The following is a 62,669-nucleotide window of genomic DNA, read 5'->3' on the forward strand; positions in this document are numbered from 1 at the left end:
AAATGCAAAAGAACAAGAAGTACATGAATTTCGAAGTCATCCTTGAAATTAGTTTAATTATTTTGATGTGGAGACGATACTTTCTGTTTTCTGAATGAATGCTTGAACAGTGCATATTTTTTATAGTGAAGTTTATGAATGTTAAAATTGTTGGCTCTTGAAAGAATGATAGAAAAAGAGAAATGTTATTGATTATCTAAAAAATCCTAAAATTGATTCTTGAAGCAAGAAAAAGCAGTGAAGAACAAAGCTTCCAAAAAAATAGCAAAAAAGAAAAGAAAAGAAAAAACAAGCAGAAAAAGCCAATAGCCCTTTAAACCAAAAGGCAAGGGTAACAAAGGATCCAAGGCTTTGAGCATTAATGGATAGGAGGGCCTAAAGGAATAAAATTCTGGCCAAAGCGGCTGAATCAAGCTGTCCCTAACCATGTGTTTGTGGCATGCAGGTACAAGTGAAAAGCTTGAGACTGAGTGGTTAAAGTCGTGATCCAAAGCAAAAGAGTGTGCTTAAGAACTCTAGTCACCTCTAACTGGGGACTTTAGCAAAGCTGAGTCACAATCTGAAACGGTTCACCCAGTTATGTGTCTGTGGCATTTATGTATCCAGTGGTAATACTGGAAAACAAAGTGTTTAGGGCCACGGTCAAGACTCATAAAGTAGCTGTATTCAATAATCAACATACTAAAACTAGGAGGATCAATAACACTATCTGAATTCTGAGTTCCTATAGATGCCAATCATTCTGAACTTCAAAGGATAAAGTGAGATGCCGAAACTATTCAGAAGCAAAAAGCTAGTAGTCCCACTCATCTAATTAGAACTAAGCTTCATTGATATTTTGAAATTTTTTGTATATTCTCTTCTTTTTATCCTATTTGTTTTCAGTTGCTTGGGGACAAGCAACAATTTAAGTTTGGTGTTGTGATGAGCGGATAATTTATATGCTTTTTGGCATTATTTTTAGGTAGTTTTTAGTATATTTTAATTACTTTTTATTATGTTTTTATTAGTTTTTATGCAAAAATCACATTTCTAGAATTTACAATGAGTTCGTGTATTTTTCTATGATTTCAGGTATTTTCTGGCAGAAATTGAGGGACCTGAGCAAAAATCTGATTCAGAGGCTGAAAAAGGATTGCAGATGCTGTTGGATTCTGACCTCCCTGCACTCAAAATGGATTTTCTGGAGCTATAGAAGCCCAATTGGCGCACTCTTAATTGTGTTAGAAAGTAGACATCCTGGACTTTTCAGCAATATATAATAGTCCGTACTTTTCCCGAGTTTTAATGACGCAAACTAGCGTTTAACGCCAACTTTCTACCATATTCAGGCGTTAAACGCCAGAACTGGCATAAAAGCTGGAGTTAAATGCCAGGAATAGCCTATGCACGTGAAAGCTTCATTGCTCAGCCCAAACACACACCAAGTGGGCCCCGGAAGTGGATTTCTACACTATCTATCTTAGCTTACTCATTTTCTGTAAACCTAGGTTACTAGTTGAGTATAAAAACTAATTTTAGAGATTTATTTTGTACCTCATGACATTTTACATCTGAATTTGTATCTTCTACAACATGAGTCTCTAAACCCCATGGTTGGGGGTGAGGAGCTCTGCTGTGTCTCGAAGGATTAATGCAATTATCTCTGTTTTCTATTCTAAGATATTCATTCGTACTTCAACACGATGAATGTGATGATCCGTGACACTCATCACCATTCTCAACTTATGAACGCGTTCTTGACAACTACTTCCGTTCTACCTTAGATTGAGTGTGTATCTCTTGGGTTCTTGGTTCACGAGTTTGATTGCTTCTCCTGACAACAGAGCGTTTAGATCCGTGGAACCAGAGTCTTCGTGGTATAAGCTAGAATCAATTGGCAGCACTCTTGAGATCCGGAAAGTCTAAACCTTGTCTGTAGTATTCTGAGTAGGATCCGGGAAGGGGTGACTGTGACGAGCTTCAAACTCACAAATGCCGGGCGCAGTGACAGTGTGCAAAAGGATCAATGGATCCTATTCCAGCACGAGTGAGAACCGACAGATGATTAGCCCTACGGAACCCGTAGTTGGACCATTTTCACTGAGAGGACAGATGGTAGTCATTGACAATGGTGATCCACCAACATACAGCTTGCCATGGAAGGAGCCTTGCGTGCGTGAAGAAGACAACAGTAGGAAAGCAGAGATTCATAAGACAGAGCATCTCCAAAACCTCAACCTATTCTCCATTACTGCATAACAAGTATTATTCATTTCATGTTCTTTTACTTTTTATAAATAAAACTCTTTTCATTATTAATCTCCTGACTAAAGTTTACAAGATAACCATAGATTGCTTCAAGCCGACAATCTCTGTGGGATCGACCCTTACTCACGTAAGGTATTACTTGGACGACCAAGTGCACTTGCTGATTAGTTGTACGAGTTGTGAAAAGTGTGATTTACAATTTTGTGCACCAGTGACTGACCAACAGCCCAATGTAGAGATCGAGCTGCCACAGTAGCAGCATCTGAGCTAGCTTCTTCTTCAGCAGCAGCCGGACCCTCGACAGCACCACGTGCATCTACCAGGCCAGCACCACCATCATCAGTACCCCAGCCAACCTACTGTCTCGGGCAGCGCATCTTTGAGCACTTGGACCAGATCGAACGTCGCAACAAGCGACATTATGAGCGCTTGAGCCGGATGATCGCAGCATTGGGCGTCGACATGCCCTCCGAGACCATTACTCCTTCCAACTAGTCTAAGGCAGAGGAGGAGGCTCAGCAGGCAGAGGTCCCTACATAGCCACAGCCAGAGCCAAGCTTCAGCCAGCTGCAGACGTTGACCCTCTCACCCAATCTGAGTTGTAGCATCGAGGACGATGCTTTCTTCTAAGTGTGGGGAGGTTGCCGTCGTTGGCGGATTTCATTTTGGTGACCCATTTTAGACACTTGTTTTATTTTGTTTTATTTTCAGTACTTACACATTTTTATTTTACTGCAATTTCAACTTTTGTATATATTAGTTATTGATGAGCGGATAATTTATACGCTTTTTGGCATTGTTTTTAGATAGTTTTTAGTATAATCTAGCTATTTTTAGGGATGCTTTCATTAGTTTTTATGCTAAATTCACATTTCTGGACTTTACTATGAGTTTGTGTGTTTTTCTGTGATTTCAGGTAATTTCTGGCTGAAATTGAAGGACCTGAGCAAAACTCTGATAGAAGGCTGACAAAGGACTGCTGATGCTGTTGGATTCTGACCTCCCTGCACTCGAAATGGATTTTCTGGAGCTAAAAAACTTCAAATGGCGCGCTTTTAATGGTGTTAAAAAGTAGACATCCAGAGCTTTCTAGCAATATATAATAGTTCATACTTTATTCGAGATTAGATGACGTAAACTGGCGCTCAACGCCAGTTCCATGTTGCATTCTGGAGTCAAACGCCAAAAACACGTCACGAAGCAGAGTTGAACGCCAAAAACACGTTACAACTTGGCGTTCAACTCCAAAAGAAGCCTCTGCACGTGTAAAGCTCGAGCTCAGCCCAAGCACACACCAAGTGGGCCCCGAAAGTGGATTTCTGCATCAATTACTTACTTATGTAAACCCTAGTAGCTAGTCTAGTATAAATAGGACATTTTATTATTATATTAGACATCCTGGATTGTATTTTTGATCCTGTGATCACGTTTTGGAGGCTGGCCATTCGGCCATGCCTGAACCTTCATCACTTATGTATTTTCAACGGTGGGGTTTCTACACACCATAGATTAAGGGTGTGGAGCTCTGCTGTACCTCGAGTTTTAATGCAATTACTACTATCTTTTATTCAAATTCAATCTTATTTCTATTCTAAGATACTACTCGTACTGCAATCTGATGGATGTGATGATCCGTGACACTCATCATCATCCGTCCCTATAAACGCGTGCCTGACAACCACTTCCGTTCTATAAGCAAAAGCTAGAGTGTGTATCTCTTGGATTCCTGATGCACGACGCATGGTTGCCCTCGCTTGACAACCGAGCCTTCCATTCCGTGAAATCAGAGTCTTCGAAGTATAAGCTAGAATTGATGGCGGCATTCATGAGAATCTAGAAAGTCTAAACATTGTCTGTGGTATTCCGAGTAGGATTCTAGGATTGAATGACTTGATGAGCTTCAAACTCGCGATTGTTGGGCGTGATGACAAACGCAAAAAAATCAAGAGATTCTATTCTAACATGATCGAGAACCGACAGATCATTAGCCGTGCCGTGACAGAGCATTTGGACCTTTTTCACTGAGAGGATGGGATGTAGCCATTGACAACGGTGATGCCCTACATACAGCTTGCCATGGAAAGGAGTAAGAAGGATTGGATGAAGGCAGTAGGAAAGCATAGATTCAGAAGGAGCACAACATCTTCATATGCCTATCTGAAATTCCCATCGATGATCTACATAAGTATTTCTATCTTTATTTTCTGTTTGTTTATTATTATTATTCGAAAACTCCATAACCATTTATTATCCGCCTAACTGAGATTTACAAGATGACCATAGCTTGCTTCATACCAACAATCTCCGTGGGATCGACCCTTACTCACGTAAAGTTTATTACTTGGACGACCCAGTGCACTTGCTGGTTAGTTGTGCAAGGTTGTGAAGAAAGTGTTGAGTTAGTAAATGCGCACACCAAGTTGAATGCCATTATAAGAGATCACAATTTCGTGCACCAAGTTTTTAGCGCCGTTGCCGGGGATTGTTCGAGTTTGGACAACTAACGGTTCATCTTGTTGCTCAGATTAGGTAATTTTCTTTTTGTTTTATTTTGAAAAAAAATATTTTTCAAAAATTTAAACCTATTTTCGAAAATTTTCAGTTTTCAAGCATGAATTCTAGAGTTTCATATAACATGTTTTAGCTTGGCTGGCTATTAAGCCATGTCTAATTCATAGGATTTTGATTGAGGACTTTGGATTCATTACTTTCTTTTTCCTATATGTTTTTCGAAAAATATAAAATAAAATACAAAAAAAATAAAATCATAAAAATAAAAAATATTTTGTGTTTCTTGTTTGAGTCTTGAGTCAACCTTTAAGTTTGGTGTCAATTGCATTTTTCTAAAAATTTATGCATTTTTCGAAAATCCATGCATGGTGTTCTTCATGATCTTCAAGTTGTTCTTGGTAAGTCTTCTTGTTTGATCTTGATGTTTTCTTGTTTTGTATCTTTTGTTGTTTTTCATGTGCATTTTTGCATTCATAGTGTCTAAACATTAAAGATTTCTAAGTTTGGTGTCTTGCATGTTTTTTTTGCATAAAACTTTTTTCAAAAATATGTTCTTGATGTTCATCATGATCTTCAAAATGTTCTTGGTGTTCATCTTGACATTCATAGTATTCTTGCATGCATCATATGTTTTGATCCAAAATTTTCATGTTTTGGGTCATAATTATGTTTTTCTCTCTCATCATTAAAAATTTAAAAAAATCAAAAATATATCTTTTCCCTCTTTTCTCTCAAAATTTTGAAAATTTGAGTTGACTTAGTCAAAAAAATTTTTAAAATTAGTTGTTTCTTATAAGTCAAGTCAAATTTTCAAATTTAAAAATCTTATCTTTTTCAAAACTTTTTCAAAAATCAAATCTTTTTCATTTTTCTTTTATGATTTTCGAAAATGAGCAATGCTAGGGGGCCAGCAATTTTTGTGATTATAGCCATCAATTAGCCATCAATGATGATTTGATGGTGTGAGATTGGTGTGAAATTTTATCCAATGGCTCACCTTCCTCTGCTGGTTACATGCTGGCCAAAATTCAATAAAACTGCTGGCCCCTTAGACTTTTCCTTCGAAAATTTCAAAAATTATTTTCAAAATCTTTTCTTAATTTTGTTTCAAAATTAAGAAACTTAACTAACAAGTAATGTGATTGATTCAAAAATTTGAAGTTTGTTACTTTATTGTTAAGAAAGGTTTAATCTTTAAATTCTAGAATCATATCTTTTAGTTTCTTGTTAGTCAAGTAATTAATTTTAATTTTAAAAATTAAATCTTTTCCAACCATATCTTTTTAATCATATCTTTTTATCATATCTTTTTCAAAATTTTAACTTTTTCAAAAATTTGATTTCAAAATATCTTCTTATCTTCTTATCTTTTTATCTTTTTCAAAACCACCTAACAACTTTTTTCTCTCTAATTTTTTAAAATACCTCCCTCTTTTTCAAAAAAAAATCTTTTTAATTAATTAATTGTTTTAAGTTTTAATTTTAATTCTATTTCCCCTTTTATTTTCGAAAATCATTAACTCCTTTTCAAAAATTATTTTCGAAAACTTCTCTCTCATCTTATTCTATTTATTCATTCATTTACTAACACTTCTCTTAATCTCAAATCACTGCCCCTATCCTCACCCTTGTGTCGGATTATTCATTCTTCTTCACTCTTATTCCCTTTCTTCTTCTACTAACATAAAGGAATCTCTATACTGTGACATAGAGGATTCCTCTTTCTTTTCTGTTTTTTTCTTTCTCATATGAGCAGGAATAAGGAAAAAGATATTCTTGTTGAAGCTGATCCAGAACCTGAAAGGACTCTGAAGAGGAAACTAAGAGAAGCTAAATTACAACAATCCAGAGACAACCTTACTGAAATTTTCGAACAAGAAAAGGACATGGCAGCCAAACCCAACAACAACAATGCAAGGAGGATGCTTGGTGATTATACTACACCTACTTCCAAGTTTGATGGAAGAAGCATCTCAATTCCTGCCATTGGAGCAAATAATTTTGAGCTGAAACCTCAACTAGTTGCTCTAATGCAACAAAACTGCAAGTTTCATGGAATTCCATCAGAAGATCCTTACCAATTTTTAACTGAGTTCTTGCAGATCTGTGAGACTGTTAAGACTAATGGAGTAGATTCTGAAGTCTACAGGCTCATGCTTTTCCCTTTTGTTGTAAGAGACAGAGCTAGAACATGGTTGGACTCACAACCTAAGGATAGCCTGGGCTCTTCGGATAAGCTGGTCATGGCCTTCTTGGTTAAAATCTTTCTTCCTCAAAAGCTGAGCAAGCTTAGAGTGGATGTTCAGACCTTCAAGCAAAAAGATGGTGAATCCCTCTATGAAGCTTGGGAAAGATACAAGCAGATGACCAAAAAGTGTCCTTCTGACATGTTTTTAGAATGGACCATGATAGATATATTCTATTATGGTATGTCTGAGTTCTCTAAGATGTCACTGGACCATTCTACAGGTGAATCCATTCACCTAAAGAAAACGCCTACAGAAGCTCAGGAACTTATTGAAATGGTTGCAAATAACCAATTCATGTACACTTCTGAGAGGAATTCCGTGAATAATGGGATGCCTCAGAGGAAGGGAGTTCTTGAAATTGATGCTCTGAATGCCATATTGGCTCAGAAAAAAATGTTGACTCAGCAAGTCAACATGATTTCTCAAAGTCTGAATGGATGGCAAAATGCATCCAACAGTACTAAAGAGGCATCTTCTGAAGAAGAAGCTTATGATCCTGAAAACCCTGCAATGGCAGAGGTAAATTACATGGGTGAACCTTATGGAAACACCTATAATTCTTCATGGAGAAATCATCCAAATTTCTCATGGAAGGATCAACAAAAGCCTCAACAGGGCATTAATAATGGTGGAAGAAACAGGTTTAGCAATAACAAGCCTTTTCCATCATCTTCTCAGCAACAGACAGAGAATTCTGAGCAGATCACCTCTAACTTAGCAAATATAGTCTCTGATCTGTCTAAAGTCACTTTAAGCTTCATGAGTGAAACAAGGTCCTCCATCAGAAATTTGGAGGCACAAATGGGCCAGCTGAGTAAGAAAGTCACTGAAACTCCTCCTAGTACTCTCCCAAGCAATACTGAAGAGAATCCAAAAAGAGAGTGCAAGACCATTGACATAATCAACATGGCCGAACCTAGAGAGGAAGGAGAGGACGTGAATCCCAATGAGGAAGATCTCAAGGGACGTCTCTCAAGCAAGAAGGAGTTCCTTATTGAGGACTTAAAAGAATCTGAAGGTTATATAGAGACCATAGAGATCACATTAAACCTCCTTCTGCCATTCATGAACTCTGAAAACTATTCTTCCTATGAAGAGGATGAAGATGTAACTAGAGAGCAAGTTGCTCAATATCTAGGAGCTATCATGAAGCTGAATGCCAAGTTGTTTGGTAATGAGACTTGGGAAGGTGAACCTCCCTTGCTCATTAGTGAACTAGATACATGGGTTCAGCAAACTTTACCTCAAAAGAAACAAGATCCTGGTAAATTCTTAATGCCCTGTACCATAGGCACCGTGACCTTTGAAAAGGCTCTGTGTGACCTAGGGTCAGGCATAAATCTTATGCCACTCTCTGTAATGGAGAAGCTGGGGGTCATTGAGGTACATCCTGCCATATTCTCATTGTAAATGGCAGACAAGTCAATAAGACAAGCTTATGGATTGGTAGAGGACATGTTGGTAAAGGTTGAAGGCCTTTACATCCCTGTTGATTTCATAATCTTAGACACTAGGAAGGAGGAGGATGAATGCATCATCCTTGGAAGACCTTTCCTAGCCACAGCAGGAGCTATGATAGATGTTAACAGAGGAGAATTAGTTCTTCAATTGAATGGGGACTACCTTGTGTTTAAGACCCAAGGGTGTTCTTCTTTAATAATGGAGAAGAAGCATGAAAAGCTTCTCTCAGTATAGAGTCAAACAGAGCCCCCACAATTAAACTCTAAGTTTGGTGTTGGTAGGCCACAGCCAAACACTAAGTTTGGTATTGAATCCCCACATCCAAACTCTAAGTTTGGTGTTGGGAGTTACAACATTGACCTGATCACCTGTGTAGCTCCATGAAAGCCCACTGTCAAGCTATTGACATTAAAGAAGCGCTTATTGGGAGGCAACCCAATTTTTATTTATCTAATTTTATTTTTCTTTTATTGTTCTTTAATGTTTTATTAGGTTCATGATCATGTGGAGTCACGAAAAAAATACTAAAATTAAAAATAGAATAAAAAATAGCAGAAGAAAAATCACACCCTAGAGGAAGGACTTACTGGCGTTCAAATGCCAGTAAGGAGCATCTGGCTAGCGTTCAACACCAAAACAGAGCATGGATCTGGCGTTGAACACCAGAAACAAGCAGCATCCTGGCGTTTAAATGCCAAGAATATACCTTGAGGAGAGCTGGCGCTGAATGCCAGAAACAAGCATGGAATTGGCGTTCAAAACGCCTGCAATTGGGCGTTGAACGCCCAAAATAAGCATCACTTCGGCATTTAAACGCTAGAATTGTATGCAAAGGCATTTTACATGCCTAATTGGTGCAGGGATGTAAATCCTTGACACCTCAGGATCTGTGGACCACACAGGATCATCCCAGGATCTGTGGACCCCACAGGATCCCCACCTACCTCAACTCACATTCTCTCCTCTTCTTTGCATTCATCCTCTCTTCTCCATAAACACTCTTCCCCAAAAACCCTTCACCACTCACATCCATCCACTCTTTCCCATAAACCCCACATACCTTCAAAATTCAAAATTTCTTTCCCACCCAAACCCACCCTAAATAGCCAAACCTACCCCCTCTCCCCTCACTATATAAACCCCTCCATCCTTCTTCATTTTCACACAACACAACCCCCTCTTCTACACCTTGGCCGAATACACCTTCCCCCCTCTCCTCCATATTTTCTTTTCCTCTTCTTCTTTTCTTTCTTCTTTTGCTCGAGGGTGAGCAATATTCTAAGTTTAGTGTGGTAAAAGCATAGTTTTTTGTTTTTCCATAACCACCTATAGCACCTAAGACCGGAGAAACCGCTAGAAAAGGGAAAGGGAAGACAAAAGCTTCCACCTCCGAGTCATGGAAGATGGAGAGATTCATCTCCAAAGCCCATCAAGACCACTTCTATGATGTTGTGGCCAAGAAGAAGGTGATCCCTGAGGTCCCTTTCAAGCTCAAGAAAAATAAGTATCCGGAGATCCAACATGAGATCCAAAGAAGAGGATGGGAAGTTCTGACCAACCCCATTCAACAAGTCAGAATCTTAATGGTTCAAGAGTTCTATGCCAATGCATGGATCACTAGGAACCATGACCAAAGTATGAACCCGAATCCAAAGAATTATCTTACAATGGTTCGGGGGAAATACTTAGATTTTAGTCTGGAAAATGTGAGGTTGGCGTTCAACTTGCCTACAATGCAAGAAAATGCATGCCCCTACACAAGAAGGGTCAACTTTGATCAAAGGTTGGACCAAGTCCTTATGGACATATGTGTTGGAGGAGCTCAATGGAAAAGAGACTCCAAAGGCAAGCCGGTTCAATTAAGAAGACTGGACCTCAAGCCTGTGGCTAGAGGATGGTTGGAGTTCATCCAACGCTCCATCATCCCCACTAGCAACCGATCTGAAGTTACTGTGGATCGGGCCATCATGATTCATAGCATCATGATTGGAGAGGAAGTAGAAGTTCATGAAGTCATCTCCCTTGAATTCTACAAAATAGCCGAAAAGCCCTCTACCTTGGCAAGGCTAGCTTTTTCTCATCTTATTTGCCATCTATGTTACTCAGTTGGAGTTATCATAGAAGGAGACATCCCCATTGAGGAGGATAAGCCCATCACTAAGAAGAGGATGGAGCAAACAAGAGAGCCCACTCATGGAACCCAAGAGACGCATGAGGAAGCTCATCACCAAGAAATTCTAGAGATGCCACAAGGGATACACTTTCCTCCCAACAACTATTGGGAACAACTCAACACTTCTCTATAAGATTTGAATTATAATATGGATCAATTAAGGGTGGAACATCAAGAGCACTCAATCATTCTCCATGAAATTAGAGAAGATCAAAGAGCAATGAGGGAGGAGCAACAAAGGCAAGAAAGAGACATAGAAGAACTCAAGGACATTGTTGGTTCTTCAAGAAGAAAGTGCCACCATCACTAAGGTAGACTCATTCCTTGTTCTTATTTTTTCTGTTTTTTGGTTTTTATGCTATATGTGTGTTTATGTTTTGTGTCTCTACCTCATAATCATTAGTATTGAGTAACTATGTCTTAAGGCTATAAATAATTCCATAAATCCTTCACCTCTCTTAAATGAAAAATGTTTCTAATTCAAAAGAACAAGAAGTACATGAATTTCGAAATTATCCTTGAATTTAGTTTAATTATATTGATGTGGTGACAATACTTTTTGTTTTCTGAATGAATGCTTGAACAATGCATATTTTTTATCTTGTTGTTTATGAATGTTAAAATTGTTGGCTCTTGAAAGAATGATGAACAAAGAGAATGTTATTGACAATCTGAAAAATCATGAAAATTGATTCTTGAAGCAAGAAAAAGTAGTGAAAAAGCAAAAGCTTGCGAAAAAATGGCAAAAAAATTAGAAAGAAAAAGAAAAAGCAAGCAGAAAAAGCCAATAGCCCTTAAAACCAAAAGGCAAGGGTAAGGATCCAAGGCTTTGAGCATCAATGGATAGGAGGGCCCAAGGAAATAAAATCCAGGCCTAAGTGGCTAAATCAAGCTGTCCTTAACCAAGTGTCTGTGGCATTTATGTATCCGGTGGTAATACTGGAAAACAAAGTGCTTAGGGCCACGGCCAAGACTCATAAAAGTAGATGTGTTCAAGAATCAACAAACTTAACTAGGAGAATCAATAACACTATCTGAAATCCTAAGTTCCTATAGATGCCAATCATTCTAAACTTCAAAGGAGAAAGTGAGATGCCAAAACTGTTCAGAAGCAAAAAGCTATAAGTCCCGCTCATCTAATTAGAACTAATATTCATTGATATTTTGGGATTTATAGTATATTCTCTTCTTTTTATCCTATTTGATTTTCAGTTACTTGGGGACAAGCAACAATTTAAGTTTGGTGTTGTGATGAGCGGATAATTTATACGCTTTTTTGTATTGTTTTTAGATAGTTTTTAGTATAATCTAGCTATTTTTAGGGATGCTTTCATTAGTTTTTATGCTAAATTCACATTTCTGGACTTTACTATGAGTTTGTGTGTTTTTCTGTGATTTCAGGTAATTTCTGGCTGAAAATGAGGGACCTGAGCAAAACTCTGATAGAAGGCTGACAAAGGACTGCTGATGCTGTTGGATTCTGACCTCCCTGCACTCGAAATGGATTTGCTAGAGCTATAGAACTCCAAATGGCGCGCTCTCAACGGCGTTGGAAAGTAGACATCTAGAGCTTTCCAGAAATATATAATAGTTCATACTTTATTCGATATTAGATGACGTAAACTGGTGCTCAATGCCAGTTCCATGTTGCATTCTAGAGTCAAACGCCAGAAACACATCACGAACCAGAGTTGAACGCCAAAAACACGTTACAACTTGGCGTTCAACTCCAAAAGAAACCTATGCACGTGTAAAGCTCGAGCTCAGCCTAAGCATACACCAAGTGGGCCCCGGAAGTGGATTTCTGCATCAATTACTTACTTTTGTAAACCCTAGTAGCTAGTCTAGTATAAATAGGACATTTTATTATTGTATTAGACATCCTGGATTGTATTTTTAATCCTATGATCACGTTTTGGAGGCTGGCCATTCGGCCATGCCTGAACCTTCATCACTTATGTATTTTCAACGGTGGAGTTTCTACACACCATAGATTAAGGGTGTGGAGCTTTGCTGTACCTCGAGTTTTAATGCAATTACTACTATCTTTTATTCAAATTCAATCTTATTTCTGTTCTAAGATACTACTCGTACTTCAATCTGATGGATGTGATGATCCGTGACACTCATCATCATCCGTCCCTATGAATGCGTGCCTGACAACCACTTTCGTTCTATAAGCAAAAGCTAGAGTGTGTATCTCTTGGATTCCTGATGCACGACGCATGGTTGCCCTCGCCTGACAATCGAGCCTTCCATTCTGTGAGATTAGAGTCTTCGTGGTATAAGATAGAATTGATGGTGGCATTCATGAGAATCCGGAAAGTCTAAACCTTGTCTGTGGTATTCCGAGTAGGATTCCGGGATTGAATGACTGTGACGAGCTTCAAACTCGCGATTGTTGGGCGTGATGACAAACTCAAAAGAATCAAGGGATTCTATTCCGACATGATTGAGAACCGACAGATGATTAGTCGTGCCGTGACAGAGCATTTGGACCTTTTTCACTGAGAGGATGGGATGTAGCCATTGACAATGGTGATGCCCTACATACAGCTTGCCATGGAAAGGAGTAAGAAGGATTGGATGAAGGCAGTAGGAAAGCAGAGATTCAGAAGGAGCACAGCATCTTCATACGCCTATCTGAAATTCCCATCGATGATCTACATAAGTATTTCTATCTTTATTTTCTGTTTATTTATTATTATTATTCGAAAACTCCATAACCATTTATTATCTACCTGACTGAGATTTACAAGATGACCATAGCTTGCTTTATACCAACAATCTCCGTGGGATCGACCCTTACTCACGTAAGGTTTATTACTTGGACGACCCAGTGCACTTGCTGGTTAGTTGTGCGAGGTTGTGAAGAAAGTGTTGAGTTAGTAAATGCGCACACCAAGTTGAATGCCATTATAAAAGATCACAATTTCATGCACCAGTTATTTTGGATACTTTTGAGTTTATCGCATTTTGCACTTTGGCTTGTATATACTTTAGATTTTTAATTGGATTTGCACTTTTAGTTTGATAGTGTATATATATATATATATATATATATATATATATATATATATATATATATATATATATATATATATATATATATATATATATATATATATATATATATATATAGTTATTTTAGTTTATTAGTTGTGATTGAAAAATGTAGATTATTGAGCTTAGTTTACCCTTTTGCATATGAGAATTTGGTTTGGTTGAAAATAGGGAATAAACTAAGAAATTTTAACCTTTCTCAATCACAACATTTCATTTAGGACATATATAATAAGCTTAGTCAAAATAATGAGATTTTCCAAGAAATTTACTTATAGGACACCCCCTCAATTGATTTGAAAAAAATAAATTTATGTCCATTATTTTGTGTATGAATGCACTTATATGATTGAGGCTATTGTTTCAATTAGCTCACTTACCCAAATAGCCTTACCTTTTATCTTCCATTGTTAGCCAACTTTGAGCCTATGCTAAACCCATTTGTTCTTAATTTTAGCACATTATAAGTCTTAAAGCGAAAAACAATAAATGTCCCTTGTTTGGATCTTTGATTAGCTTAGGCTAGTGAGAGTGTTTATCATTCAAGTTTGGAGAGTTGGAAACATTGGTTGGGATAAAAGAGTGTTTTTGTATTTCTATTGAAAATATTAGGAATTGGGTACATACTCATGCATTAAATGTGTAAACCATATGTATTGATGCTCTTGTATATATTTTAGATTGAAAAAAAAATGATGACAAAGAAAAAGAAAAAAATATATATATATGGAAAAAGAAAAAGAAAAAGAAAAAGAAAAGTAATAAAAAGGGGACAAAATGCCCCAAAGTGATGTTCAGTAATAATCAATGCATATGGGTTGTGATAAAAAGAGAATGCATGCTTTCACCCATCCGGTTAGGGTTCGATTGCTCAATTACATGCTTTCACTCATGATCATCTATTTTCTTGTAAGTTTGTAAAATCTTTTTAATAACTCAATTCAATTGTGGGTTTGACTTGGTTGTTAATACCTTTAGCCCGTATGTTTATACAAGCTTTCTTGAAAGTTGATTTATTTTGACCAAGTAGTTGCATTCATATAGATAGATTGCATGTAGATAGGTTACATTTAGGTAGTTTGCATTGAATAAATGTTGATACCCTTTTGTTTCTTTCTTGAGTTTAGCATGAGGACATGCTTAGTTTAAGTGTGGGGAGGTTTGATAAACCCCAATTTTGTGGTTTATCTTATGCTTAATTTGGGGGATTTTATCAACTTTTCTCACATTTATTCAATGAAATAGTATGATTTTGTAATTTTTCCTAAATTTGTGCTTAAGTGTGAAAACAATATTTTTAGGCCTTAAAATAGCTAAGTTTAATTCACTTTAATTCCATTCAATATCTTGATATGTTTGTTGAGTGATTTCAGGTTCATAAGGCAAGTATTAGATGGAAGAAGTGAAGAGAAAAGCATTGAAAGTGGAGAATTCATGGAAAAACAATGATTTGGAGTGCTTAGAGCGACGCGCACGCGTGACTGACGTGTACGCGTGAAGAGGTGCATCGTCGAAGGAGACGCATACGCGTGACATGACGCGTACGTGTGACGAGGAAAATGCCAGACGACGCGTACGCATGACCCATGCGTACGTGTCACAAGCAGCACATGACCTCATTAAAATGAAAATGCTGAGGCGATTTATGAGCTTCCCATGCCCAAATTCAACTGATTCCAGAGATTATTTCATGCAGAATTCAAGCTTGGACAAAGGGAGAGCAGTTAGTTTTAGATTAGCATCATGTAGATTAGTTTTCTAGAGAGAGAAGCTCCATCTTCTCTTTAGAATTAGGATTCTTAGGCTTATTGCATCTTATATCTAGGTTTAATTCTTGCTTTTATCTACTTTTTCTTGCAATTTATTGTTCTTTCATCCTAGATCCTCTAGTTTACTTGTCATTTTCTTTATTTTGTTGCTTTTATGCTTATGAACTATTGTTGGATTTGGATTTTATTTAATGCAATTTGATATTTGATGCTCTTTTATTATTGATTTGAGTTGTTGTTATTGTTTCCTTGCAATAGGGTAGTTGTGGATTTATTTCTTCCTTGCAATTTACTATACTTTCCTTTTATGTCTTTCAAGTGTTTGACAAAATGCTTAGTTGAATGTTATAGTAGTTTTTTTAGCATTCTTGACTTGGAAAGAGGAATTAGGCAATCTTGAGTCATGGATACCCAATTCATGTTGGTGATCTAGAGTTGTTAGTTAATATTGTTTCCATTGACGCTAATCTTTTGCTAATTCAATTAGTAAGTTGATTACGACTTTTGGATTGAGATTAACTAGTCTTATTTGGCTTTCTCTCGTATGAAGATAAGATTGCACCTTCTTCCATTGTTAGAGATGACTAAATAGGATAAGCTCTTGATAATTATTGTATGATCATTAGTGACTAGGATAGAAAGCCTATATTCTCAATCCTTGCCATGAATGTCTCTCTTTATTAATTGCTTTCTTTAGTTATTTGTCTATTTTCTTATCATTTAATTTCTTGCACTTTTACCAACCCACCCCTTGGATACCATAACCAATAATACGCATACCTCACTATAATTCGTTAAAAAGATGACCCGAGGTTTAAATACTTCGGTTACTGTTATTGGGTTAGACTTTTGACAACCAAAATTTTTAAACTTTGATTTGAGCATTACTTGTTGGTTGGAAACTATACTATCAACGGAATTATTTTGTGCGAAATTCCTAACCGACGATAATGCTCTCATCAGCAAACAATGAGAAATTTTCCGACGAGCGGTCTGCGCCCCATTATGAAAGATTTAGCGTGAGACTGCCTCTGAACCCCCACAAGAATTGCTGCTTTGAGTTGGGGTCGTTCTTCACCAGTGCCCTCCGCTACTCTGCGTTGGCGGCTTCCTCTACGTCTACCTCTACCACTAGTCTTGCTAATTCCCAGAAAGTTGTCGACCTGAGGGAGGAACTGCAGAAGCTAACACAGGAGCTTCCCTAATAGGAGGAGCAGTCTGAGCAGAGGTATCAAGAGATTCTTACACGCGATGCCGTCAACTATGACATGATGGAGAAGCTAGAGCAGCTCGATCGGTTGTGACAGAAGATGGAAGAGTACAGCCAGCAGATGCGCGCTGGAGGCAACAACGCTACTAGTTCCAGCAGTGTTGCTGCCAATTCCAACGGCAACGCTGCTGGTGGAGCATCAACGGCAGCACCTCCTCCACTGCCTCAGCAGGGAGACCAGGACGCCGCCGCCACCTATGACGACGATGAAGACTATCGGAATCTGTAGAATTTAGGGTTTACACATTTTTGTTTATCTTTACTTCATTGTATTCAACATTTGTGATATTTTATTTCATTCAAATTATTTATTTTTAAATAAAACTATTTCTTGATTTCTGACGACGTTAAATTTCTGCTAACAATTATGTTAACAAGAACCTTCTAATTGTGGTTTAACTGTGACAAAAAAATTTAGGATTTATAAATTTAACATTACCATCGAATAAAATTCCATGGTAAAATGGCGCCTAAACACATGAAACGACGCCAAAGATACCGTCGGATAAATCCGACGGTAACCATCAACACAATTTCGCCAAATTGAAAAGACCGACAGAATATCCGCCATTAATTAGCGTTGGACAAAATAAATCCGACAGTAAGCAATTTTCGGCGACGTTTATACTGGCAACACAAGGACAACGGTAAATTCGACGGTAATCTATTTAGCGGCAAAATTATTTTATAGATCCAACGGTAAATCCAACAGTACTCAGCATTTTTCTTATAGCGATGATAATGTGTCATGTTAAGTGCCACATGGCATGATAACATCATACGTTAATACCACTTATCACAAGATGATTGGTTGACGTGTCAGATTTAGTGATACGTGGTATGCCACATATGCCACGTGTTATTATCTGACATATCATAAATTTGTTTAGAGTCAAATTAGTCCTTAAAATTATATACATAAGTCATTTTAATCTCTAAAATTTTAAAAATTGATCAAATTAGTCCTTATATATATATAAATTTCTCTTTTTTTATAATATAAATTTTTAATATTTCTTAATTCTACTAATTTTAATCTCATTTTTTAACCTTAAAAAACAAATTTTTTCAGATAAAATAATAAAAATAATTAAATTATTATAAAATTATTTTCTCATTTTAGATTTTTCATTTTTAAATTCTAGCTATTTTGTAATGAATTTTTTTATATAAATAATTTTATCAAACTGTTATTATTAATTATATACTAAATTTTTTTTCATTTTTTGAATCTCACTAAAAAAATATAATACTTATTTTAAAATTGTAATCTTTTATACCTCACCCAAAATTTAGTCCAATCTATTACTAGTTGTCTATTTTCATCTTTCTATATTTATTTTAGTTCAAAATTATTTTTAACAAAATAACTTTTTTTAAAAAGATAGGGAAAAACTAACAATTGAAAAGACATAGAAAAATGGCAATAACTAATTAGTAATAATATTAAAAAATTACATTAAGATGCTAAGATTTAACGAGTGATCCCACAAATTGATTTTTCAACGACACTAAAATTAGATATAAAAGTTAGCCACCAATATAAAATATATGTTGGAATACAAATACACATTGAAAAATAAATAAAATCACATATGTATTTATACACAAATACATTGGTGACTGATTTTGGTGTCCGAATAGAATTTTTGTTTTTTAGTTATTGAGTTCTACCACATAAATTAAACAATAACAAAAATTTAAAAATTTAAAATATAAAAGATTTAAATTTTAAAATAACTATTATATTTATTTAGTGAGATTAAAAAAATTAAAATTTTAAGTATATAATTAATAATAATTTGATAAAATTATTTAAATAAAAACTTTAAAAACTAAAATTTAAAAATATAAATGACAAAATAATTTTGTAATAATTCAATTATTTCTAATATTTTATGTAAAAAAATTATTTTTTAAGGTCTAAAAAATAATATTAAAATTAGTAGTATTAAAAATTATTAAAAATTTAATATTCTAAAAAAAGTGAGATTTATATAAGAATTAATTTGAGCAATTTTTAACATTTTAAAGATAAAAATGATTATGTATATACTTTTGGAGACTAATAATTCAATTTGACTCTAAATAAATTTACGACATGTTATATATCCTGTGGCATACCACGTGTCACTAACCTGACACATCAACCATAATCATCTTATGACATGTGACATTAACCTACTGTTCATATCCTAACTCAACGCTAAAGTTCAGGTTCAAATAAGATAAAAAGGCCCAATTCATAGATTGGCCTCTCCCGCAACCGACCTCCACCGAAGAGGTCGATTTCAACACAAAAACTACTCCAAGGAAGTCGGGACCAAGAATTAGTTGGCGAATAAACACCCATTCAAATAAGTAACTGCCTCTAAAATCTCTCAACCCACTTCCAGAAGCCATATCTCAACTTCCCTAAGATAAAGGGATGGCTATCCACCTTAAAAGGTGGAACTACTCTAACAGTGGTTATTGGTTCACCACTACAAATACACTGACACCTCTCAAGTATCACTAAGTTCCAATACTCTCTAAACTTGCTTAGACCCTTACTGACTTATACATTGGAGTGTCTTTGCAGGTACCACCCCCATTCTCCCACACACAAGTTGGACGGAGGCTCTTAGACGCGAACCTAGTCGAAGGGCTCCCTCCTTCAGACGATTGGCCAGCCCAATAAATTCAACCCATTAATCTCCGATTACCCATCATAACACCTACTATATCATCATATCACGTGATACTTAATATAATACATCATTATCTAATTAACTAAAAGATTAATTTGATTTACATTTTATCTTTCAAAGACTAATATAACTAATATAATCTTTCCATGACTAATTTAAAAAATAAGTGATATTTTAAAAACAAATTTAACTATTAATTCGAGAAATTAAGGATTATTTCATGAATAGTGGATGATCAACTTAATTTTAACAGTAGAACTGTAGAAGGAACTTTCTTCATCATCGATTTTGTTTTGGACTCTTTTATTTCTCTAGCCTTCACAATATAGAACATTAGAACAATTATATATTTTATTGTTTGTATCAAAATATGTGTGGATTTATTTTTAGATAACAAGCAAAAGTGATAGATGGCTATACATATGTGTGTGTGGGGAAAGTTTTTTAATGACATTAGTTATGGTGACTAAGGTGTTATAAATTTGATTTACAAATAAAATATTAACATATGTCATGAAAATTAAATCTAAGATTAAAATAGTTTTCTTTCTTATTTTATGATTATTTTTATTAAAATAATTTTTAATTATATTTATAATTATTATTTTATTATTATTTTTATTTTTAACAAATAATTTTTATAATTATTTTTACTAAAATAATTTTTTTATAATTATTTTTATTTTTTGATTATTTATTATTATTTTTTTAATAATTTCTAAAAATAATACTAAAATTATTTTTTTAATTATTTTTCATTTTAAAAAATAATTTCTTATAATTATTTTTATTATTTTTTACCAAAATAAATTTTTTGTAATTATTTTTTTGTAATTTCGAGAAACTAACACCAAAATGATATTCTCTCTTGGTGTTAGTTTAAAAATAATCATAAGAAATTATAAGAGAGAGATAATATCATTTTGGTGTTAGTTTTTTAAAATTATAAAAAAAATAATTATAAAAAAATTATTTTGATAAAAATAATTATAAAAATAATTTTGATGTTATTTTTAGACATTATTAAAAATAATAATAATAAATAATAAATAATTAAAAAATAAAAATAATTATAAAAAAACTTTTTAGTAAAAAATAATTATAAAATTTATTTTTTTTAAATAATAATAAATATAATTAAAAAATATTTTAATAAAAATAATCATAAAAATTATAAGAGAGAGAATTATTTTAGTTTTAAATTTAATCTTTTTACCATATATTAATATTTTATTTAGTCACTATAGAATTTCTTTTATATATATATATCATCACTCGCGCATTTACTTATGATTCAGAAAACTCATTTATTTTATTTTATTCCCCACTCTGAAGAAATTACTATAAGAAAGAAACAACCACATAACTAATAAATTAATAATAACCTCTTAAAAGAAAAGTCCGCAGATAACGACCGTAATCGCAACGTACTATAAAGGAAATGCGATACCTGGAAAATTTTTAGGTTAAATTATTATATTGGTCACTATACTTTTGTGAAATTTTTAATTAGGTTTTTATATTTTTTTTTAATTGAGTCCTTACACCAAATTTTTTTTTAATTAAGTTCCTACATTTTTTTTCTTTTATTTAAGTCCCTATGCCAATTTTTTTTTAGTTGAGTCCCTATAAAATTAAGCCAATTATTACTAAGAAAGATTTAATTGAAAAAATAATTTAGTGCAGGGACTCAATTAAAAAAAAAAAGCATATGAACCTAATTAAAATTTCACGAAACTATAAAGACTAACAAAATAATTGAACCAAATTTTTAAGTGTACTGCTGCAGTGATTTTTAATTATAGATCTTAATTATAAAAATATATATAATATATATAATTAAAATTAACAATTAAAAATTACTAAAATACTGGTGTACTCGTCTACTTAAAAACTTTTCCATAGTATTCTGCTTGGTTGATGAAGATGCACCAAAGGCAGGAGAGCTAAGAAAACAATTGTGGTTTTTCTGACAAATAATTTTTCCTCAATAACCAGAGGATTGCCTTTTCTGAGTACTATGGGCCTTTGATGTACCTAGCTCCGACTGCACACTCCTAGCTCTCCACCCACATCCTCCCCTTCCTGCCTGTGCCACATTTGTCGTCACCATCACCATCAGCAAGAGTACCTCACCACCACAGTCGACAACAATGACGGCCACCTCGACGCCAACAGCCTTGACCGCAAGATTAAGGTCACAACGCTGCACAGCATGCCGGTTCTTGCTTCTTCCTTCTCTCCTTCCTTCGCCACCTTCGCCATGAACCTCGTTCTCGTAATGACTGACATTGTTACCTTCCTGTGAGATCCGCCATTGATGCTCTAGGGTTTGGAAGCATAAGCTTGGAAAGAACGGTTACAAATAACGGTTAGAGTCAATATTGGCGGGTGGCAACACTGCTACTCCTTGGAATGCAGAATGCAAAGATCTACAACACGGGGTTGATAGAATGTGCGCAGAGTAACAAAAGAACACTGATGAAGCCTAAGGACCCAATCAAGATCTTCGTGTTCAAGCTGTTCGACGAGAAAGCAAGAGCGTGAGAGTGCGAGAGCAAGAGAATCCGTTGGGGAGGGAGAGGGGGAGGGGGAGTGCGTTGGGGAGGGGAGGGATTAGGGTTAGAGGGTTTGCCAGATCATTAAAATACGTTTGTCATGTCAGCATCGTGCTCGCTTCGGAGGCACGCTTGTCGAATTTTAAAATCTTTCAACGACTATTTTGTTAATAACAAAAGGCAAGTACTGTTTTGCCACCATCAAACAGGAACCAATTTAGTTTTTACCTTTATTGCAATCAACAGGACAAGGAGATCTTTTAAGCATTTCACCATTTATACCACTGACATTAATGGTGTACGTGACCCCTACATCCATGAGGCTAAGTAAATGCATCGCAGGTATTGTTTCATTGGAATAGAAATCCAAAGATCCCCTCAAATTTTGATGATGATCCATTCCCTTGTGTTTGCAAGGATATGAATATTCACAATTTATTCTACGGAAAGTTCCAGGACTTCCTATTCAACTTATCTAGACCAGCAACCTTGAGACTTATATAGTTAAGATCAACATGTCTCTTCATGTTCTCCTTATGAAGTAAATTAGACCTGAGGGAAGTCATGTCCATGTTACTAGTGACTGCGTGAGAAACAACCCGTTTGGGTGATCATATCCTACGAAGACAATATGGTTTGGAGTCAAAGATGCCCAAAAAGTACGAGAAGCCTCACCATCTTGCTGTAAGATTATCTTATGTAAACTACATCCTCCTATACTTCGAAATTAGAGGATCCACACTCTTCAAGACTCAAATGAAACTTGCCACTTCGAGTACTATCAAGCTGGTGAGGACCCATAGGTGAAAACTGTAATCCACTTAGTGACTTCTTTTGGGATCGGAAAACTTCAAATTTAAAGGGCAGTTGGGGTGGACACAGTTTATTCATACTCAAATTGTTTCCATCAATTGAAAAATAGTGAACCGACTTTCTTTTGCAAGGCTTCAAATTCTCTCTTTCTACCGTGTTATGTTTCTTAGGTATTCCATGAGATTTATCCTTGTGACTCTCTTTTAACAACCTCACCCCCATCTCATGCATGACACTGCAAGAAAGTCATTTGCTTTCTTTCTAACAGTTGATTTTTCCAACTTCGAACTTCTACTTTCAGCATCAGGAATAACCTCTCGTATTGATTCTTTGCCATAAGTTCCACAATTTCCATCGGTATATCATCGATGTTCCAGCCTTGGATAACTTTGTCGTCTTTTCACCGTATCCTTTCATACTACCTAGATTCTCTATACCTTCAACAGGTTTCTCTTTGATTCTTGCACCTGCGATTTCCTGAAAAGAATTGATAATCTTCTCATAAACATGTTTGCTATTAATACTTGATTGTCTCAAGATTCCAACTATTAGACATTCATGCATGTTGCACACAATGTGACATCTAAAACAACCAAAGGAATATATACTATAATAGAAAAGAAAGAAAGAAAGATATTTAGGTATTAATAACAAATACAATAAGAACGTCTTATCCCCTAGATGGAGTCGCCTACATGAATCAAATGACACTATTATGCCCAATCATGAATCATATTTATACTCAGTTCATTTATACTTAAATCTCTTTTGATGAGCTCATTCAAAGTTTTATTGGCTATTAACAATTCATGTCCAAAAATAAATAAATAGTTATAAAATAACTGCAGCAGAAATATTTAGTTATTTACAAGAAAACATCTCATAGATTATTCACAGAATGATAATAAATTAGCTTAACATAAGATTTATTTTCAGTTATGCTCATTTGACAGAATATGAAATCAAAAAGCATTCTGTGGGGATTTAACTAGCTACTTACTTCAAGATGAGCTCCTTTTCCTGCAGAGATAGAATTTGTGTGTTTAAAAGGAATGCTAGGCCCTCCAAAAGCATTGATTTCACTATCTTTCCTTTTAAGCTGATGTATATTTGACAGCTGCTTATCAGTGACTTGACAGCTGCTTTACCACAGTTTGTATCAGATTTGCAACTGCTACTGCAACAATTAAAGTCTGTTTGGCCATCTTTATCCATGTCCTTAGTTACACTTTCTTGATGACAGCTCTCACAACCAAAACATCTGTATGTTGGTACATCAAGTGGTGGAAGCGATGGATTTTTCTCAGACTCATTTACTGGAAATGGCCAACATTTTTTCCAGTCTTTCTTTCTTATTTCAGATACATAACCACTGCAGCAACACCAAATCAGATATTATGGTGTTATGTTCTGAAAGGGAAGTAAAAAATTATTTCTGATTTCTAGAAAGGTTCAATAAATTTTGAGAGAGAATGATGAGAGTTATCAAAGTTAATTACTAAACACTCTCAAACATATTTGTGTTAACCACAAATTTCTATACTTAGATATGAACCGCTTAATTCAACCTATCCTTGTTGCCATTTATTAACCAGCCATTAATTAATTTGCTTCCAACTTTAAAATGTTATGAATAAAATTAAATCACGTTATGATATCATCTAATAGCCTCAAGTTCCGAAACCTTCTTCCTGAGAAAATAAGATGGTATAAGCATCAATGCTTACCGTATCGAGAAGTGTTGGCATTTTCTAGTTGATGCCTTATCCCCAATAGCATCGGCAAGATCTATGGAGACTGAGTTAACTTGGACGAAAGACCCCATCATTAACTCGATAACAGCAATGTTACTAGGATATACTTTGAAATGTGCCCCGACAACCAGCCATTCACGCAAGCACACTAAAAAACCAAGAATTTCAAGAAGCAAGAGCAACAAATCCAATGTACCCTATTCACACAAAGCAAATCCAAATCAAATTTTGAAATAGTGAAAAAGAATATAAGAACTAAATGAAGCCATTATTTATCACATAAGAGTCACGGACTTCCACACATTTAAGGGAAACACCAGAAATAACATATATATATATATATATATATATATATATGATGTGATAACATCATACCCATGTGCTTTAATAAACTATTAATTAGGGTTCATGCAAATCTACCTACAAACTTAAGTGAATGACAACAAAAACAATGCCAAAATCAAACATAAACAAGCCACTACCAACAAAAGCTCCATACACAGTGAATGGTCACATAAAATAACATAAACAAGCCACTACCAACAAAAGCTCCATACACAGTGAATGGTCACATAAAATAACAACCTCCAATATCCTGAGAGACACAAACCCTAGCTTTCAACTCAACAAAACAACACAAACAGAAGCTCATAACCAAGAATTGAAGGATAGAAGCACAACGCAAGAAACAAAACACACGAACACGAAGCTCATAAGACAAAAGCAAATTACCTAGGGTTTTCACAAGAAGTTCAACCATCGCAAGATTCACCACCATAACCAGCTTGTTTGGGAAGTGATTCAAGAAAATCACCCCGAAAACACGCCAAAGAGCCAACAAGAAAGAAAAATTGACCCCAAACAACCAGCGAATTGGGAAGATTAGGGCTCAGAAGCGCAACCTGCAATCACGCATTAAACATAATTAGCTCAAATTAATCAGTAATCAGAAATTTAAAGTAAACATAACAGTGGGAGGGAAGAAGAAAAAGCGCGAAACGACAACAATAAAGTAAAACCAGAAAATGGAAAAAAAATTAAAAAAAGAAACGGTCGGTAGCTGAAGTGGACACAGCATAAACAGTACAGTCAAGTTAATATCTCAAACCCGAACCCGAAAAACGCGGTTGTCAGTAACTGAAAACCCGGGTCAAGATCGACCCGGAATAATGAACCGAAAATGAAGCGATAAGAAAGAGGGTAATAGAACCACGACGAAGAATGGCGCACGCGAAATCACCTGAAGGCAACGGCACTCGATCTCGCTCTCTAGCGAAGCTGGTCATGGATTCTTCAACGGCTAAGCCATAAAACGACGCTGTTTGATAGAGCGCTACTCCGATAAGGCACCGAGCTGAGCTGGGCGATGCGATTCGCAGCTCAGAGAGAAGAATTTGAATGCGAAAATCACGAAAACCCTAGAGAGAGAAAGTGAGGAGAGAGAATGAGTAAAAGATGGGGCTCTCGATTGTTTCGGGATGTGAGAGAGAGAAAGAGTGCGCGTGTCTGAAAGTGTGAGAGTTGGAGAGAGAATTTTTATCTTTTTTACTGTCGTCTTAGTTTTTGGGACAAAGGATCCTTGTTGTCCCTATATTAAAAAATTAATAGAAGGAAAGAAAATAAAAAGAAAGAAAATGAAAGGAAAAGTTTTTTTTTTATATTGTTTGGATGAATAGAAATTCGATGAAAATAAAATAGAAGAATTTTGTTTTGATGAAAAAAAATAAGAAAAAAAAAATTGTAACCAAATAAAATTATCTTAATATCTTTTTTTACCTTATATATAAATTATCTTATATTAATGTATATAAATTATTTTTCTAATAAAAAAAATAATTGTAATTACATTTTAAAATTTTAACCTGTTATCTTTATTAACAATAATGTTTTTTTAAATTTATCCTTTTATGTTAGCTTTTAATAGCATAAATAAAAATATATATCATTCTTTTTAAATATATACATATATAACAAAACGCAAAAACAAATAACAACAACCAGAAAGATAGGTGTTTTTTTTTTTTGAAAAGATTGAAATTAGAGATTTTAATTTCTGTAATTGAAAAGGTAAATTTGTCTTTTTACTCATAATTTTTTTCTATCTCAATTTTCAGCCTCCAACTTTGACGTGAAAACTTTTAAGTGTGTTCTATATATACTTTTCTATTTTTCCTTCATTTTCTCTATTGATCCAAATGAAGAAAAATTAAATTTTTCATCCGTTTTCTTCTCCCCCATTTTTTTTCCTTCCAACGTCATCTCTTCCAAACAAACTATTAATAAGATAAAATGAGAATATTGTATTATGAAAAAAGTAAAGTGTATTTTTTACATTCAAAGTTATAATTTTTTTTAAAAATATATATTTAATTTAATTTAATACATTTAAAATAAATTTTAATTTTATTCATGTCGTCAATTATTTTTTGAGAAATGTTAGAGGATTAATTAGCCATCAATATTTAAAATGATTAAAAATATATTGTTAAATTATTAAATTAAAATAATTAAATTGATGTCTAAAAATAATGACTAAAATAATAAATTTTTGATACTTTAAGAGTATTTTCTCTATTTTTTTCTTAGTAGCTATTTAATTTTTTTTTCAAGTATTTCTTATATTTAAAATGAAAAAGCTCAAATAAAATTGTTTTTACGTAAGTTGATCGTTAAAAATTAGCGATAAGTATTATTCTGGTCTCTAAGATTTAGGATCAAAATCTAATTCGTGTCTAATCTTATTTTGGATTTAAAATCGTCCTCAACGTTTTATTTTGTATTAAAATTGTCTTTTTCACTTTTTACAGACAAAAATGTCTTTATATTTGTTCTGACTCCAATCTCACCCTCCACCACCACCACCTCCCTTACTCCCATGTCCCCTTATTCCATGACGTTGTGTTTGGCGTCACTTCCTCCTGCACTTCTTCATCTTTTTGCTCTCCTGAGCTCTGCTAAACTCGCTCGAATACTACTTATAATAAATCAATTTGCAAAACAACTTAAAGTAGCTTTCATGGTAGATTAAAACACCTAAATCTCTTAATAATATAGCAAATTCACATGTAAATTGCTAAGAAAAATACAAAAAAGATGCTCACGCATTAAGAAGCACGCTGAAGCGAAAGAGAAAGGGAGAAGAACATAAGTAAACTCCCAAACTCTTGCTCTAATTTCAATTTCACTTATCTTCCAATCTAGAGCTCGAATTGACGAGTCATCAATGGCCACGCGTTTGTCTCAAAATTATCTACAAAACCCACAGAATAATTTGGTAAGAATCTAGCAATTTCTCACTCAGCCACTCTCCCCCTAATTTAAAAAATTTGAGATTTTGATTTTGAGAGATTATATGATTTTGGTGTTTAGGATCAAATTAGTCTTGTGGACTTGTCGATAAGGTAAGGAACCACTAACTCTTATGAACCATTAATGATTATAAACCCTAGTTTGATTTTGTGATATTTATGTGGAATTAAAGTGAGATATATATATTGTGGAGACAAATTTAGTGATATCAGTGACTAGAAAGCAAACCGTGGAGGTTGGATTTTTGTTCAATGAGGATTTAGAGCTTTGGACACTTGAGGAACAGAGATATTTGAGGTGCTTCGGCATTAGAGAGGAATCGGCCAAGGTATAATTTTGGTTTCTCATAGATAATTTGTAATGTCTTGTGAAAACATAGGCTAGATGACCATAGGATATGTTGGATTATGTTAGCATGTTGATGGTTAGTAAATATGAAAATGTTAAACTTGTTATGAATTTGTGTTGATTAATGTGAGTAATCTTTGGTGAATGATGATTTTCACTACAAAAAAGAGTTTAAATGGCATTGATATTACGGCAATTTTAAAGAACTGTCGTAATATCCGGATATTATGGCATTTTTGGTTGCTGCCATAATTACCTTTGAGTTTGGTGGCAGTTATGGTGATTATGGGGTCACATATATATAAAAAAACTGCAACCCTAGCTCATTAAACGAAACACATTATACAGCGCTCTCGATATCCCTTCTCTCTCCTTTGTCTCCTCAGTGTAATTTACTGTTCAACCAGTCGATGATCTCAGATCTTGGATCTTGGATCTTTCTTCCTCACATCTGCCGTCGACACTGCTTGCAAAGCCGGCAAGGTTATTTTCATAACCTTATCCCCTCCTCTCTCTCTCTCTCTCCCCCGATCTCAGATCTAGTGCCAATGTCTTTAGTAGCTTCTGCTTTATGTGATTTGTGATTGAGGTGGTGCCAATGTCTTCTCAGATCTAGTGCCAATTTTGATTCGGAAGAAACTTTTAGGGTTCGAAAGAACTTTTGAAAGTGACGAGGAGCAATTTGATTGAGAAAGCTGTTGTTCAGGTGAGTGGTTACTGCCTAACTCCAATATGCATGTGCTATTATCATTTAGGGCTGCTATCATGAAAACTGGGATGAAGTTTATTCACTGTTTTGCTACATTGATTAGGTCTTCGAAGGTACCTCTGGGATTAACAATAAGTTACAACTGTGCAATTTACTAGATAAGTATAACTTGTTTTTATTATTGTCTACTTTAGCTTGATGTCCATGTGACATTGAGTTTGCAAATTCATTGAGTTTACTATCTTTGATTTTTGCTTTCTGCTGTTTACTTCTTAGATGACCCTTTCTTCTGATTGCTCATTTTTTTTAAAGAGAATCTGTTGTCCTTTGTATTTCTCCTCTGCTATCTAATTTTCTCTTTAATCCCAAAATAAAAAAATCATTGAGAAGTCTTGTTATAATATTTCCTTTGGCTGTTATCTTCGTTGAGAATTTCTTTTCATCTAACTTCAATTTCTTATCTATGGTTAAAAATTAAATGAATCTGTAATTGATATACTGTTTTAGGTGGCACTGGTGTTGCTGCTGGCATTGAGCAATGAAGTAAGAGTTAATGGTTATGGCGGTTCTGAGCAATGTGAATATAGTCTAGACCTAGCTCCAAGACCACCAATTTTAATCTTATTAATTATATATATTCATCAGTTCAAATCTTTATAGTTCTGCTTAATTAGTATTGGTAATTTAATTTGACTTTCACTCAATGAGTGTGATGAGTGGCAACAGATCATAAAACTTTGGCTCAACTTCATATAAATCTTTTTATTATGACACTTTGTTTAGTCCTTTATAGAGAAACCAAATGGGACCCCAAGCCATAAGTTTTTTTGCACCAAATAGGACTACATGCTTTTATCATTTGTTCTACAACAATTAGCGATACAACATTTCTGACAAATTTCAAAGCTAGTAAATAGTATAATTAGATATGATAAATTCTAGCTCCAGGCAAATGTGGTTGATTAGTACTAAATGCACAAAAAATACTAAAACTTCTAAAAACTCCTTAATTATTAGCTGCAACTAACATGAAAGGTGCATTTTTATGTTATAATAAAAAGTATTTTTCAATCATAAAAGTTTACTTCCACTTCTTTCTTACTCTCTGTAATACTATGTTCTTTTTAGTGTTCTGGACTGCATTGTAACTTGCACATTTGGTTTTTTGAGATTTTCAAAAGCTTTTGATTTTAAATTCTTCCTTAAACCCAAGCACATTGATACACCTTGCTTTGTTGAGGAGGGTCTAAGTCGCCTGCTCTTTGGGGCAAAATTGCAGGAGGAAAACAGACTTACTTTGTTTAGGCTTGATAATGGTAAAGTTCTAGAGTATCGAGTTCTTGTTGAATCAAGCAGGGTTTCCCCATATGACCTTGCAACTAGTTGGAGGGCTTATCAGGGGCAATTTTGTCGTTCAACTGTACGCAGGATACCTGATGTCAGCATAGATTCTGGACTTCAGACAGATGGTGAGGTTAGATTCTAAATACCAGTTACCTTTATTTTTCCCCTTCTCTAGAAAATGTGGTTTTAATTTTAGTTATTAATTAGGATGCGACTATCTTTATTCATTTATTTTCCTTCTATATTTTGTAGGAAAAATTAATTTGCATATACACAACTACTTGAGAAAGAAAAATTCACAAAGCTATTATGATTGCCACAGAATTATCATTTGAAAGAGGTAATTATAATTTTCTTATATTTTCTTTTAGAATACTATTTAAGTAAGTAAGTTTTTAATATCTAATTTGCGCATACAAGAATAATTTTCTTGCCTTTATATATATATATATATATATATATATATATATATATATATATATATATATATATAGAGAGAGAGAGAGAGAGAGAGAGATTTTTAATCCCCCGACATTTTTTCTCACATTCTCTCTCTCTTTGTCTGCAAGGTGGTAGGGCACTAATCCCTCGACCGGTATGGCACGACCTCACTAGGAGAAGGTGGTAAAGCATTAATCCTCTGATTCATTCCCCCTGGTGTCTGCGTTCAAGAGAAGGTGGCAGGACACTAATCCCCCGATGTTATTCCTCCTGGAGATGCGCAGACGAGAGACGGCATCCGGGTTAGCTACCGAAATGTGTCGAGTTCTGGCAGTATAACCAACACGTGAGCTCACAGCCAGTAGAACAGACATACATCATGTGCATTTGTATGATTTGTTTGAGTATGTATTTGTATTAGTTTGCCTAATTACTTAACTATAATTAACTACTATCTGATTTATTTGCTGCATTTGTATCTTATTTGTGCTTTCCTTACTTGAATTGTATGTCTGTGCAACTGAGAGACCCCTCGTATGGAAAAGGTGTGACGAGGGTAGTTCACCGGAGTTTGAAGCATTGGAAGAAGGAGAGATTGATGTGTTAAGTTAAAATTGGACCAGAACCTAAGTATCATAGATAATTCACCTGGTTTTTGGTTTAAAGTATAATTAGTTTTTAATTTAAGTGACAGAGTTCTAGGATTGCCTCTGGCTTTCTCGGAACCAATATATTATGTTTGTGGGCACCATTACCATGCTGAGAACCCCTGATTCCCATTCCATACATATGTTGTCTTTTTCAGATGTAGGTCAAGAGACACCTCACTAAGAGTCTAGAGTTTCTTTTGCAGGCGAAGTCGGTTGATGTATTTTGATTTTGGGCTATGTATGTGTATATATCTATTTATGTTTAGACTCTCCTTTGTGTATGTTTCACTTTTATATCTCATAGAGGCTTGATGAAGAATTAGGGTTTATTTTAAGTATTTTGGGAGACATGGGATTGTACATATATATGTAAATGTTCTCTGGCCGACCTTAACTTCGCAGGTCGAGTTAGGAGCTTGATATCCTATATCTGTTTACGTGAGTGTTACGCTTCCCGTTTTGCGACTTTTGTTTAAACTTTCCTTCAAGGCTCCTCGTTATAAATTCATTTCAACTATTATTATGTATATAATTTATTTTAGAGGTCGTATAATACCTCACCACCTCAGCTTTACAACTTAAGTATAAAGTTTTGTGTGGTAGGGTGTTACATTATGGTATCAGGAGCAGTTCGTTCTTGCAGAGCCTGAGAGACGGATTGATTATGCTTCTGGGGCATAATAATTTATATTCTGTGTATATGCTACTTAGGATATCTGATATGTATAGTATACTTGTTTGTGAGCATGCATTTGGGACTCTAAAAGCACTAAACTTGAGATAGATATTGAGACTGATCACCTTGATATCAATTATTTGGTGTGAACAAGGACCAAATGGTGTCTCACGGATCCGGGCGAGATACTCGGAAAGAAAGTCTTATGATTGAATCGACGCGAGGACATCAAGACAGGTACTCTGGTCCTGGTACAAGTAACGTAGGACAAGGTTATAAATCTATGATCTTTACTAACTTCCTTAAGAGTGGTCCACCTCAATTTAACGGAAATGTATGTCAACACTTTGAAGGCTGATCAGTGGTTCCGATACGTGGAGAAATTTTTGCATACTCAGCGTGTTCTCGAAGCACATGTTTTTAACATGAATTTAAATTTCTAAATCTTTATTTTTACTCTTTTAGACCCTAAATAATATTAGTTTTAAGTACAGTGAAGAGATTAAACTATGAAAAGGGGTGGTAACTTGGAAGTGAAGAAAGTTGAGATATGATGAATTATGATAGAGAAGTGCAAAAATGTTATGTAATTGATGAATAGGAGTGATGAGCGGATAATTTATATGCTTTTGGCACTGTTTTTAGTATGTTTTTAGTACATTTTAGTTAGTTTTTAGTATGTTTTTATTAGTTTTTATTTAAAATTTACTTTTCTGGGCTTTACTATGAGTTTGTGTATTTTTCTGTGATTTCAGGTAATTTCTGGCTGAAATTGAGGGACCTGAGCAAAAATCTGATTCAGAGGCTGAAAAAGGACTGCAGATACTGTTGGAGTCTGACCTCCCTCCACTCAAAGTGGTTTTTCTGGAGCTACAGAAGCCCAATTGGCGCGCTCTTAACTGCGTTGTAAAGTAGACATCTTGGGCTTTCCAGCAATGTATAATAGTCTATACTTTGCCCGAGATTTGATGGCCCAAATCAGCGTTGCAAATCAGCTTCAGAATTCCCAGCGTTTAACGCCGGAACTGGCACAAAAATTGGAGTTAAACGCCCAAATTGGCACAAAAGCTGGTATTTAACTCCAGGAAAAGTCTCTACACATGAAAGCTTCAATGCTCAGTTCAAGAACACACCAAGGGGACCCCGTAAGTGAAGTTTTACGTCATTTACTCATTTCTGTATACCCTAAGTTACTAGTTCACTATTAATAGGACATTTTGAGATTGTATCTTTACCTCATGACACATTACACATTTCTTATTGTATCTTCTACGGCATGAGTCTCTAAACCCCATGGTTGGGGGTGAGGAGCTCTGCTGTGTCTTGATGGATTAATGCAATTACTACTGTTTTTTCATTCAATCACGCTTGCTTCTATTCTAAGATATCACTTGTTCTTCAACTTGATGAAGGTGATGATCCGTGACACTCATCATCATTCTCACCTATGAACGTGTGCTTGACAACCACCTCCGTTCTACTTTAGATTGAGTGAATATCTCTTGGATTCCTTAATCAGAATCTTCGTGGTATAAGCTAGAATTGATGGCGGCATTCAAGAGAATTCGGAAGGTCTAAACCTTGTCTGTGGTATTCTGAGTAGGATTCAAGGATTGAATGACTGTGACGAGCTTCAAACTCCTGAAGGCTGGGCATTAGTGACGGACGCAAAAGAATCACTGGATTCTATTCCAACCTGATTGAGAACCGACAGATGATTAGTCGTGCTGTGACAGAGCGTGTTGAACATTTTCACTGAAAAGATGGGAGGTAGCCATTGACAACAGTGAAACCCTACATACAGCTTGCCATGGAAGGAGCCTTGCGTGCATGAAGAAGAAGACAGTAGGAAAGCAGAGATTCAGAAGATAGAGCATCTCCAAAACCTCAACCTGTTCTCCATTACTGCAAAACAAGTATTTATTTCATGTTCTTTTACTCTTCACAATTAAACCTGAGAATTATTGATATTCTGACTAAGAGTTACAAGATAACCATAGCTTGCTTCAAGCCGACAATCTCCGTGGGATCGACCCTTACTCGCGTAAGGTATTACTTGGACGACCCAGTGCACTTGCTGGTTAGTTGTGCGGAATTGCGATTTCGTGCACCAAGGAGCCATAATGATATTGAATGGATGAACATGATAATTGAGGCCTGATTTGAGATTGTTGATGATTGAGTATGTTTAAGTTTTCTCTCTGTTTATAAAGTGTGTCGGGCACTATATCCCATGAATGTATTAGACACTATATCCCAAGAGCGTGGCGGGCGCTATATCCCAAGAGTGTAGGAGCACTTTACCATGGGAAATGTGTCGGGCACTATATCCCAAGAGTGTGATGGACACTATATTCTGAGAGTATGGTGGGCACTATATCCCAAGAGTGTGGAAACAATTTAACTCAGGGAATGCGACAGGCACTATATCCCACGAGTGTGGTAGGAACTATATCCCGAGAGTGAGACAAGCACTATATCCCAAGAGTGTGAAGGCATGTCAGAGAGATGATATCCGGGCTAGCTACTGGGTGTGTCGGGTTCTGGCAAAGTAACCGACATGTGAGCTCACGGCCAGTAAGAAAGGCATACATCATATGCATATTTGTGTTTTGTTTGATTGTGCATTACTTGAGCTTGTCTATGTGATTATTATGCTTACCTGCTATATTTGTTTCCTGCTGTATCTGTATTCTACTTGTGTTTATCTTTGTCTGTTTTGCTTCTCTGTGTGATTCTACCGGAGTTTTAGAGGATTGTGGAGGGAGGTGAAGAGTTGAGGGTTTTAGTTAGAGTCTAGTTAAGATTTAGAACCTTAGATAACCTACCCTGTTTAATGTTTTCAATTTATAAACTTTAAGATTTAAATTTGAATGTCAGAGTTCTAGGATTGCTTCTAACTTTTCCGAGACCTTATATCTTATGTATGCAGCACCATTACCATGCTGAGAACCTCCAATTCTCATTTCATACAGATAATTGTATTTTTCATATGCAGATCAAGAGGCACCTCACTAGACGTCTGGAGTTCTCTGCAGCGAAGTGGAACTTTTGGGATATTATATTTTGTTCTGGTTAGATATATCCATATGTATAGAACTCTCCTTATAAACTTTGATTTATTTTTGCACCTCATAGAGGTTTCATGGAGAACTAGGGTTTCTTTTTGTGTATTTTGGGACTCGGATTTTATATGTATGTATGTATATATTTTCCGGTCAGCTTTAGCTTCGTAGGCTGAGCTCCTGGTTTGATTATTTTTTATCCTTGACCCTCTACTCTCATTGTGTGTGTGTGTGTGTGTGTGTATATATATATATATATATATATATATATATATTTGCTTCAACTATCCTTTAAGACTCCTCGAATATTATATTCTTTCAATTATTATATGTGTGTGTGCGTGTCTATATATATATATATATCGGTTCTAAAGATAAAAATCCTTGTAAAAGAATGAAAAAATTGTGGTAAAGAAACAAATATTCTTCCTATTGAAGAGGGTAAAGACATAGTTAAAATACCCGTAGTTTTCCAAAGTCATGACACAATTGAAATATTGAAATATGTTCAGGCACCTGAAAATTGTCAAAATGATATGATCTAAATAAATTATGTATTTACATGAGAAAAATATAGCTGAATAAACATGATTATCGACAATATATTTGCATATAATGTATAACGCTAAATATTATGCATGAAAATGATGATCTTTAACAAAAAACCGTCAACGAATGGATGATTGTGAAAAATGAAAAGAAACCATAAAAAATGAGCTAGACTCACTTGCAAAACATGAAATTTTTGTTACTTGTAGTCCAAACACCTGAAGGTGTGAAACCTGGTGGATACAAATGGGTATTTGTGAGAAAACAAAATGAGAATAATGAAATTGTATGCTACAAAGCTCGATTTGTAGCACAAAATTTTTCTCAAAGACCTAGCATAAACTATAAGAAGACTTACTCTCTCATAGTTGATGCAATTACCTTGAAATATTTGATTAGCTTATCTACATATCATAAGCTAAATATGCATTTAATGAATGTGATCACATCCTATCTATATGGGTCATTAGATTGTGATATCTATATGAGAGTCTCTGAAGGACTAAAGATATCATAATTATCTAAAGAGAGTTCTCGAGGATTATACTCAGTTAGTTACAAAGATTTTGATATAGTTTAAAGTAATCTAGACAGATGTGGTACAATCGTCTTATAGAGTATTTAATGAAAAAGAGGTTCAAAAATGATGATATTTATCCATGTGTTTATATAAAAAAATCTGCATCAAGATTCATTATAATTTCTGTGTATATTGATCATTTAAATATCATTAGATTTCTTGAAGATATCCCGACAATCATAAATACTTTGAAAGAAGAATTTGAGATGAAAGATTTTGAAAAAATCAAATTTTGTCTCAGTTTTCAGATCGAGTATGTAACAAAAGAGATATTTATTCATCAAAAGACTTATACAAAAAAAGTCTTAAAAATATTTTATATGAACAAATTACATCCAATAAGAACCCATAATTATTGTCAGATCACTAGATGTGAAGAAGGATTCATTCCGACCAAAAGAAGAAAATGAAAAAATACTACTTGATCTTAAAATATCATATTTTAGTGCCATAGTGACACTAATGTATCTTGTGGATAATGCATATTACAATATAGCATTTGATGTAAACTCATTAGCGAGATACAGTTCTTCTCCAACCAGAAGTTATTGGAATAGAATAAAAATGTGTTTTGATATCTTCGTGGAACGACCGATATGGGGTTATTTTATCTTTATGGATCTAAGTCACAACTAGTTGGCGATACAAATGTATGTTATCTATCTGATCTCTATAAAGATAGATCCTAAACAGGATACTTATTTACATTTAATGACACAGCTATATCATGGATATCTACGAATCAAATTATACTTACAACGTCTTTCAGTTATTATTATAGATGTTATAATGGGGCTCATTTTTTTGCAAATGAAAAAAAAAAACATGGTGTAACACCATGAAATGGAGGCTTAGCAAAAATATTCACTCCTATGGTGTCAGAGGCAATCGTAACCTACGTTTTGGATTTTTAAATTTTTTTTTAATTCTGAAATTTACTAAACGCAGGCAACGTTTAGCATGTTTTAAAATTTAAAATATTTTATTTTTTCTTTTTGGCCTAAAACGCAGGTTGCATTTGGAGATCAACTTTTTTTATATTTTTCGTAGTAAAAACGCAAATTGCATTTAGGAATGTTTTTTTTTTTGTTTTTTTTCGGAACGAAAAATTTTTGGAAGCTGTAAAACGCAGCTTGCGATTTGAATTAAAAAAATTTTTAAACAACAGCCTTGCCTATAAATACGAAGCGAGACTCATGTTAGTGTCCTCACTTCACTTCTTCTACCCCTATTACTCTTTCTTTCATATTTGAATGATACATAGTGAATTTTTTCGGCATTTAATATTGTCAAAAAAAATCAGATTAGATGAGGTTGAAATTATGGAAGGTATTGCAAATATGCGAGTGTATTTGAACAGTGAGATTATATCAAACACACACGAAAGAGTGACTTTTGTATGTGAATGTCCGTTTTCATTTGCTATTCCATGTATCATGAGTTTTGTAGAGTTGTAAAATGGTCTTTGTGAGAACATACAAAGTTACATTTCGAAAAGAGTGAGCAATATTTTGTACAAAAATTCTGTACAAATATTTAGTGGAATGATACAGTTTCAACTAATGTCCATCAATGACGACGCATGCATGCAGCGGGTGTTCTATATTTATCAACAAACCCAATTTCACGTGCCGATGATAGAGTTGTACGTTGAGTTTGAATAGGATACGAAGATGAATGCGGTTGGCGACGATGTCAACATTGATGATAAATAATAATAATTTATTATAATAATAATAATAATATTTATTTATTATTACGAAATAATAATAATTATTATACAGTATTCTATATATAATGGTTTAATAATAATAAACAACGATAACTACACAGTATTATTACTATTATTATCTTAAAAAATAATCATAAATTATTAAAAAATAATAAAAAATTATTAACATTATTTATTTATCATTAGAAAATATTAACAATTTATTATTATTATTACATAGTATTATTTATTTATTATTAAAAAATATTAATAATTTATTATTATTATCCTACACAGTATTTTATTATTATACTACTCGTGATAACAATTTTTTTTTTGACAGACTTAAGCATAATAACGACTAATAATAATAATAATATACCCAGTATCGTATCCATGATAACAATTATAATAAGATTACTAATCACAATAATAACAATAATCATAACTTTAAAAATAATACTCTGTTAATAATCTATTAACTATTACATACAGTTATTATTATATTAAAAAAATACTAATAACGACACATTTTTATTATTATCCTAAAAAATAATAACAAGTTATTAAACAGTCCTATTTATTACTAAAAAATAACTTTTTAATTAATATTATTATTATAAATAGTATTATAAAAAGTTAACAATATACTAATCCTAATAATGATAATGATAATAATAATAATAATAAAATTAACAATAAATTTATTAATTAAAACATAAATAAAGAACATAAAAATAAATATATTTATTCATCATAAAATTAAATAAAAACAACACTTATTCATTGAGGAGGATCTAAATATTCAATAATATGTTCTTTAGATAAAATAAAATTATGAAACATTTTTACTTCTTCACTAAATAAAAGTTCAAACCTGCACTTATTCTTCTTCTCACCACTTATCCCCTTTCACCTACAATTCCAACCCTTCCCCTCTCTAAACTATACCACTCAAGCAAGTGAAAATTTGAAACAATGAAAAGTGAAACGATAAAACGCTCATGGCCTGCGTTTTGCTTTTAAACACCAACTCCACCACTCTCCCATACATGTATTATGCATGCAGGTGGGGAGGCTGCCAATCGCAACCTGCGATTTACTCTGCAACCTGCCAACGTTTTGGAGCTTCGAAGATGGTCAATTTTGTGAGTCATGTCGACATGCAGGTGGCAAAGACACGTTTTGAGATTTCGTTCCCCTCTCCCGTCAAACACAAGCTGCATTTTGTAGCTGTTTTATTTTTTCATCAGTCAAAACATAACCTACGTTTTATAAGTTATTGACTTCATCAGGTCTACATTTATGGATTACACAACATACTACAATATACTAACACATGACCATTTTAACTTTTATTCATAAATTAATTTCTGTCATAATAGATCATTATCATATATATTGGAGTATGAAACATTATCAATTAATAGAGCATAAGTCTCTATAATGTATTTTCACTAGTTAGTAAGTGGATTAGATCAATAATACCTTATTATTATTTAATTCAAAACCTTCGTCTATAAAAAAAATTGAGATACACCAAATTTATAAATTTACGTTATCCTAATTATTATATTGAATTCTTGTATATCATTTTGTGTAATAAAAAATTTATTCCCATATATTACTAAGTAAATATATTATAAATATCATCAAAATATAATTTTTTTATATTCTCATACATAAATCTCTTCTCCTATTTATTTATTTTTATCATATTTTTATGACAGTTGTCAATGTTTTGTAATTAATTTTTAAATTCTCTTTACTCAATTAAATAATTTTTGAGGCAAACACTAAATCAGTATCCAAAAAATTCTGACGCTGACAAAATGGTACCTGACTTTTGTTATTGACAAAATAGTTTCTAAAAGATTTTAAAATTTGACAAGCGTGTCCCCGAGCTCGCCGGAACAAATCTCCGGCAAGCACGCACAATGCTGACATGGCCATTACGTTTTGATGACATGACAAAAATCCACCCCGACCCTAATCCTTCTCCTCCAATGCACTTTTCCTTCTCCCTTAACGCACTCTCCCATTCCCCTTCCCTTTCCTGAATGCACTCTCCCCCCTCCACAACCTTAATCCCTCCTGTTAGGATTTGGTTGAATTAGTCCCACATTGTTTAGGATAGCAAATGGAGTGGGTGGCTTAGGCTATAAATATGAGGCTAAGTTCTCCATTTGTTTTTTGCACCAGTCAGAAACACTTTAAGCTTGTATCTGATTTTTCTTTTCCTCTATACTCTTTGATTAGAAAGTGTTGTGAGGTGTAGTTAGATATTTACTTTGAGAGAGTGTGGGTGTACTGGGGTGCCGGTGTTAGAGAGAAAGAAGTCTATGTGTTGTAACAATTTTCACATAGTGATATTCTCTGGTTGTCATTTGACAACAACCGTGGTTTTTTCTCCGGTAATTGGGGTTTCCACGTTAAATTCTTGTGTTGTGATTGTGTCTATTTTATTTCTCTGTCAAAGGTATTTTCTCAAAAGGGAATGGTGTATTATTCCCAACAAGTGGTATTAGAGCTTCGGTTTGGTGGGATTTATTCTTAGTATGCTCTGTGGTTGCAACCTAGTCTGACCTTCCACATCAGAAAAGAATTTTGTCCTGTGGCTTGAGGTTGATCTTTGGTTGCTGTTGTTGTTGCTGGAAGGTAGTGTGACACTGTGAGAGTGCAGTTTAAAAAGGTTCTGGCTAAGAAAAGACCTGGTATTTAAGTGTGTCCATTGTGACCCACCTCTCTTTCCTGAGGACCCTTCCTAGTACACGGTCTACAGTTGAGTTATACTATTCCAGTATACGGTTGCAACAATGTCAGGATATTCAAGTGCTGTGAAGCTTGAAATAGAGAAATTTGATGGAAGAATCAATTTTGGCTTGTGGCAAATACAAGTCAAGGATGTGTTGATACAATCAGGTTTGCACAAGGCGTTGAAGGAGAAGATCTCTGGTATGAAAGATGATGTTCTCTAGAAGACAAGAAGTATCATCGTGGTATTACCGCACTGCCATGGATAAGGATAAGCTGTGGCAATCGGGTCCACAATTGCACACGGGCATTGATTAGCGTTGAGATGCAAGGTGTGTGGCGGAGTTAGGTCGATGGCTGAAGAACTTTCAGGAAAAGCCAATTTGGAAGTTGCACCATGAATTTTCAGCAAGGTTTCGATCTGTACCAAGGCAAAATTCTTGGAGTGGTCTAATTCCAAGTGAGTATACTTTCATGGTGGAGTATGATAGTTCTCTTAACTATGATTGTCGGTATAGACAATGGCAGCAAAGAATTGTCGGTGTTGACAATGGAAACTGAAGATGTGTGACTATTTCAATCAAGGTGGAGATTGTTAGGATTTGGTTGAATTAGTCTCACATTGCTTAGGATGGCAAATGGAGTGGGTGGCCTAGGCTATAAATATGAGGCTAAGTTCTCCATTTGTTTTTTGCACCAGTCAGAAACACTTTAAGCTTGTATCTGATTTTTCTTTTCCTCTATACTCTTTGATTAGAGAGTGTTGTGAGGTGTAGTTAGATATTTACTTTGAGAGAGTATGGGTGTACTGCGGTGCCGGTGTCAGAGAGAAAGAAGTCTATGTGTTGTAACAATTTTCACATAGTGATATTCTCTGGTTGTCATTTGACAACGGCCGTGGTCTTTTCTCCGGTAATTGGAGTTTCCACGTTAAATTTTTGTGTTGTGATTGTGTCTATTTTATTTCTCTGTCAAAGGTATTTTCTCAAGGGGGAATGGTGTATTATTCCCAACACCTCCCTCCCCCTCCCTAATCCTAATTCCCCCTCCCCAATGTACTTCCCACTTTCCCAATCCAAAATCCCCCTTTCTGAACCCTAATCCCATTCCCTTATCCCTTTGAATCCTAATTTCTCCTTCTCAACTCACTCTCTCCCAAAACGGAACTCAACCTTCTCAATCTTACAGATCCAACATCACCGACACTACACGGTCGTCATCTCATCGTTGAGTCTTCTGCGTCTGCCAGCGTCATCTGTCTCTTCTGACACGGTATGGTCGCTTTCAACCTTCACTATTGTGCTTCGCGGTGGCTCGCTTCCCTCCTTCTGGTTGAACATAAAAATAGACACACATAGCAGCAGCGTCCTTCAACCTTTCCGCTTGTATCTGCTTGCTGCTTGTCCCCAGTTGCTGCCCTGCCTCCTCTGTCTATATTTCATCTTGGCTCCGTTGTGTCGTGCCTCCTCTGTCTTTGGTGTTCTTTTTCTGGCCTTGTCTAAATCTACTTCTTGCTTCATTGGTGTCTATATTAAGCTTTATTTTATTTTATTTTGATTATTATATATGAATCTGCTTCTTGCTTCTAGCCTTGTCTAAATCTGCCTCCTCTGCTTTTTAAATTGTAAATTAATTTGAAAATTTGGAGCAATTCATGATTGAAAAAGTGAGAGAGTGTGATGAAAAAGGAAGATCTTTTGCTGGATTAAGGTTCAGAAAGATTTCCGAGCTTAGGGCAACTTGTAAGTGAGAGGGTGCACTGGGGAGGGGGGATTAGGGTTGGGGATTTTGGATTTTCTAAGTTGAACTGGGTAATTAATTAAAAATTCCATCTTGAATTTTTCGGTGGCCACCTCAGCATCTTTTTCACTGGAAATGTGCTCCGGCGAGCTCGGGGACACGCTTATCAAATTTTAAAATTTTTTAGGGACTATTTTATCAATAACAAAAGTGAAGTACTATTTTGTCAGCGTCAGAATCTTTTGGGTACCGATTTGACTTCTAATTTTTTTTAAGTCCACCAACAATATAATGACTTTTCTTTAATTAAGTCAAGATTTTTAACCAAAAAAAAACTATTGAAATAAAGCCACATGCATAGAACATAATCTATATTATATTTAGCCACAAATGGCTTATTACTACTTATATGTATTTAATTTATCTTTTTTATTTAATGATAAAAAATAAAAAAAATAAAAGCAGCTCAATACACATTTTAATGTGTTGAATTTTTTAAATATAAGATAAAATTCAAAAATATTAGAATTTTTCATATTTTACCAAAATATGGGAGAATAATTTATAAAATAAAAATCTATAAATAATTTATAGTTTTTATTTTTTAATTTTAAAATACCCAAATCGCAAGAAAGATTTTGCTTTTGGCTTATAGTTTCAAAATGTTCCTAGCAATTTTGTGACTATCACATTTTGGTTAAACACGAAAATGGATTATGCTCCAGTTAATCACAAAGATCTGCAATCATATTAAAATTAAGAGAAAATTTCACTTTCTTTTTCTGCGAGATGTTAAAATGACACTCATCTCCTCTCTATTTTATAAATATACATTTTTTTTTCTTTTAACTTTTAAAAATTAACCTCCTCTTTAATTTATTTTAAACTTTTTAAGTTAACTAATATTAACTTTATCTATTTTTAAAGAAAAAAATATTTTCTAAAAAAATACTCATTAACAAAAAATTTATTTTTTATCATTAAATTTTGCTTACTAAAATATTTTTTAATAAAGTATTCTTTTATTGATTAAATTAAATTTTTTAAAAAATTTAATAATTATATTATTTTTTTTAAAATATCTTTCAATAATTTTTTAATTATTAAATTATAATTTTACCAAAATTTTTGTTAACAATTTTTTTATATTTTACTATTAATTTTTTTTATATCTATACATATTATTTTAACATTAAATAAAAAATTTTAGTAAGATTATTTCTCAATATCAATATATATTAATTGTTATACATATTAACGGTGGTAAGATTTTTTTATTTAATGTTAAAATAATATATATTGATATAAAAAAATTAATAGTAAATATAAAGATAATTATTAACAAAAATTTTAGTAAAATCAAAATTTAATAATTAAAAAATTATTAAAGGCTAGGTATCTTAGAAAAAAATAATTTAATTATTAATTTTTTAAAAAATATTTTAGTAATAATACAATTTAATCAATAAAAGAATAATTTATTAAAGAGTATTTTGGTAAGCAAAATTTAATGATAAAAAATAAAATTTTTGCAAATGGGTATTTTTTTTAAAAAATAATTTTTTTCATAAAAAAATAGATAAAGTTAATATTAATCCACTTAAAAAGTTTAAAATGGATTAAAGAAGAGGTTTTTTAAAAGTTAGAAGGGAGGAGAATGTACATTTATAAAATAGAGGGAAGGGAAGTGTCATTTTAGCATCTCGCAGAAGAGGGGAGTGAAATTTTCTCTAAAATTAATTTATGTCTGAATGTGCGATTTTTTTATATTTGATTAATAATGGTATTTTTTTAAATTGTGAGCTGCTGTGGCATTTTCTTTAAAATGTGGATGATTTAATAATTTAAGAAGTAGAAATTGGACTATCTGATTTTTTAAAAGTATATAAACCGAACCGTCCGATTCTAAAAAATTGAACCCTTTTATTTTTATATCCGAACCCTCTGATTTATGTATCTTTTATAATTTTAAAAAATATCAAAAATTATAATATTAAAATATATTATTTATCCTAATTTTATATCTAAAATTTTTAGCCTCTAAATATGTATTTGAGAAACTAATATATTTATATATTAACTAAATATAAGAAAGGAATTTTTTGTTGTTTTTTTTAATTAAAGATAAGAAAATTTGTATCTTTTAAATGAGTATAAAAAAACTATGATATTTGAGTTATACTTAGTTTGCAGGAATTTTTTTGTTGTTGTCCAATAGAAGAAAGGAAGTAAATATAGCATAAATGTCTCTGTTGCTATGTGAGTACTGAGTAGGATGAATAAATGAAAGAAAGAAAAGAAATGAAATGGCGATTATGACAGCTAAAACTGGCATGACCCATGAGTAATGTGAAGTGTGGTCAGGTCATGAAGCTCTATGGCCATCGCATAAATGATGGAAAGGACACCACTATACCTCTATTACCTGTATGTTTTTTTGTATAGTAGTAGTAGACTAGTAGTAATAATAAATTGATATAATATCTTTGCAAAAGGCCAATGCCGACTTGAAGCGCGATTTTAGGCTTTGCAAAGTGTTGCTGAATAGTGATAAACAAGTAATTAACTAGTCAGCACTATACCTAATTTAAGTTAGTTGAATGGTCAATACTCAATTTACTTATTCTTTTAAATAAATAGTAAAAATTTAAATTTTGTCTTAAAAATTTATTGATTCAATAAACTTTTAAATAAAATTTAAATTCATAACAATATTAATTTTTAGTCGATCAAATTGAAAAATACGGTAAACAAAAAAAAACTAATTAGAATTATAACAACAGAATTAAAAATTGTTATGTGCATCAAGAAGCTGAGAATTATTTATAAAATAAACAATTAGTTAATTATATACCCTTTCCGTTTTTCAAATTAACAAAATTGTTGCTCTGCATTTTTCCTTTTAATTAATTAGGTTGGTCACAGAAGAAGAAGATATGCTCTACTTTGGGAAAAGAACACTTCTCTCGTCTTAAATTTTACAATAATTAGGATAACCAGACAAGAGTTATTGGTAGCAGCTTTCGGGTAAAAGGATTTTCAGTTGTCCACTTATGTTTGCTGTTGGATTTTTTATTTTTTGGGTTTAAATAAGATGTTAAAACTTTTTACTACTAGTAAACTAAACCTCTTTTCCCCTTCTATTTGTTGGGTGTCCTTTTCCTTTTAGCTTGATATCTTTGTTTTATTGAAGGCCGAGTTTATTAGTATAGAAATTTTTTCTTAAAATACTAAAATTATATATATCACATTTGTTATTATCACAACATATTTAATAAATAAAAAGATAATATACTAGCATATATTAAAGTAGATATATCATACTACAATTTGAAAAAGATCAAATATATGTTATTACCACAACAAAAATTAACTCATAATCAATAAACAAAAATTTTGTACATACATTTAAAATTTATATTGACTTATTATTAACTAATTTTGTTGTTTTTTATTAGGTGAATGTCATACATTTATCAAAAGAGAGGTGTAAAAACCAAAAAGAGTGGGAGAAGATGGGGCGGAATTAGTAATTTCAACCTTTTTATATATGCAAGAATATAATGTAAATAACGTAATTTGAGTTCAATCGAATAGGTAAACAAAAATACTCCATTGACATTAAATGGTTACCACATATTTGTTATTATATATTTATTTTATATTTTTTAATTAAAATAATTAATCTCAAGGATAATAAATTTGTCATATAATAAAACAATAAAGTGGGTTATATATAGTTAAATAACTATATTATAATTATATAATTAAAAAAATTTAATAATTAATTTTAGTGTACATATAATACAATTTATAACTAAATTAACATAGTTGTATGTTTTATAGTATATATGATCTAATTCTACTAGGTAGACAATAGAAGGTGTGAACAACGTAAATAACGAGCTGCATCTCAAGCCCACTAAAAAAAAAAAAAAACATCCTACTCTATTTACACCCACCACAATCCTAGTATTTCATCTTTTACGGTTCCACCTTTCTCTCCTTTTAGCATAGTCGCTTCACTCCTCCTTCTCTGTCACGCTGTCAACAATGTACCTACCTCACCACCACTGCTCCCGTCTGAAGAAGCAACTCATTGCAACTGCTGCAACTTTTTCTTCCATTCGTCGCATTGACCCCTGTGCTCCCTTCAACTGAGCCGCCGCTGCACCTTCTTCTTTCCTGCATCGCGCCGCCCCTGCTCTTGACGCTGCCGCTGCACCACTTCTCCCATGCGTCGCGCCGCCCCCTGTTCTTCTTGCAAGCAACGCTGCCGCTGCGCGCTTTCTTCTCCCTTTCGTCGCACCGCGACCGTGCTCCCTACAAGCAACACCGCCATTCGTCCTCTTCTTCCCTGCATTTGGTCGCGTCTGTGCTCCCTAGAAGCAACGCTGCCAATCGTCCCGAACCCTTCCTGCGTCGGACCATTTGAAGAATCAATGCAGCCGCTCGTGTACTACATGGTGATAATAAATGTTTCTTTTCATGTTTTCGGATTTTTTTTTTAATGATAGATTGGATGTTTCTTTTATTTTAGGGTAATGTTACTTTGTTTTTAAATAGATGTTTCTTTGATTTTAGGCGATGCCCAACGTTGAGGAGGGAAAAAAAATTAGGATGGAAGCGCAACGAATAACACTAAAAAGATTAGAGTTTATATGATGAGTAGGAGTAAAAATGAAATTTGATTAAGTTTTTATTATGATTATTAAAAGTAAAATTTTAAAAATTAATTAAATATTTTTTAACACATTATTTACGTTGTTTAGTATAAGCATTCTTTTTTAAAAAACAAAACATTTAAAATAACTTCTTTGAACTTTGGCTTTTGTATGCGTATCATTTAATTGTTATATCATAAATTCTTAAAAGGTATAATTAATTTACTATTTTCTAAAATGATTAAATAATACAAAACAAAAAATATAATTTTTTTTCTTTAAATTATCTGTTCTGTGAAATGGTTTATTTATATAAATAGCCGGCCTCTTAAAATTTGAGAAGAAAAATTAATATTTTTTATGCATATAGACAATTTCAAGATGTCAAATTACACACCTTAAAAATTTAAACTGAATTATGAATAAATCAAAATTTAGGGTAATAGTTATTTATATGTTTTTGAATGGCAATAATTAAATAGACATGGTAATTAAACAGTTTCATGAGTCATTCACTCATTCTCATCAGAGAGACAAGAAGATGTGGCCTTCTATATCTATCTATCTAGCAATTGGTATTTGTATTCATGATGATATGTCTGAACATTGTTGGTACCACAAAATGGACCACAGATTTAACCCTTTGAACTTTGACGTTGATCACAAAAATAGATCCGTCATATTTAATTCGATTATCAAGAATTTTTTTAATTGTTCAAGCATATGATTGTGATGGTAATTTTGCAGATGTTTTGGGGAGTTTCGTATATTAAGGAAATGTTTGTATACTTATTTTCAGAAATGTAACATAGACAATATTAATCTTTTTAAAAATTTAATTTTAATAATGTATTTTTGTTTATTTGTTAAGTTTGATTTGGTAAAATTTTGACATTTTACAAGTTGTAGTAAATATGTTTAATAAATTAAAATAAAAGTAATTTTTAATAAACCAAATTATAAAAATTTTATTTGGTAAAATTTTGTTTAATATTTAAAATTACTTTGAATATAACAGACATCAATTTAATAAATAGTAAGAATAAATATAGATATTCATCAATATAACATTGGACTTTTTAGTTAAAAAAAAGCCAATTTTACAAAAAAAAAACTTCATAAAATACTTTCAAAATTTTCCCTAATTTTTTAAAATTAAAAACATAAATACATGATTTCTTTTTAATTATTAAATACAAAGTAATAAAACACAATTTTCTCTTAAAATAAACATTCCTAAATTAGACCTAAATGTACGAATGGAAACTTATTTCTTGTAAACAAGGCCTTAGCAGCGACTCTTAAGAAACCGAGTTGCAAACTACATATAGTAATAGAGACACACACATATCATCATAATCTGATAGAACAAAACATACCATAAAAGATATAAATATCATGCCATCAATGCAAGGCATGGTTCATCTCACTTTAGAAACTAAAATCAAACTTGGCCTACTTTCGCCATATCATATTGAAAAATCATTGATAGGTTTCATTATTACAATTAAGTTCACAACCATATCATGTAAATAGAAAAATTAGGCAGCACATACAGTACCCATATCCACATATCCAGTACTCAGATATACTTGAAGTTCAGCTGCTTAATCATCAGTTGAAAAGATTGTTTTCCAAAATTAATCAAGTAGCTAGTGACGGTCACTTACCCAAATATAATTAATCCGTTAAAAAATTATAACCACATAAGTTAACCATTTTAATAAAATTATTTTAAAAATTATAACCATATTATTTAAAAATAGTTAACCAAAATTAAATTTAAAAAATCGATTAACCAAAACAAAAATCAAATTTAAAAAATCCCTAATTTCAGTTAATCTCTAATTTCCTAATCCCTTCAGCATTTAACCCTCAACCTCAACCTTACACCTCTTCCATCTCTCTTTACGCCGCAGTCAACAGCTCTTTTTTTTCTGTCTTTCGCCGGACTTCGTCAATGACTTACCGGACCTCATCAAAAACTCGAAATCCTTTTCTCCTCTTCACTCTCCTCTTTACTCTGATTCGCGCCTCTATCTAACCACGTGTACAATACGTTACCCGCATGTTAAACGGATTTGCAGCCACGTGACAACACATTACGTATCTACGTGTTGCGTATCTGCCACATGTCCAACACGTTGATTGCGTGCAGACTTAGCATATTATCTGTGTGTTGTACTTGCATTACTTTGCAACGTCTACCTACTTGTATATACACTAAAACACTTTATTTCCAGATAAATCACATCTCTAAACTCCATATTAAAATTATTTAGTCAATAGTTAATAGTCGAACTAATAAATATTAGCACATGCCTGTTGATAATCCACCTGGCATGCATATTTGCCAGTGAGGTTCAAAAACAGGAAAAGCTGCAAGCCAGCCAGTTGGAGACTTCTGTGCAGACCCAACATTTATTATTTATTAGCCATTAATAAAAAAGAAAATGAAGCTAAATTGGAAATATAAATTGACAAATATTAACTATTAATACAAGAGACCTAATTAAGGAGAATTATATATATTCATGAAGTTTACATTTTCTTTTATTCTTATTTATATTTACCTGAAAGTCAATAATATTTTCACTGGGAGTGTAGGCTGGATTTTGAAGAAGAGGATTGAGTTCAAAAGAATTTGGTATGACCAAACCTATATAAGGCCCTTCTTCGTTGATTCTTGTGATTTCTTTTTGCAATTGAGAAGTCAAAGCACAACTAACTAATAATGCATTTTGGGCATTGAACAACATAAATAATGCCCCAAGAAACATGCATAAGCATAACACTCTCCTACCCAGTGTTATCAGAACCGGACCAGACCGGCCGGTTCAATCAAAAAACCGATGAACCGGATCTTTTATCGGTCCGGTCCGGTATTTGAACTGTATAAGGTTAAAAACCAGTATGAATCGGTTAAATTCGATGCAAACCGAAGAAAATCGGTCGAACTCGGTAATGTTCGATCCAACCGAACCGGTTAGGGATTAAATTTTAACAAAATGTCAAAGCTGGCTATGATAATTTTCACTAACTCTAATGCAAATTATAATATATATACATATCTTTTATCAAATAATTTTCTTCTACTACTCTATTTTAAATTTAGTTATAAATTCACTTATTCTAAAATTAATTATATTTTTATTTAACATCAATTATAAACTCATTTATTTTTTTTATAATTATATAATATCTATTAGTATTATTTTTAATAAATATTTGTAGTATTTTTTGGTGACTATAAATACTTATAGTATATAATAATATAATAGATATAAACTAATTATTAAATTATTAAAATTTAAAAAAATAATTATTTTAATATAAAAACAAAATAAAAATATATATGAAAGAGTAAAAATAACAAAATACTTATTGTTTTTTATCCATATTATTTTAAAATAGCTTGATATTTTTAAAATATTAGTAAAAATATGTATTTTAAATTATAATTTTAAATTTTTTACTATTTTTATTTTTTATTTGTATAGTATCGAATCAACCGGTTCAATCAGTGACCCACCGATTAAACCAATAACCTAATGATCCAATAACTTGACCGATTCGATTATCGATTCGGTTCTAACAACTATGCTCCTACCATCTTAAATTCTTTATCGATCCACAACACTAATAAAAATAGCACAACATGATTGAGAAATGAACTATTCAATTATCGGTTTTTATAGGGAAGAAAAAGTTTAGCTGAATGTATTATAAATTATTTTCTATTGATTGTTTAAAAATTAACCTTTCACGTTGTCATTTAATTAATCGAGTATTTGATTATTTTAATTTAAAAATTATAAAGCTATAAATATATAGCTTTTGCTCTATATTTTCCCTTATTTAATTAGGGTAAGGTAGGTGAGGTTATTTGCAATCCAATATGTTTATTTGCACTCATTATTAATTGATAATCATTATAATTCCCTAAATCATCCTCGTCTAAATCAATTAATTTATTAAATAAATATTTTAAAATAATTTTTTTTTTGTCTAGCTCGCACTCGGATTCAATATTGCTGCCAATATTTTCATAGTTCCAATATAAAAGTGATGAGTAAACACCAATTAAATTTTTTTTCTTTATAATTATATATTTATTCAAAACTTGTAAAAAACAATAACAAATATTGTGACAAACGTCAATCGATATATAAGTCACAATGAATGTTTCACATCAAGAATGATAATAAATAAAAAATCCCAATAAATTTAATAACCAATAATCAACAAAAACAAAATAAAATTATATAATTATGACCAAAATAACATATGTGCTTGTAAAATGAGTTTAAACTTTTATACATTATTGAAAAATATTTAAATATTTTACTAATAATGATGCAATGAAATCAAATCAATCGTGTTCTTGACATACTTTTTTAATTTCTAATGTAAAGATGGTTAGTATCGATTCAAAAAGTTAAAAAAATGGTTAGTAGCTAATCAAGTAAGCATTACTAAGTACTGCCTACAGGGAGCGTCAGAATAAAATAACATATTGCCTACTATTTTGTCTCTTTATTTGACATGGTACTAGAAAAATTCTATAATAAAAGAAAATTGATGTGTTCAATTCCACGTTTATCTCGATGCTTAATCATGGTTTACTACAATGATCAATTTAAATGTTTAAATTTAAGTGAGAAATTATTTCAAAAGGCTAATTAAGGAAGAGAATTTTATTACTTTGGATTAATAAACGTGTTTTTTTTAAATCATTTTATTTTGACTTAAATAAAATTTTGGTTCTTCGAAAATCATTTATTTTTTGTTTTGGTTTCTATAACTTTTATTTTTATTTTAACCTACTAAAATTTAAAAATTTTTATAGATGATCGTTTTGATAAGCTGATGATAACTCGCTAATTAACTAATCAGACACAAGCTTCTCTTGGGGACAAATTTCTCCTTTTGCTCCTCATCTGCAATGATTAGTTGAAGAAAAAATCCACACGGATCGGATTATGAGGTGCATATCGAAAGAGAATTGAATTTGGTTGGACAATATGTGGTTGATAAACAAGGTTCAATTTTAGCCAATTGTTTTTGTTTTTGTTTTTTTTTTTGGCAAATGGTCAAAACTGCATCTAGATTTAAATCTTACTAAGAGGTATATTAGAGATAAGAAATTATTAAAAAAAGAACAATATGTTTGTTTTGTTCTTTTCGGACATTCAAAAAGTAAAAAAAATAATTATCAGATCTAAGAGGAAATATGATTTCAAAGGACAAATTGGATAGTTTTTATAAGATTTCACTCTTTTGAACAAAAATTCAATGTTTTCAATTGTTCTTTCTTCTCTGATACTACATGAGTTTGAATCTTATTAAATTAGATATTAGAAATTGATAAAAAAAGAATAAGATATTTTTTTCGTATTTCATCATAACTAATCAATTAAGTAGCAATTGTAGACCACCAAGAAAAGAATATTTATTATCAACTATGTTAAATATATACTAGAATTAGTTATCAGTATAAAATACATATTAAAAGTAAATTAAACATATTTATACATAGTAGCTAATTTTAAGGTATCCAATATTTTTCATTTATTATTTGATTCATATCCTGGCATAAGAACTACAATCAGAACAATACTTGAAATACAAATCTATAAAATGACTACCGATATTGAGATCGAATAAAACAAAATTATATCCAAATCATTGAATCCTTTTCTTTGTTCGAGAAACAATAATTAAGACCAATTCAATAATGTTTTTTTTGAATCTCCAGTGAAAATAAAAAACAATCCATTTATAATTTTCTATTATTTGAATTAATAGATCATCCAATTAAAAATGATAACAAAATGCATATCGATAAACCATATGCAAATTGTATACTAAGTTCGTTAATATGACAATACATAAGTATTTAACCTGTTATATTAATACTTAATAAAGCAAACTAATGACAAAGATCACAATAAAAAATTTTTAGAAGAAAAATTTTATTAAAAAAATTATTTTATAAAAATAAAATATTATTTTTATTTTTTTTTGTTTTCTCAGTATCCCTCAACCCAATAAGACAATGATTAATCTACACTTCTTAAGCAGATTAGTGGGCAAACTACTAGACTCAACTTGTTTTTTTTTATTATTTTTTACTTTGAAAAAGTATATCAATTTGTTGGCTTACATGTGCAGTGATGGACTATTGTGGGAGAATGATTGGCAAGAAAGATTAGAAAAACATTTTGGGCTTCAGCTATCAGAGTTTATAAAGTAGGTCAACAAACTACTATAAGAATGCAAAGACAAAAGAAAGTACTATAAGAATGCAATACCAGAAACAAAAGTACAATAAGAATTTACAAAAAACAAAAAACAAACAATCAAAAAACAAAAATAGAAGTATAATAAGAATTTCCTCCCAAGCCATAAGAAACTATGAATGCAACCACATGGGTGTGCGTGATAGTTCATCACCTGATTCCTTAAACAAAAACTAACGAGTTCCTTTTTTTTTGGTCATGAAAAGTAACGAGTTCAAATGTCACCTTTGGACATGAAAAAGAAAAACATCTCGTGACGTACCCATTCAATCTTTTTATCTTGAATTATGGACATTGTTTCTAATCACATAATCCCTTTCGAAATTTTACTGTTAGCCTTTGAATACACTTGCATGCAAACTTTCAGCCATGTCATTTCATAAGATAAGATTATAAGGAAAGCAAACCAATTCTTACAAGCCTGGTGGCTTAAACAGAGGAACTGCATTGAAAAAGCCATCTACATCGATTGGCAGTTCAAGAGCACGCTTAAGGACAGCTGGAGTTGATGTCTGACCCTTCCAAGGGCTGAACCATGGACCTCCTCCTACTTCTAAAGCCGCCATGTTGCTCGAAACATCCAGTATCAACTGACATTTACAAAACATTCGTGAGAATCTTCGAAAAACAATGAACAAGAACGAACTCGTGTGATTATTATAGATAGAGTAAGAACTAAGAAGACACCTTTCCCTTGCTGCCGTCGTATCTTCGTTCCCAAATTTGTAACTTTAGAATTCCGAAACATGTATCTTTACATGCTGGGGCAAGGCCAGCTTCCATTGTTGGAGCGCGTAATGTGGTACCGGGATCATCTGTTCTTGCTTCTAATTCAACCTGCCAAACTAGAATTTTAGAATATGCTGATTCTATCCATCGCCAAGATAAGGACGACCATCTAGATACTTAGTTTTTACTGGGACTTAAGTTCTATTGAAGTTGCAAAAAGCAATCCCCACTAGCTATGGTTGAAAGATAGAAATACTATATGCACACAAAAAATCAGTCACCAAATTAGCCACCATGTATAAATACATGTGTTATTTAAGATATTTTCAATGTGTATTTTGTATTTTAACATATATTTTATACAGGTGGAGGTGGTTGATTTGGTGTGTACACCTTAAAAACTATTTATTAGTAAAGGGATTCAAATTTCAGTTTATTGTCATAATGGAAAAGGGCCCTGTTAAGGAAGTAGAAGAGATAAGTTTGTATTGAAAATGTAAAAGCTTTGAACCATTCAATACTTTGGATGAAGTGAAAGTTAAAATTCAAACTTAATTTCCGTTTTAATACTGCGTACATATAGGCTAAGCCGCTAAGCATAGACACGATTCGTGGACAAGGCACATAGTATCGTTTGATTCATACAACAAAACCCATCTAGTGGAATAAGACTCTGTTGTTGTTAATACGCCTACAGTATGTATAGTGCGTCTGTGTAGCATTGCCCTTAACCATCAACGAATAATAAAATGTAATTAGAGAGATATAAATACCACATGTCTGCCATTGTCTGCTGACATAAACCAATAACCCCACGGATTAACTTCCCAGTTAACAACACCATTCCATGGCACAAATTCATAAAAGATTCCAGCATAATGAACTCCAATCTGCATCATATTGAAAGTTGCAGCATAGAATATATTAATATATTATCAACATTAGAGGGGGGCATCTGAAAGAAGGTCAACATAACAAAAAATCATCGTATGAAATTTTTTAGCAACATGACTTAAAATGAATGGATTAAAGGAATAACAATATATCATCAAAACTACATATTAGAATATGTAAAAAGAAGTTTCAGCGCAATTAAACCACATTGTAAAAGCATTTACATTAGACCTAATGTTCGTCATGTTAAATGATGTCTGAAAATACAAGCTGGTTGGAAATCTGACTCCCTCAGTATTTTCATCCTTGTGCACAAGTTTATGAAAAATAAAGATTAAAACTAACATGTTTCATTCTAATAACACAAGGAAGGAGAACAATCAAATATCTGGGTATTACAAAAAGTTGGAGTAAATATAATTACAAGAGCCACATGATGCAGTACAAAGTTACCAGTGCAGCATTTTCATAAGTCTCTGTTATTCCAGGAATTTGCCTCAAACCACCAGCAGCTGTAAGTGCAATTTCTCCACTACCACCTTCAAAGACATTACATTGAACCTGCAACATTGAAAACTTAAGATGAATAAATATAAACTTTTCCAAATAATGGTGGTAATAACATGCAACCAGACATAATTGTGTTGCATAAAGAGCCGAATAATTAATATCTTAATGAATAATACAAGATCATCTTTGACGAAGATTTTATTTTTTACCCAAAACCATCTTCTTGGGAATCCTCCACCCCAATTCTTTTCTGAATAAGATGGGGCATTATTAAACTCAATCCTCTCGCCATCCCACTCTATCCAACCTGAGATTCAATATTCATATAAAGTAAATTCAAGATGGCATAAATGTTATATTTATAAACAAGAGTAACTAAATTTCAAAGCAGAAATGTTATTCACAGATGACTATCGAACATGATGCTGTCAATCTAGTCTCAGCACAAACATAAAATGTAAATGACATCATTTTCTCTTTTCCTTTACAGAATCACACTGTGGCTCTAGCAACAATTACATCCTTTCATCAATACGATATAGTTGATGTTTAGTATTTTATAGGTAGCAAAAGACTATATATGTCAATCAATTTGGCAAATGACATTAGTAGTTTAGAACCATAATAGACTCATAAATTTGGCAAACCAAATTATCATGTTTCATTCAGCCCATAAAAGAAATGAAGAGTACAAGATCACGATATAAATTAACAAGTGAATAGTTAATAGTCGAACTAGTAAGTATTAGCACATGCCTGTTGATAATCCACCCGCCATGCATATTTGCCAGTGAGGTTCAAAAACAGGAAAAGCTGCAAGCCAGCCAGCTGTAGACTTCTGTGCAGACCCAACATTGCCCCAACCATAAACAGGGCGTGTACTATATTCCCAACGAGCTGTCTCCACTGTTTCTACATAATTTGACCTATAATTAAAGTTTGTGTCAAGTATGAAATATAACATGAGAGACAATGTAAAAAGAGCAATTTCACCCCTACCTTCTATCATCACGAATGAAACCTTGATGCCAAAGCGGGGTAACTTGAAAACCTTCCAGCACTTTATTATCAAATTCCTAAACAAGGGACCAAGTAGGAAGCAAAATAAGTGCCAAAAAAAGAGAGAAAGAAATAAGACATTTTGGCAATGTACACTTATATCCAACTGATGACATGAGCATCTCAGAATATACACCCCATTTTGAGTTCAATTTTGATGCACTGACGGTGGCATAAAACGTTTTATATAATCGTCTATTAACATTCATTTTTTTGGATAAATCATTCGCGTATTCAAGGTAAAAAGTAGTGATTGGATGCACATGTAAACATGTTTTAACAGTGCATTAAAATTAAATTTATCAATAGACATTTTAGTTATTTAAATATATTCTCAGAGAATCTAGAACATTTAATAATTTTCTAACATTTAGGAATAAAAGGAGTAATAATTTCAACATGGAAGAGACATGTGTAGAAAATTATAAACATTAACAAACCTGAGGGGGAAGCTCCTTGTTTGGAGGTCTCGAATTGTTCTTGGCCACAAAGGTGTTCCCCAGAATCAGTTCATGACGATCTACGACAATCTCAAATCCACATGACACGAACAATCATATAACAAACTTAACAAGAGAATAACAGAAAGCCGAAGGAGACTGACCTCCCCAGAAGTTTTGCGATTCCTCTGAGAACTGGCAAATGTACTTGTCATCAGCACCAAGAATTTGCGCGCCGACGCCGGTGAACCTAGGTCCGTACTGTGTCACCTCGAAGGGCGTGAGTTTCCTGGGAAAAGAAGGGCTCTCGACGGAGTACATAAAACAGAAGCTCTGGCGGCGTTCGGGAATGGAGACCTTGAAGTACCATCCCTCAAAGAACTTGCGAGCACTCCCATCGAAATGGTAACTGTAAAGTAAAAACAAAGAAAATCACAACAGTAAATAACTGAATTGAAATGATAAAAGAGAGAATGTGGGGTAGTGAGTACTGACTGACCCGCTGTGAGGGGTGCGAAGTTGGCGGTTGGGAGGAGTGGGGGAATATGTGGGAGGTGGCGTGGGTTGTTGAGATTGGGTTGTTGCAGTGCACAGGATAGGGCGTGCTTTGGGTGTTGCAAGAAGGTTGTTGAAGAAGGTGGATGCCATGGATGGAATTTGGAATTTGGAAGAAGGATGCTCAAGGGAGAAACTGGAAAGTGTTGGGAGTTGGACATCTTTAACAGGGCTCGTGGTAGGGGTGTACAACAGAAAACCAAAATATATTTAACCGGTTAAAAAACCATAACTACATTTTGGTAAAACCACTTTAACAAAACCATTTTAAAAATTATAACCATATTATTTTAAATTGGTTAACCAAAACTAAATTTAAAAAACCGGTTAACCAAAACCAAAACCAAATTTAAAAAACCCCTAATTTCAGTTAATCCTAGGACAGTACACAGTCATGGTTAATCCAAAAACCAAACCTATTTTTGGTTAACCAAATATTTAGTTTAAGTTAATTAACCAAACCAATTTTACATGACAAAACCGGTTATTAACCGGTTAGGAAATTTAAAAATCGGTTTTTAACCGGTTATAAAATAAAAACCGGTTTTTTAAAAAAGGACTGGTTTAAAAAACTGATTTTAGAATAAAAAACCGGTTTTCACACTGAAAAACCAGTTTTTACACCAAAAAACCGGCTTTTACACTGGAAAACTGGTTTTTACACAAAATCAATTTTTTACATAGAAAAACTGGTTATTTTTACACCCAATAAATCAACTAATGCTTTCTTAATGAGACTTTAGCCATGTCACATCAAATTAGCCATACATGTATAGTAATGAGATTCAGATACTGTAATTTAAGATTTCAACCATCTAATAAAGAAAACAAATAAACTCATCAACTCAAACAAAAATAATGAAGAGTTTTGTTTCATCAAATTCCATTTTATGGAAGTTTATTGAGGTTCATGCATGCGGATCAATTCACTTCATTTTTTGGGATCTTATTATTAAAGGTTAGGGATTCCAAATTAAGAACAAAAGGTCCACAAAGACATTCTTTAACCAACTATATAACTTCAAAATAAATAATAAAACATGCATATATTCATACTTTACATCATATGCAGACCTTCGAAAATAATTTAGTATAACAAAAGGATTGTAATGTCTAGTACCAATACCACATTGACACGTTTACCACATATCTGTCCATTCATATAACTTCTTTGGAAACAAGATTCCTCCCATGAAATGAAAGAAATATATATTTGTTAACTAGAGAATTGAATGCAGTGCATCAAATCACATAAACCTTATCAGTTTGCAGTGCTTAATCTGAAATGAAATTAAACTTTCCTCCAAATCCAGTTCCAAATGTATGATATAATTCAATTATAACACAAAGGTATAGAATATACAATAAGCAAGAGAACAATCCATAAGCAAGAGAAGCTTACAAGAACAAGGACTGGACTATAAAAAGTGAATCAAGATAATTCATGCAAATTAATGAAGTCCCAACTAATCAAAAAGTGAACCACTTATCAAAAACAAACAACACTAGTGACATTGCAATAAGATAGAAAACAGAATTCATAAATTGAACATCCAAACAGAAGAAACAGAAAAACCCAGATAACAGAAAATCCAAAACTAGGGGTTCTTCAAACCCAGATTTTATAGAACATAAGAAAACAGAAGAAACGCAGATAATAGCAATAGAAAACAGAAAAAACTCAGAACTCAGAAGACATTAATGGAAGAACCAAGGGCTTACCTCAACTGATGCGACGGCAGAACAATGACAACAATGGAAGGTCGAGGCAGAGAGATAGAGGCGCAAAGCAGAGTGAAGACGAGCTTCGGCAAGCCACCGATGAGCTTCGGCAAGCCACTGAAGAGCTCCGGCGAGAGCAGAGGAGAACCCAAAAAAAGATACTCCGGCGGAGACTAGTTGAGTCAATAGCGCAGCAGCAACCGGTTGAGCCGTCGAGGGAGAGAGATAGAGGCGCGAATCAGAGTGAAGAGGAGAAGCGGATTTCGAGTTTTCGACGAGGTCCGGCGAGAGGCAGAGGAGAAGAGCTGTTGACGGCGGCGTAAAGAGAGATGGAAGAGGTTGAGGGTGGAATGCTGAAGGGATTAGGGAATTAGGGATTAAATGAAATTAAGGGTTTTTAAAATTTGGTTTTGGTTTTGGTTAATCGGTTAAAAATCGATTTTTTTTAATTTGATTTTGGTTAACTAATTTTAAATAATATGGTTATAATTTTTAAAATGATTTTGTTAAAGTGGTTAATGAAATATGGTTATAAACTTTTAATCGATTAATTATATTTTCGTTTTTTATTATACATCTCTAGAGATTTAGAGGAGAATTTGATCTCCAAAAAATAGTTATCAGAACCGAACTGGTGATCGAACCGATGAAATTATTGGATCACTGGGTTATTAGTTCAATCGGTAGGTCACTGGTCGAACCGATTAATCCGGTATAATTAAATAATTATGTAAAATTTAATTATTTTTTCTTTATTATAAGTACTTTTATTTTGTTTTTATATAAATAATTATCATTTTCAAATTTTAATACTTTATTAATCAATTTATATTTATTGTATTATTATATTATTATAAATAAAAACTTACATACAGTTAATTTTTATGTGAAGTTGATATTTAAAAATAGTTAGATGATTTGATAAGTTTAACTAAATATCATCTAATGATTTTTAACTGTCAACTTTATATGAAGGCAACTGCAAGTAAGTCTTTACCTATTATTATATACTACAAGTATTTATTAAAAAAATAATATTAATAGATATCATATAATCATAAAAAGAAAAAATAATTTTTGATTAATAATTTTTTTTTGTTTATCTTTTTAATATATATATATATATATTAATAAAATTTATAGTTAAATAAAATATAATTGATTTAAAAATGAGAGATTTTAAATTAAAATTAATTGAACATAAGTATAATAAAAAGTTACTATATGTATTATAATTTGAATATATATTACTAAGAAGCATTGGAGTTTGGTGGCATCAGTGTCTTTCTTGCAACCTTGGTGTAAGGAGTTCGAGGAGCACGTGGAGAGTATGGTGGACTTGCAGAACCCAAATGCGTCGTAGCTTTGCCTTCGGTTGGGACCGAGCGATTCGGTCCGGGCCGGTTCTTACCGATTTTGGCCGGTTCGTTTCGGGTTCAACCGGTTCATTCCGGTTCTCGACCTTGAACGGTCCTACCCTTGGATCGGATCGGTATAAGGTTCGGTTTATCGATTTTTTGGTCGAACCGGTCAGTCTGGTCCGGTTCTGATAACTATGCTCCAAAGTTATATGGAGTTTTAGTGTTCTTTAATTAAAGGAAGAGAAAAAATTTGTATATAAAATTTTAGTATTTTCTAATTAAAAAGAAAGAGAAAAATCAGTATTAAATTATGGTTTAATTACTTTTCGGGTCTTTATAATTTCACCGAATTTTCAACTAAGTCTTTATACTTTTTTTTTTCAATTTGGTCTCTATATGTTAATTTTTTTTCAATTAAGTCCCTATCTTGAGAATAATATTTAAGATAACTGAATATTCTATTTTAAAAACGAATATTCTCCAATTTGAGTTAGGTATGGTAATTGGGCATATCTCTATTTTTTTCAAAATACCCAAAGAACCCTTGGCATTTTGTCCCAAAGGAAAAAAAAATCCTAGTCAGCCTCTAACTTGCTCTTTGAAAATCGTGTGCAGTGCATTTCTTCTTCGCTGGTCCATCAACTTCATACGTAGCCTCCGTCGGTTCGTCGGTCTCTGAAGATCTGCACTGATTGATTCGCCGAAGCCCTGTCCGCCACTCAGCGCGCCTCGCCTCATTTTACCACGTCGCACCTCGCCTTGCTGCATGTACACTCGATCTGCCAGAACAGGTGAGTTAGTTTCTACATGTATAAAAACTCCAGTATGAGTATAACAAATGTTGGTTAGCAGTACATTTCAATAATCTCTACATGTAAGTCACCTATGAACTTTCTTATCCTAGCTCTAACTGTAATTCTGTGATGTATTTCTACTAAATTTGGGTCAAGAGCTGGTTATGATATCTCTGGTCCTTCTTCCTTCACAATCTCAATGGATCTATGAAAATAGCCATTCATACTATTTTAGTTTTTCAAAGTTGATGAAACATGTTTATGCATATGTCAATTCTTTTAAAATATAGCACTGGTTGAATACCTATTTTTTGAATTGATTGTGAATTTTTTTTATATAATGGTTTAGGGTTTACAATATAAATATATATGTGGTGAATTAACATATGAATTAGTTTTGTTGATTATGAATTTTGTTTATTGTTGATTGTTGTTGGTGTGATGATGCTGGTTTATTAGGATTTTGTTTCTCTTTTTTTTTATATAATGATGGGAGATTTCACCATAGACATACATCATGATGGCAAATTTCATAATATAGGACATGGGCTAGAATATTTGGGGAGAAGGGTGTTGGAAGACCTGTATTTTGAGCTTGATGAATGGAGTTTACAAGAAATAGTTAGTGAGCTGAAGAAGTTAGGGTACAAAGGGTATGCCAAGATATGATACTGTTAACCAAACTGTCAATTGAACTCAAGTCTTAAAGAGTTTATGAGTGATGGAGATGCTATGAGAATGGGTAGGTTATTAGTGTCACAAACTATTAAATATTGCTTGGTGTATGTTGTTGATGACTGCAAGAAAGGTAATGGTGTTGAGATATATTCGTTATGTGCCTACTGAAGCTAAGTACAGTGGCAGTGGTTTAATAGAAGTAGAAGTTGCAGGTGAATCAGAGTCATCTAGTGAGGATGATAGATTTGATGATAGTGCTGATGATGGAGATTACAAGGATCATTTTGGTTTTGATGTTGAAGATGAAAATGATGCTGGAGCTTTAAATGCTTTTGAAGGGGGGGTTCCAAAACTCGTTAAATCAACATGACAATGCTCAACCTGCTGGTGTTGATGTTGCTGTTCATGATGCCGCTGTTGGTGAGGCTGTTGAAGTTGGGAAAATTTCTGAGGGTTATGAAATTGAAGATATTGATAGCTATAAGAGAGATTCGGATGAAATGATTAAGAAGAGAAAATAGCTT

At 33.1% G+C, this 62,669-nt stretch overlaps 2 protein-coding genes and 1 non-coding gene across 5 annotated transcripts; all 3 read right to left on the reverse strand.

Moving 5' to 3' along the window:
* Nucleotides 1–7,046: 7,046 nt before the first annotated feature.
* On the reverse strand, nucleotides 7,047–7,150 carry LOC112718828 (small nucleolar RNA R71). Its single transcript, XR_003161155.1, has one exon. It is a non-coding gene; the product is annotated as a small nucleolar RNA R71 (small nucleolar RNA).
* A 15,034-nt stretch (nucleotides 7,151–22,184) lies between these two features.
* On the reverse strand, nucleotides 22,185–26,119 carry LOC112716147 (protein EMBRYONIC FLOWER 1). The gene is made up of 5 exons (XM_025768012.3): nucleotides 25,802–26,119; nucleotides 25,294–25,463; nucleotides 24,535–24,758; nucleotides 23,808–24,179; nucleotides 22,185–23,284 (listed from the first exon to the last, which is right to left on the reverse strand). Exons 3-5 carry the CDS (start codon nucleotides 24,633–24,635, stop codon nucleotides 23,239–23,241), a joined length of 519 nt encoding a protein of 172 aa, XP_025623797.1. The 5' UTR covers nucleotides 24,636–24,758; nucleotides 25,294–25,463; nucleotides 25,802–26,119; the 3' UTR covers nucleotides 22,185–23,238.
* Nucleotides 26,120–53,662: 27,543 nt separating this feature from the next.
* Nucleotides 53,663–59,695, reverse strand: LOC112716148 (tocopherol cyclase, chloroplastic). Of its 3 annotated transcripts, none has more exons than XM_025768014.3 (11): nucleotides 59,313–59,695; nucleotides 57,535–57,726; nucleotides 57,200–57,444; nucleotides 57,036–57,115; nucleotides 56,536–56,612; nucleotides 56,293–56,462; nucleotides 55,746–55,843; nucleotides 55,480–55,587; nucleotides 54,906–55,022; nucleotides 54,091–54,240; nucleotides 53,663–53,993 (listed from the first exon to the last, which is right to left on the reverse strand). In XM_025768014.3, exons 2-11 carry the CDS (start codon nucleotides 57,681–57,683, stop codon nucleotides 53,817–53,819), a joined length of 1,371 nt encoding a protein of 456 aa, XP_025623799.1. In that variant the 5' UTR covers nucleotides 57,684–57,726; nucleotides 59,313–59,695; the 3' UTR covers nucleotides 53,663–53,816. The 3 variants fall into 3 exon arrangements, with proteins under 3 accessions (XP_025623799.1, XP_025623800.1, XP_025623798.1); XM_025768015.3 differs by having other exon boundaries at nucleotides 57,535–57,751; nucleotides 59,313–59,684; XM_025768013.3 differs by lacking the exon at nucleotides 59,313–59,695 and having other exon boundaries at nucleotides 57,535–57,824.
* Nucleotides 59,696–62,669: the final 2,974 nt, after the last annotated feature.

The sequence above is a fragment of the Arachis hypogaea genome, chromosome 10 (assembly GCF_003086295.3).
Source record: "Arachis hypogaea cultivar Tifrunner chromosome 10, arahy.Tifrunner.gnm2.J5K5, whole genome shotgun sequence".
NCBI classification, from domain to species: Eukaryota; Viridiplantae; Streptophyta; class Magnoliopsida; order Fabales; family Fabaceae; genus Arachis; species Arachis hypogaea.

What these genes read in the sequence shown, in the direction of transcription:
- LOC112716148 (XM_025768014.3), bottom strand. Translation starts at nt 57,683, where the DNA reads ATGGCATCCACCTTCTTCAACAACCTTCTTGCAACACCCAAAGCACGC. An exon ending in TCCCAAGAAGATGGTTTTGG is followed by an intron (nt 55,588 to 55,745) that starts GTAAAAAATAAA and finishes TCAATGTTGCAG; the next exon opens with GTTCAATGTAATGTCTTTGA. An exon ending in ACGACGGCAGCAAGGGAAAG is followed by an intron (nt 53,994 to 54,090) that starts GTGTCTTCTTAG and finishes TGTAAATGTCAG; the next exon opens with TTGATACTGGATGTTTCGAG.
- LOC112716147 (XM_025768012.3), bottom strand. Translation starts at nt 24,635, where the DNA reads ATGATGGGGTCTTTCGTCCAAGTTAACTCAGTCTCCATAGATCTTGCC. An exon ending in TGCCAACACTTCTCGATACG is followed by an intron (nt 24,180 to 24,534) that starts GTAAGCATTGAT and finishes GTGTTGCTGCAG; the next exon opens with TGGTTATGTATCTGAAATAA. An exon ending in GAAAAGGAGCTCATCTTGAA is followed by an intron (nt 23,285 to 23,807) that starts GTAAGTAGCTAG and finishes AATTCTTTTCAG; the next exon opens with GAAATCGCAGGTGCAAGAAT.